Source organism: Nicotiana attenuata, unplaced genomic scaffold (genome assembly GCF_001879085.1).
Source record: "Nicotiana attenuata strain UT unplaced genomic scaffold, NIATTr2, whole genome shotgun sequence".
NCBI lineage: Eukaryota > Viridiplantae > Streptophyta > Magnoliopsida > Solanales > Solanaceae > Nicotiana > Nicotiana attenuata.
The window spans coordinates 310407-375410 of NW_017670868.1; the positions used below are offsets into that span (position 1 = coordinate 310407).

At 40.6% G+C, this 65004-nt stretch overlaps 3 protein-coding genes across 3 annotated transcripts; 1 reads left to right on the forward strand and 2 right to left on the reverse strand.

The window, feature by feature from the left end:
• Positions 1-11580: 11580 nt before the first annotated feature.
• On the reverse strand, positions 11581-16927 carry LOC109244052. Its single transcript, XM_019411080.1, has 5 exons — positions 16896-16927; positions 16171-16487; positions 12491-12786; positions 12036-12394; positions 11581-11677 (listed from the first exon to the last, which is right to left on the reverse strand). The coding sequence occupies exons 1-5, from the start codon at positions 16925-16927 to the stop codon at positions 11581-11583; spliced, it is 1101 nt and encodes a 366-aa protein (XP_019266625.1).
• A 2043-nt stretch (positions 16928-18970) lies between these two features.
• On the forward strand, positions 18971-21944 carry LOC109244056 (BTB/POZ and TAZ domain-containing protein 4). The gene is made up of 7 exons (XM_019411085.1): positions 18971-19160; positions 19262-19341; positions 19906-20170; positions 20281-20426; positions 20795-21098; positions 21180-21493; positions 21624-21944. Exons 3-7 carry the CDS (start codon positions 19922-19924, stop codon positions 21748-21750), a joined length of 1140 nt encoding a protein of 379 aa, XP_019266630.1. The 5' UTR covers positions 18971-19160; positions 19262-19341; positions 19906-19921; the 3' UTR covers positions 21751-21944.
• A 2002-nt stretch (positions 21945-23946) lies between these two features.
• Positions 23947-29344, reverse strand: LOC109244055 (formin-like protein 6). Its single transcript, XM_019411084.1, has 4 exons — positions 27486-29344; positions 27205-27404; positions 25990-26231; positions 23947-25224 (listed from the first exon to the last, which is right to left on the reverse strand). Exons 1-4 carry the CDS (start codon positions 28910-28912, stop codon positions 24430-24432), a joined length of 2664 nt encoding a protein of 887 aa, XP_019266629.1. The 5' UTR covers positions 28913-29344; the 3' UTR covers positions 23947-24429.
• Between the last annotated feature and the right edge of the window lie 35660 nt (positions 29345-65004).

Below are 65004 nucleotides of genomic sequence, written 5' to 3' on the forward strand. Positions count from 1 at the left end.
TTGATCCTGCTGTTCGATACATGTACCACTCTAAAGTCCGGGGGCATAGCATTGAAGATTGTCGCTCTTTGAAAAGGGAAATAGAAAAAATGATTCAAGAAGGGGTAGTTGTGGTCAATGACAGTGACAGGGAGCATGCGAATCCTCTTGGGAACTTGTTGATTAAAGTTGATAATGGTCTTGGCAGTATTGATGCGAAACTCAGTGGCTAAGATGCCGTGCTTGGTAATTGGGAAGACGCTCCATTTCTTGGTCAGCTGGAGTGGAGTTTTGGTGGTTTATTTTGTTGTCATTTCTGTTGTCCGGGTTATTTCAGGGTTGTAATCCGGATATTGTCTTGTGACTCAAACCCTTCTATCCTTTCATTTTGCTTGGTTTGTTTAGTCGTAGTAGCTCGTTTAGTGCTGTCTAGGTTTGTTCCAGGGTTGTAACACCAGTCTAGTTTGCTTGTCTTGTTGTTCGAACCGTTTCACCGTCTGTCTAATACAATTTCATGTTTTCTGTTATTTCTAGTCATTTTCTTTTGCTTAGTTCTCTTTTCTTTCCACAGTTCTTTTCCTGTTGGCTCTAGTGACATGACATGCATGCGTAATTCTCGGCATGGGCTCAAAAAGTTAGTCATGAAGCATTGAAACAATTCTGAAGATGACAGGGGCATTTGAGGGAAATAAGAACAGATTTGGACAGTTTGAGATCATTTCGAAGCCCGAACCATGTGAAACTAGGGCAGATAGAACATAGAGAAACCCTATTGAAATGCATCATGCCGCATCAGGTTGAAGCCAAAGGCAAGTTTGCCCGATTGTCAGGGGCCGTTCATGGTAAGGAAAGTGAGAGTGTTGTCCAATGGTGCTTTGTATTCAACAGATATAGGAGGCAAATGTGCGGATATGGTTATCAAGTCTGATACAATCAAGATGTTACAAATGTTTTCCTTGGTTTGTTTAATTGTGTTGTTTGTACTTGGCATGTTTTGAAGATTGGAATGACGAAGGCATTTTGTTCTGCTATCTAAATACTTTATCCTTTGTTACCCCTTTGAGCCTATTTATTTTCTTTCATACCCCTCTTTTGGAATCAGTAGCGAAGTTCAGAAACGCAAGCGCAAAGGATAAGTAAAGAAAAAAGAGAAAGGAGAAAGAAAAGAATGAAAAGAGAAAGAAAAGAAAAAAAGAGAAAAGAAAAAAAAAGAAGAAAAAGAGAAGAAAAAGAAAAAGAGAAAAACAACAAAACAACAAAACAATGGAAGGGAAAAGAAAGGAAAAGAAAAAAAAAGAGAAAAGAAAAAGAAAAGGAGCAACAACAAAAATGGTCACATGAACTACGTTCGACCTGATTCCTTTTAAGGATACGTAGGCAGCCTCACGGTTCGGTCACACCAAAATAAAATCCAAAAGCCCCCAGGCAAAGAAACTGGGGCAGAAGTTGTGGTTAGGTAAAAGATCTGATTCCAAAAGTTGTAAGTTTGAACCCATTCAAGTTGTTTTGAGCCTTCGTGATACCCTTTCTTTCTAACCCTATCCAAAAGCCTATATTACGATCCAAAAAAAGACCTTCCGATCAGTCTTCGAAGAATGCCAAGTCAAGCAAGTAGAGGTGATTCATATCAGGGGCAACACTCCGGTCCAAACAAGGGAAATAAAAAATGAGAGTCTTATTTGTGAAAACCTTCACAGGCACCATGAGGCGACAATGAGTTGAGAGAAAGACCAAAATGAGAGAGCCTTGATGGTGAAAATCCTTCGGGCACTACAAGTCGAATAAGGACTGTGAATCAGATTGGATAAGCGGAGCATTGAAGCCCGATTTCACGGCAAAAAGGTACAACAAGAGCGGAACATCAGGTTTGCTTAACGAAATAGGCCGCAGGTGCATGTCATGGTCATTAGAGTTAGTATCCACATCCGATAGGTTTCTACTTTGTAGTTTTCTTGTTAGGAATCATCTCTTTCCATTGTCCTCTACTCTGTTCCTTTTGTCTTGTTTACTTCCTCTTCCCGAGTCAACTCGGTCATAACAAGTGAGAAATGATTTCAAAATTTGCCACCAGCTTTCCAATTGCACAAAACAGGATCTGGCTAGTACATCAAAGTGTCATAAGTCAAGAAAGAACAACAAGCGCACTGAGTTGGTAACAATCAACATGCTTTGGATTCGTGCAAAATACAAAGGCTTGGTACATATCAATTCATGAACAATGCAAAAGATGGAAGGTGTTAGGTGAATGGATCAAAGGCATTTTCTATGGCAAGATTGACAAAAGTTGGTTAACTAGTGACAAGCAAGGTCTTCCAAGCAGAAATCAAAGTTATCATGGCAAATGAGGGGGCCGTAGACCTCAAGGACAGGACCAGGGGTTTGAGTCAAGAAAGAACAGCATACACACTGAGTGGGTGGCAATTGACGTGCTTTGGGATTCATGTGAAACAAAAAGGTTTGGTAAATGTCAGTTCATGAGCAATGCAACGGATAAAGGGTATTGGGTCTGAACAGAGAAGAGGTATTTTCTGTGATAAGGGTGGCAAAGAAATTGGTTAGTCAATAAGCAAGCAACGTCTTTTCAAGGTGAAATCAAAGTTATCATGGCAAGTAAAGGAGCAATGGACACAAAGTCAAGGCCACAAACCAACCACCATGTTTAAACTCACAAGTTTTCTTTGTCTGAAACAGGGACGGAAGCTATGTTCATACCAAAGCTGGGAAGCTTGAAATTTTCAAGGTGTGACGCCCCAATTCTGCTTACGTAAAGGCTATTGAGAAGATCACACATCACCCCTAGGAGAAACACTGCCTAGTCGGGGTTTTCAAGTTATATTTTGTTGTAGGAAACACACTTCCTAAATTGAGATTTTACCCTTAGGAGACGCACATCCTAGTTTGGATCATATGAGTTTGAGTCACTAATGGTTTTACCCCTATGAGACGCACTTCCTAGTCTAAGTCTTCCAAATTATATTTTGTTTAGGAGATGCACTTCCTAAATTGAGATTTTCCCCTAGGAGAGGCACTTCCTAGTCTGGTTCATTTAAGTTCATTCATAGGAGACACACTTCCTAAATTGAGAGTTCATTCATGGGAGACGCACTTCCTAGTTTGAATCATTGAAGTTTCACCCCTAGGAGACGCACTTCCTAGTTTGTGTAGGTTATATTTTTGTTTTAGGAGACGCACTTCCTAAATGGAGTTTCACCCCTAGGAGACGCACTTCCTAGTTTTGGGTCATTTAAGTTTATTCCTAGGAGACGCACTTCCTAGTTTGAGTCATGAAAGTTCCACCTCTAGGAGACGCACTTCCTAGTCTGGCTTTTTCAGGTTATATTTTATTTTAGGAGACGCACTTCCTGAATTGAGATTTCACCCCTAGGAGACGCACTTCCTAGTTTGAGTCATTTAAGTTTGGCCCTAGGAGACGCACTTCCTAGTCCGGTTCATTGAAGTTTTACCTGTAGGAGACGCACTTCCTAATCAAGGTCTTTCAAGTTATTCTTTTAGGAGACGCACTTCCTAAATTGAGAGTTCATCCGTAGGAGACGCACTTCCTAGTTTGAATCATTAAAGTTTCACCCCTAGGAGACGCACTTCCTAGTTTGGGTAGGTTATATTTTTGTTTAAGGCGATGCACTTCCTAAATTGAAGTTTCACCTATAGGAGACGCACTTCCTAAATTCAGAGTTCATTCATAGGAGACGCACTTCCTAGTTTGAGTCATTGAAGTTTCAGCTATAGGAGACGCACTTCCTAAATTAAGAGTTTACCCCTAGGAGACGCACTTCCTAGTTTGAGTCATTTAAGTTCGGCCCTAGGAGACGCACTTCCTAGTCTGGTTCATTGAAGTTTTACCCATAGGAGACGCACTTCCCAGTCTGGCTTTTCAGGTTATATTTTATTTTAGGAGACGCACTTCCTAAATTGAGAGTTCATGCATAGGAGACGCACTTCCTAGTTTGAGTCATTGAAGTTTCACCCCTAGGAGACGCACTTCCTAAGTTGATTTTCACCCATAGGAGACGCACTTCCTAAATTGATAGTTCATTCATAGGAGACTCACTTCCTAGTTTGAGTCATTGAAGTTTCACCCCTAGGAGACGCACTTCTTAGTCTAGGTCTTTCAGAATACACCTGTAGGAGACGCACTTCCTAAATTGAGATTTCACCCCTAGGAGACGCACTTCTTAGTCTGGGTCTTTCAGAATACACACATAGGAGACACACTTCCTAAATTAAGAGTTCATTCATAGGAGACGAACTTCCTAGTTTGAGTCATTGAAGTTTCACCCATAGGAGACACACTTCCTAAATTGAGAGTTCATTCATAGGAGACGCACTTCCTAGTTTGAGTCATTGAAGTTTCACCCATAGGAGACGCACTTCCTAAATTAAGAGTTCATTCATAGGAGACGCACTTCCTAGTTTTAGTCACTGAAGTTTTCACCCCTAGGAGACGCACTTCCTAGCCTTGGTCAATTAAATTCACCCCTAGGAGACGCACTTCCTAGTTTGGTTCACTCAGGTTTTATTTTAGCAGACGCATTTGTTAGTCAAAGTTTTTGGTTTTACTCATAGGAGACGCACATCCTAATCTAGTCTTTAGTTTACTCTCATCATTGCATCAGTAGTATAAGTGGTTTACAATTTTGCTTACAACTCACAAATTTTCCTAGAGCAAACTGGGGCAGAAATTTTGTTTGTTTTGTTTGTTTTGATGAAATCAGGCACCCACCTGGAGAACAAAGGAAGATAGCACAGATTTTCAAAGGAAAACAGTTCAAGCTTCGAGGAAAAACAGTGCAAGTATTAGCAATCGAGCGCCTACCTGGAGAATAAGAGAATTCACTTCAGAATGCAATTCATGTCAGCAACAAAAGAAGCTCGCGGCAAGAATACGAGGCAATAGTCCGAGGTGATCAACAGAAGTTAGTCACAATAAAGAAAGAAAAAGGAGAAAGGCAAGAAGTTAATCCAAATGCAGAAGTTGATGAAAGATGTGGGCTGCTCAAGACATGGCCAAGGCCACAAACACTGCGTGCCTGGTCCTGATCCGAAAAGCCGAAGCAGGATGAACAACCACCTGCAACTAGCAAGCGCCAAGGTTCAAATCTAAAGTCTACATGAAGAACCATTCAAGACTCAAGATCAAGCTTCAGAAGACTTATAGATAGGAATCTTGTAACTCATAGTTGTCAGGCTTAGCTAGTCTTTTTTATTTCTTTTGATTTTGATGTAATAACAGGAACGCGGACCGGAACCTCGGCGGAACGGCACCTCGACTGGCTCTCCATCTCGGCATACTCCATCATCTCACTCACTTCTGAACTACACGTGGCCTGATTCCTTTATAGCCAAGGATATGTAGGCAGCTCAGATACCAGGGCTCTGTCACATTCCCCATTTCTCTTAGTTTTAGTCTCTCCAAATAAGGGTCGGGTCAAAAAACCTGTCTAGTCGTTCTTTGTCTGAAAATACTTCATATTTCCAGTCAAGAGGGGCAGCTGTAGACATGTGATTTTTGACCCTCCCCAAGAGTTTTTATATTTTAGCATGTAAATATTTAATGTAGGCCTAATATAGCTATTTCAGCCATTTTTGACTTCTTTCCTTTATTTTCGTCATAAAAAATGGAAAATTACAAAAATATTTTAGATTACGTATCTTTCATAAATTTAAATAAGAATTATACAAAAATAGTACCTTATTTTTATCTTTACATAATCTTTAAAATACAAAAAATATATAATAGTTTCATGTTAGATTTTGCATTGTGTAGTATTTTTATCTTATTTTAAAAGGAGTCAATTAAGGTGTTGGATCACAATTTTAAGAGTTTTAGAGCCCAATTCTTGGCCCAATTCGGATTAGTCCATTAAGCCTAGGGACCCTTCTAGACTCTTCTTTGGAACAAAAACAAATAAAAAGACCTTAAGGACCTAATACACAAAAGACCTAGGGACTAATTGACAAAATACACAAAAATATACCTAAACCTAGACTATACCTATAAAGTAATGATTAAAAATCTGAAAAGGGACATAGAAAAGAACGCCCAAAAGAAGGCTAAAAAAAAGCTGCGCAAAGAGGACCCCCCCCCCTCCCATCGATGGAATCTGCTTCTTCTTCATAGAAGAGAGCCAAAATTCATGGCTGCTTCCTAATCGAAACCACTAGCCCCGCCTCCTTTCACATTTTTCCCCAACTCCTTCCATTGTTTCCGTCATAGATCACACACGCACCACCAGACGAACAGAGAGCAGCGATGAGAGAGTGAGGAATTTCGTTCCAAAGCATGGAGGTCGATCGAGCTCGAGGGGTCGTTCATAGTGCGGTTCTTGTTCCAGTTTGGGTTTGATTGTTGTGTTGAGTGTTGGTTGTAATACTTCCTCGATTTCTGTCCGTGTATTACTGAATATTTAATCAATCGAAAGTTCGATTTTCAGTTTCCATAGTTGCTGAAGTATTATTAATTGAAAAGCAATTTCAGTTCTAAACTGCATTTTGCTGCTGGGTTTTGTTCATTTGAGTCCATTTTGGAGTCATTTGTGAGATCTGTTTTGAGTTGGGTATTGAAATTTCGAGGTCATCAAGGTCCAGTCTGTCGATTTCACCATTGAAGTTGTGGCCGATTAGTTTTGCTCTGTTTGAACACCCTGTTTCTATTTCTTTTAGTTCCGTTCACGTCGTTGTTACCATATGTTCTTGTACTCGACGTTGCAGAAGCTCTTATATCCGAAATTTCATCTTTTAAAGCTGCTGTTGATTGCTGTTGTGCTGGCTGAATTTATGGCTGAGCTCCAGCCTTAGCTTTTCAACCTTTTTGGGCATTTCTCGTTCGTTTGTTCCGGCGTTGGGGCTCTGTTGGTGTAGCTTGGTTCAACTGTGGTTGCTCGACAACGAGGTTCGTGGTTCCGAGTCCGATTTGCTGTCGTCTTTGTTCAGATTGTCGCCATTGAGGTCCATTACTCCTTGTTTTACTATGTTGGCTTAATTTCATGATTTTGGTAAACTTGCGAATATATTTTGCTCTGGTTTTTGTTGAATGCTGTGTTAATTCTCTGTTGCTCTATCCTTATGAAATATTTTAAACGTCTTATTAACAAAGTCCATGTTCATTAGAAGATACATTGATGTAGTGATGATTTAGACTTTATTGAAAGAAGTTTTGGTCCATTCTTTTCTACTTATTATTCTTGAACATGTTTGTAGTGAGAAACAAAATATTTTCTATTGTTGTTTGTATGTTTGGATATTTCTTTGGGCTTAATTTGGTTCCATAATCTCTTCTGCCAAAGTTAGGAATAGCAATTAAAGAAAACCACAATTTGTTTAAGGCAAAACGGACTATGGGCTTTGGGGTTTGAACAGAATTAAAAGAAATTATCATGAACAGAATTTATTAGTTGTTAAAATGAATATCCGTAATTCACTTAGTTGAATGCTTTTTCTTTTAATTTAAGAATTGAGGTGCACCGTGCCGAACAAGAATGGCAATTGCGTGACCTTCGTTTTATTAACCTTAACTCAGCTTTAGATTCCGAGGCGTGCCATTTCGCAAATTCTATGACCCTCGCAAATGCAAACGCGTAGTTGCTTTTAGGCGCGTTATTTAATAATTTTACCTTCTTAAACTCGGGTGCACATTTATGTGACCCAAATCCAAATCCCAATGAAATTAAAATACGTCAAAAACCACGGGTGCATTTATGTGACGTGGTTCAAGACGTGTTTTAATGAGGTTGCAATTCTCTTTAAAAAAAATAAAATAAATAAAAGCGGTTAAAGTTAAAATTTGCACATAGGTTCATAATTGTTTAAAATCAGATAATTAAGCCGAATATAACAGTTGAGCGACCGTGCTAGAACCACGGAACTTGGGAATGCCTAACACCTTCTTCCAGGTTAACAGAATTCCTTACTCGGATTTCTGGTTCGCGGACTGTTAAACAGAGTCATTATTTTCCTCGATTCAAGATTCTAAACCGGTGACTTGGGACACCATAAATCTCCCAAGTGGCGACTCTGAATCTCTTAATAAATGAATCCCGTTTCGATTGTCACTTCAAGTTGGAAAAACTCCCTTTCATATACCCCTTCCCGGGGGTGTAGTAAGTAAAAAGGAGGTGTGACAAAGAGGCACCAGGGTCAAATGCAGAGATTGCTCATCTAACCGAAGAAAATGCTGATCTCAGGCAAGAGGTTGAGAACCTGAAGGAGAAACTGCTCGTAGAGCAAATGTCGGCCAATGCTCGAATTGATCTCATTCTCAACACTCTTCCTGTAGCTTCTAAGCCCTCTCCTTCTAGTGTCCCCTAGGCAAATCCTTCAGTGACCAGTTTCTGTTTAAACTCTTTTGATGTAACAACTTGTGGTAGTTGTTTTTGTTTTCTTTTTTTGGTGTGGATGGAATTCATTTGTAGCCCTCCCGCTGTTACAGTCCAAATTTGCCTTTGCTGTAATAGCAAAGGCTTATGTTTTATAAGTATTAATGAAAACTCTCCTCTTTGCTATAACTGCTTATGTTTCTCTGCTTCTCTTCTCTATCATGTGGTGTGTACATATGTGGCATGAGTTAGCTAGGCTAGACTTCTTTATGTTGATTGCTTGCTTGTGTATTTGTAATGATGCCAAAAGGGAGAAGTATAATTGAAACAGGGATCTGATTAAGGGGGAAGCATAAAGTCAGGGGGAACTTGTGAAGTTCCTGTTACTTCATCTGGTTTATTTTTCTCTGAAAATGGGTTATCAATTTCTAAGTTTGTCATCATCAAAAAGGGGGAAATTGATGGGTTTACAGTACCTTAGCCTTATGTTTTGATGATCTAACAAACTTACTGTCAAAGAACCAGATAAGGGACCAGACACACTTGGTACACAATTCAATCAACGGACTCGAGCTAATGTGAGTTGCTATGACTTCAGAAAATAAAAATCAACACAGGGACCTGATCCCCTTGTGTTTCCTTGACAGCAGTACGAAGTCAACCGTCTACAGCTGGAAAGTGACTGCCTGCACTGTACACGCAAACAGTGCAGCACAGTACTCCAACCATTCCCCTTTGACCAACCAAGTGATTACATCATTCAAGTGATTTCACCCAAGTTGTATTAAAAAGAGTATAACAACAAAACATCACTTGAACACTTGAGAGTTGATTCAAGCACTCTAACCATTCATCTGTCAAGCATTCAATTCTCAAGTGCATCAAGAATAAATTACAACACTACTACGGACCAGTTCCTACAGCAAGTATCTTGTATGTCCTTAGTTGAGTTGTAACTTTGTAATTGTTCTTCATTGTAATTCCTACTTTGCTTATCTAGAAGCTTTAATTTGGAACCCCTTCTAAACCATAAACCTTCAGTGTTTGTGTCGTGACTAGAGTTAGTCATGAGTTGAAAGTCTTTGTAATAGGTGTATTGCAAAGTGGCTTGTAATAGGTGTATTACAAGTTAGTGAGGGATTAAGAGTTTAATTTCTAGATTCCATAGGTTGAAATCCTACTAGTGTAGGTCGTAGTTTTTTATCCCCTTGAGCAGGGATTTTTCCACGTAAAAGATCCATGTTCCATTTACTTACTGTTTTATTAGCACTACCAGTGGAAACCTATAGAGGACTTGGTCTCTATATAGTTTGGTGGACTCATATATTCTATCACTTTGGTTCTTTCATGAAAAATAGGGTGAGCTGCAATTTGGATAGCAGCCTTATTGTCGCAGAATAGTCGAGTAGGCAGTGAAGCTTCAACTCTTAGTTCTTTAAACAATCCAGTCAGCCATACAACCTCAGTTACAATGGCTGCCATGCTTCGAAATTCTGCTTTAGCAGAGCTTCTGGAGACTGTTCCCTGTTTCTTGGACTTCTAGGAAATTAAGGCTTTTCCCAACTTCACCAGATACCCTGTGACAGACCTTTTAGTCGCTACACAAGATCCCCAGTCTGAGTCACAATAGGCAACTAACTGTTGACACTTACCTGCTGGTATAAACAAACCAAGTACTAGTGCTGTTTTGATATGCCTTATTACTTTCAAGGCAGCTTCCATATGGGATACTTTTGGTGTATGCATGTATTGACTGAGTACTTGTACTACAAAGGCTATGTCAGGTCTTGTAGTAGTCAAGTATAATAACTTTCCAACCAATCTTTGAAACATTCCTTTGTCATCAAGTTCTGCAGCATTCTTTTCACCCTGTATCAGCTGGTCAAACTCAACAGAGGTGAGTTTGTGATTGAATTCTAAAGGTGCAGCTGCTGGCTTGCTACCTGCTAAGCCTGATTCAGACACCAATTCTAGAGCATACTTTCTCTGACACATAATTATCCCCTTCTGAGACCTAGAAAATTCAATGCCCAGAAAGTATTTTAGCTTTCCTAGGTCTTTCATCTTGAACCTCTCTTCCAAATCTTTCCTGACTTGCTTAATAAGACATAAATTGCTTCCAGTCACCAATAGACCATCAACATATACTAATATGATCAGCAACTCATGCCCAACCATTTTTGTGAACAAGGAGTAGTCAACGTGGCTCTGCACAAAGCCCATATCTACTAGTGCTTCAGTTAATTTTAGGTTCCATTGCCTAGGTGCTTGTTTCACGCCATATAAGGACTTGTGCAACCTGCAAACCTTAGTACTACACTCCCCATGGCTTGAAAAACCATCAGGCACTGTCATATAGACTTCTTCCAACAAATCACCTTGAAGAAAGACATTATGAACATCCATCAAACACATAAACCAATCTGATGCAGCAGCTAGTGCAATGACAACCCTCACAGTGACCATTTTGGCAACTGGTGAGAATGTTTCAGTGTAGTCTAGCCCCTCCTGCTGACTATATCCTTTTGCAACTAACCTAGCTTTGTACCTCTCTACTTCTCATGTGGACTCGTACTTGACTTTGAACATCCACTTGCATCCTACAGGAGTTTTTCATGGTGGAAGCTCTACCACTAACCATGTGTTATTTTCCTCAAGAGCTGCAATTTCAGTCTGCATTGCATTAATCTATGACATTAGAGAAAGACCTAGGCTCCAAAATAGCAGAATAAGCTACAATAGAAGCCTGATAAGCTAGGGAAAGATTGTTGTAACCTACATAGTTAGAGATTGGATATTGGCAGGCACCCTTCTAAGACTGAACTACAAAGTCTTTCAGCCACACAGGTGGCTTGGTGGTCCTTGAAGACTTCCTGAGTTCTACCACTGAAGCATATGGCAGGGTGGATGGAAAACCTTGTGAATTTGATAAGTCAGTAGGTGAATGATCTTCAGAGTGGTTGAGTATAGGATCTTCAATATGAGCTGAAGTAGGAGAGTTGATTGCATAGGTAGGGGTCGTATCTTGATGAAGAGATGGAGATGAAGTCTCAACAAATTTCAGCACATGGAATAGAATGGTAGAGTCAGAAGTCATGTGTTTGAAGGGAAATACATCCTACTTAAATACAACATCCCTACTGACAAAGAAAATCTTAGAGTGTAGATCATAAAGAATATACCCTTTTTGGGAGGCGGAATACCCCATATGAACTGATGGTATAGCTCTAGCACTGAATTTGTCACATTTCTTCACATTGGTTGCATATCACGGACTCCCAAAGATCTTGAGATGATGTAGAGAAGGTGACCCGTGGAATAACTGTTCAAATGGAGATTTACCTTGTAATACCACAGCGGGCAATCTGTTCAAGAGATAGACAGCAGCGGATACACAGGCCCCCCAGAATTTTAAGGGCACAAAAGCTTGAAATCTCAAGGCCCTGGCCATGTATAAAATGGATATGTGCCTCCTTTCAATAATCCCATTCTGTTGGGGTGAATAAACACAAGAGCTTTGATAGATAACTCCATGTTCCTTTAAAAAGGTGACTATTTGTTCATTAAATAACCCTGTTCGATTATCAGTTCTAAGACATTTTACTCCACTACCAAATGGAGTTTTGAGCATTAGGAAATCTTTTATCTACAGAATCAGCTTTAGTGGGCATAAGATAGATCCAGGTGTATCTAGAATAATCATCAACTAGTGTTAAGAAATACCTTTTACCATCATAAGTTGGTATCTTATAAGGCCTCCACACATAAGCATGTACAATATCAAATGCACCACTAGAACAAGTCAGACTATGAGAGAAATGTAGCCTTGATTGTTTAGCAATAGGACAAACAATACAGTGATGATCCTCTAGCTTTAGACTAGGTACAACATTTAGCTTTTGCAAGACTTTTAATGGAGCATGACCTAATATTTTGTGCCACAAAGAGGGCACAGAACAAGACTGTTCAGTAGCTAGATTACCACATTTATTGAATGCATCAGAAGTAATATTTACAGTTGGAAAAGAAGTAGAAATTTGCTTATGAAGCTCTTGTTGTCCAGACACTGGTCTTCCATTTGCCTTCAGAATATAAAGTCCAAATTATTCTTTACCAATCCCCAACATCTTCCCACTTGAGAGTTCCTAGAAGATACAAAAATCGGGATAGAAAGCTACCAGATATTGCAACTCCTTTGTGATCTTTGAAACTAAGAGTAAATTATATTTGAAATCTGGAATATGAAGAATATTTTGAACTGGATTATCTTTGAAAAATGATGCAACTCCTTTATGTGTAATAGCTATTTGCTCTCCAGTAGGTAAATGTACCTTGTTCCTATCATTTCCAATTAACTCCTCATACTCATCTAATAGATCCAGACTATGAACCATATGATTAGAAGCAACTATATCTACTATCCAATTCTGGTCTATAAGATGTGACATAAGTGCATGAGCAATACATGTTGTCCCTGCAGTTAGAACATTTGCTACAGGTTCAGCCTCTTGTCCTTTGCTTAGTAGCTAAAGAATTTGATTGTACTGCTCCTGAGTAGAGAAGTGAGCTGGTGAAGTAGGTGGAGCTGATTGATTGTGTGACTCGGGGATTGGATTTCCAGCACTTGTAACACTATTTGCATGAGTATTGGAAGGACCTTTATGTAGTTTGTAACATTTGTCTTTGGTATGTTCTCTACCTTTGCAATACTCACAGTAAATTCTAGATTTTCCAAATGAATTCCTAGGCTTATGTCACGCCCCAAATTCGAGGGACATGACCGGCGCCCGACCGGGTAGCCCCAGTCAAGCGGACCTGGGTGCCTTTCCTAACCCACGTGTTACCCCATGTTTTCCTTACTCAATATTCCAAGAATTAGCCATATAATTAACTTAGAACACCTTTTTGCAACACATATATACGTACATAATAGTTAATGAAATTATAAATTCTTTGCCCAACACATGAACATAGATTTACACAAGTTCTTAACCCACATCTACTGTCCACGGAGCCTCTAAAAGTACAACAGGATAATATAGTATTTGCCGGTAACAAGGCTCCGGCTATACCTTTCACAAAAAAATCAAAATAAAACTCCGAAAACAAGCGGCCTGAGCCACGAGGGCCCCGAGAGGAAAGGGGCTCACCAAAAAGCTGATGGAGGACGAAGGGGAGGTACGATCGGTGGACTGGAGTACCTGCTACGGATCCACCTACAATCATAACACGAATGTAGCACCCCCGACAAAAGGGACGTCAGTACATTTGAATTGTATTGGTATGCATGAACAAACCTTGCTCCAAGTAAACTCGAACCATAAACAAGTATGTAGCAGTAATAAGAACAACGATCAAATCAACAAAGAGGGAACAACTAAGCCGAACAAATATACAATCTCTCCTGCTTCCTCTTCCACACTTCCACATCAATAATTTCACAATTATAAACAAGTATGTAATCGTAATAGAAATAACAATCAAATACACAAAGAAGGAACAATCAAGCCAAACAAGTTTACAATCTCTCCTGTTTTCCCCTTCCACATTTCCACATCAATAATTTCACAATTTGTTCATAATTTCATTTCAATAGTGATTTTGATCACTTTCCACCCTTATTACCTCGGCCACCCTTATCACCACAACCCACACCTTATTACTTCGTGTTGCGGCGCGCAACCCGATCCCACCGAGCAATCACAATTCACAAACAATACCACAGCAATGACAATTTACAAGGAGAACAACAACAAGTTTCAGGAACAACAACAACAAATCCCAATAACAACGACAACACATCTCAAGGAACAACAACACAACTCACACAGGGTTTATATGACTATCAATGTCATTTCCATCTTTTTCAACAGCCCGTTGTACCATTTAAATCACAACAATGATTTTTCACAACTAGCCACAAAGGATGTTACCACAGTTATCTCAATTTTCACCAATTTCGATTCCTTTCCATCATTTATTCCACAGTTCTTACCACATAACACATTCGCAATCACAACTTGGTTTATTGCCATTTACTTGCACAATCATATCGGACGTCTTAACCAACAACGTTTAAGGCACAATATTTACATGAATTCACAAATGGTTCACACAAGTAAACACATATTACTAGCAAGAGTTTAACTTCACAAATAACCCACGTAGACAACACGTACCAAATATGGAACACCAAGCAAGGTGATTTTACAAAGATCAAAGTTAGCCATACATACCTGGAGCCGAATTCCCTTTTAACTTCTATTTTCAATTCACCAAATAATCTAGCAACGTCAATCTAGTGCACAATTTAATACACATAACTTAGAATTGGGGTTCACAAATGCTTCTCAAACTTATCTAGGTTATCAGCCCCTTCTTTGTATAAGTCTTTGCTCCCACCCAACTACTCCTACTAGATTTTAGGCTATAGAAAGGCATGCATGTATGAGTTCAACCATTATTTTCAAGAACCAATGCATGAGACTCCCCCCCCCCCCCCCCCTTTACGTTAACCTGAAATTCAATGAAAAGGGTTAGGGATTTTACCTGCAAGAAAAGGGGGATGAAGATAAGCTTGAAATTTCCAGGCCAGGATAGTTTTGAAGAACCAAATTTTGGAGAAGATGACTTTCTCTCTCAAGACCCTCTCTTCCTCTCTCTTATTTTGTGTAGAAGATCGTTAAAGAATGAGGGGGATGGGTGTTTTATTTCAAAGGGGTCGGGTTATTCAACAGGGAGATTTTGAAATTGCAGAGGCTTGGTTCGATCAAGCCGCTGAGTATTGGAATCAGGCTATAGCGGTTACTCCCGGTAATTATATTGAAGCGCATAATTGGTTGAAGATCACGAGACGTTTCGAATAAAAGAAGATCCCGTTTATTTATTATCCTTTATTTAGAATCTTAGTCTATTATTTTTGATTTTTTTATTTAGAATTTAGATATTTGTTATAATATATTGTTTGTTGGACCCATCAGATCAGTTAACTAAAAAACGGATCATTCCTTTGCTTTTGAAAGACCCAATCACATAATTTCATTATCTCCCTTCTAAGCCTTCTATTTCATCTGCTATTTTTTAGGAATAAAAAAGGATACATAGATAGAGTACAAAATAGACTTTGTTTATTATATTAAATTAAAAAAAATTCATTCATTAAAACTAATAAAATAAACCCTCGAATCACTAAATATATATAGCGGGGATGTCTCTTAGTAATGTTTAATGGCTACTCGTGTGATTTGGAATAGAGTAATTAAAATCTTCTAGGTAAAAAATTAAAGAGCTCCATCTAATAACTTCTATGAATATACTTTTAAAATTTAGAAAAATAGAAGCCCGAGCAAGATCTGCGGTCGCATTCTGCGATCGCAGAAACGAAATGCGGTCCGCAGATTGGACCGCAGAAGTGCCCCCCAAAACTCTGAGGAGTCTGTTCGGGTCTGCGACAGGAATGCGGTCCGCATTCCTGTTATGCGGTCGCATTGTGCACTGCAGAACTGACCTTCACAAATCCTTGAGGAACTTATGCGACGATTATGCGGTCCGCATATTGGTTATGCGATCGCATAATAGATCACATTTTCAACATTAATTTTGACAACTCTTCTATTTCACTCTGAGTTAGGAGTGCGGTCCGCATACTAGATCTGCGACCGCATTCTGGGCCGCAGAATGGCATTTTCTGGAAAAATTGATTCTTTTGATTTTTACAAGCTTAGATCAATACCCTAACACATATTCGGAGTCGACACCACAAGATACTAGGTTTTGAGCCAAAAATTTTTACGGGGCCTCACAGCTTAAAGCCTCCATTGTAGTTGTTAGTAATTGAATCCGCCATTGTTGTTGTAACCTCCATTGTAATTAGTATTGTGTGGCTTATTGCTCATCATTGCTGCAACTTCATTATTGTCAGTTAAGGGAGCAGCACCTTTCCCATGCATTCTTTGACTCTCCACATTGATAATCATGGCATAGGCCTGATTTATGTTAGGCAGTGGCCTAGTCATTAGAACTTGGTTCTTAGCATTCTCATAGGACTCTTTCAAACCAGTCAAAAATTGATATAGTTTCTGCAGCTGATAACGTTCAGTATGCCTCTTAGATTCAGGACATCCATAGGTAGGTGTAGGATCTAGAGTTTTATACTCATCCCACAACTCTCTAAGTCTAGAGAAATATACAGAAACAGAGGAGATTCCCTGAGTTAAGGTGGCAACCTCTTTATGCAGATAGCAGGCCCTAGAAGCATTGACCTTATCGAACCTTTCTCTAAGATCCTCCCACACTTTGTGAGCATCAGATTCATAGATCACTGTACTAATTAGACTAGGTCATTATCTAGGCTTGCATTACACCTGTCCCACAACTCATGTAGGCTAGAATCATACATCTCCCTACGACATGTACCCAACACAAAACCTAGCTTATTTTTACCATGCAATACGATTTTGAATGATCGACTCCAAACAGAATAGTTCTCAGAACCTTGAAGTTGAACAGAGACGAGTACCGAACCTTGAGTGTCGGATGAGTGGATGATTGTGATCAACTTGATCAACAGACTAAGGAATGGACTGAGCATCAGCTATATCTTCATTGATCGACATTGTTGCAGCAAGAAATTAACAATCGAGGTGAGATCTCCAAACCCTAGATCGTTGAAGGTAGTTTGAATTTAGCAATTGACTCAGAAATTGGCTCTAATTTTGCTTAACAGATATCTTCAATCACAGCTGAGCTAACCGAGGCCGAAAACCAAAGCTCTAATACCATGTTAAGAAGCTTTGGCTATGGCAGAAGAAGGTCCTAGAAGTAGAGAGAAACAGAAAGAAAGCAAGAGCATTTCTGTATATTGAGAAGAATGTACTGAACTAATAATCTCTCTACTTAACCACTAACACATCTACTGTATACATACGGTAGCTAACCACTAACTAACTTCTAACTAACTAACTGTAGTTACATAAATAGTTGGGACCCACTTCTCTTAACATTTATTACATTATTGAGGAATCGTGTGGAAGCTGGAACATATATATCCATGTTTACAGATTTTACTTGAAAGTTTATTGAGTAGTTTGAATCCTTAAACGAATTGCAAAAGTTTTCAACCTTACAACAGCTCTTAATTATTAAAATGGCGAAGTAGACGTTCTATCGCCTATTTATTTAAACAAATTGATTCCTAGTAGGCATAAAGAAGAAAAGAAGGAGGCATATAGATAGAACTTATAAAAACAAAGATCTAGGAGTAGTCGCTCCTAATAGAAGAAAAATTGTCATTTTAGATCACTAGCTAGGATGGAGTCGCTCCTTAACTATTCTATTACCAGAGGCCAGATCTAATTAACTAAGAGTTGTGCGACTACTGAGTTGCCTCAGAGATCAATGATATCAACAGTGGCGGATGCATTTTAATTTGGCAACAGAAATTCAGTATTTACCGACGCGAAGCATAAATATAAATGTTAAACCTGCTAAAATTTTGTCAAATATTAAAGCTGAAACCATAGTTTTTAAAGATATGATAAGTTTAAAATTAAAAATTAACCTTAAAGATCAAATCATTAAATTTAAATTTGGAGCACAGTGACAGATTCACAATGGGATCAGGTGCGTCTGAATTATCTTAAAGAATAATTGGAGTGATGGTATTCTGTATTTGCTATTTAAAATTTTATATCTCTCAAGATTTTAAAGTAGATATTTCATGCTTCAAATATAAAACTAGAAATGCTATCGCTTAACATTTTGGATGCCCGATAAATGCTAATAAGCGAGACTAAAAAATTAATGTGCTTTACTGACGCATGACGGGTCAATTTGTTAAAACGTGAAAGCTTGTTCTCTACCCATTATTTTTATTTTGTTCATTTTAAATATTTATGTTGCCTTCAGCTGATTCACTTGATGTTTTGGTTTTCTCTATTTAATTTTCAGGCAGGTACAAAAACGGAGGTAATACTTTCTTAAAGTTGACTATATCACAGTTACAGGTTCACACAGATAAATATTGCAATATAAAGATTCCATGACGTCTCGTAACGGGTAGGACAGTTTAGATATGCAACAAATAACTTTTGGTTGTGTGCAATAATTTCATATAGTGACCCAAAACTGTGAAGGGGTGGATTGTTTAGATATTAGCTTGTATTTCTGTGCATTAATTACATACAATGGCCTCAAGATTACTTAGGCAGAGAGTACGTAGTTAATAAAAGACCATTTTAATGAGATTTTTTTAAAGTTAAACATGGAATCAAAACCAAGACCTACTATTTCAGTTTGCCTTTTTAGTTCGCTTTAATTCGATTTATCAGTAATTAGAAGTTTATATCTCTCCCGCCCAGCATCGCATTTATTTGAGAATGAAATTTCAAAAGAGAAATTAGAAAAAAATAATGATTTAATTGGTCCAAATCAAATGAGGCAAGTAATAATGATTACGTAAAGGAGCACTCGGTTGGATTAGTTTTGACTTAGATAGATTCACTCGGTTTTGCCTAATCCTATTGGCTAGCAATGGTAAAGTCAGAGGAAATTTCCATCGGCATTGCATAGGAGCTGACACATATACAGGTCATCACATCTTTATCTATTCGTTTAACACCCTGCCCATATTTGGATCCTTTCTTCCCTTTAAATAATCAACCCCCACCTTCATTTCCAATCTCCTATTCTTTCTCCCTCTCTATTTCCTTTTGATCCAATCTCCCAATTGTTGCCAGAAGAGTCTGGCATTATTTTGCTGGTGAAGGCAGGCATTGTCAATAATTAAGGACTGCTGCCAAATCGTCTTATTTTTGTAACAATTGGGGTTTTGAAAGGTTAACAATTTTGGTGCGTAACCTGCAATCAACTTTTGATCTCTAGTACATAATATAATCTGTAGATATTGATTAATAGAGAAACATTTCTTTTTCTAATTTTTGGAAGAGCAGAGATCAAAGGGGGTTGTGAGAACCAGGAAGCTGTTTCCCTTAATTTCTTCATATTGTCCTCCGGTCGGGTAATTAACAAGGTAATTCCATGCATACTGATTGATTCCATCACCATTTCATTGCGTTTCTATCCAACCGTGAACCTTCTTTCATTGTTGTCGCAAAAATCAAACATTCACATTCTCTGACGATCATTTGTTAATAGCTACCAGAATGGGCCGGGGCGGGGTCGTGGCCGTTCCGGTTAGGTTCTATTTGAACCTGCAATTGGAACCTCTTGCTTTCAACCTGCAATGTGTTTTTTTCCAAACGATTTAGCCATTTAGGTATCTAATATAAAATGATGAAATGAAAACGAGAAGAACGCAATTACCGTTTGCACTTTCTTTATGATAATCAAACACCTATTTTGTTTAGCCAGACAAGAAACGTTCTTTCCCTTTATCTTCTCCTCTGGATTCTCTGATTTTGCGGCGAGATAAGAAACAAAAGGGGTTCTTTTCGTTTAATGGATTCATTTCAGGACAGTCTCAATTTGACGCTACCTTAAAAATTGTAGTGGATCACGAATAATATTCTTTTCCTCGAAACTTGAATCTCCAATTTGACATGTTATTAATAGTGATTCAACTTTTCTTCTGCAGAAGGATCATTAAGCGAATGAACAGTAGAAATGAGGAATCTCCGCGGGTGAGAGCCTTGCCAAACCCGCCTCCATTGCCAGTGTCTTTCACAAATAGCCGGCAGGAGATCAAATTTGTAACGAGGAAATCAGCAGTGAGAAAATACTGCTGCACGCCTAGTGCTACAAAGAATACGTGGGATTGCCTCTTTGATGAAGGTTACAGAGCTGACGTCTCTATCAATACAGATAACGGTGGCATCCTCTATGCGCATGCTAGTATTTTGGTAAGTTCTTTACACAATTGTGCGCCTTTAGAGTAGTACTAGGGTGCTTTTGGCACGGAATAGAAATTTTTAGACGTATTAGTTGTTGATCTCCGGATGTATGCGAACAGGGAATGAATTCTCCAGTATTTAAAAGCATGTTGAGTTTGAAACAATCAAGAGCACGTGGTTGTCGTGGTCATCAGCGATCCATCTCGATAAGTGGGGTTCCACCTGAGGCTGTTCAAGTTTTCATCAGATTCTTATATTCTTCCAGGTAGATTGATTCTCCTTTGACATCATTTCTGTGCTTTGGCTCTTAGGCACGTGCATATCTGGCTTCCAAAGTCGTTAACCATATTTCTAGGGTTTCAATGAAGGTCAATAATGTTGTTAAATTATTATTGGTTTGTTCTCTTGTTGAATAGTTAGCTTAATTTAACATAACTTTCTTATAGCTGTTTGTTTTCCAAGACTGAACAATCAATTTTAGGCACAGCAATGCAGTTATTCCATCTTTATAAAGTGATACTAGCCCAAATTAATTTTAAGATAGCAGTATAGTTTCCTAATGAAACTATATTTGTAATCTGAATGACAATAACTAGGTTCTGATCATCTCTATTTTCATTCTTCACATTGCAGGTATGAGGAAGAAAAAATGAAGGAACATGGGCTGAGTCTATTGGTGCTATCACATGCATATGCGGTCCCTCACCTAAAGCGAGAATGTGAGCTGCAGCTGGAGCAAAGATTGACCACGGAAAATGTGGTTGATATCTTCCAGTTGGCACTCTTGTGTGATGCCTCTCGGCTTAGCCTTCTTTGTCACCGTTTTATGCTGAAGCATCTTAAGCCAGTATCCGCCACAGAAGGGTGGAATGCCATGAAACAAAGCCACCCTGTGCTTGAAAGACAGATTTTGAGATCTGTAATTGATGAGGATATGGTAAGTAGTATCCCACATATGTTTAGAATGGATCTTATCCCATTTAAGTGGTTTAATAATAATATGATGACTTGTTTGCAGAGGGAGAAGGAAAGGGTGAGAAAGAACAACGAGAGGAAAATCTATATGCAGTTGTATGAGGCAATGGAAGCTTTGGTTCACATATGCAAAGATGGTTGTCGTACCATTGGTCCACACGATAAGGTTCTGAAAGAGGATCAAGAACCATGCCAGTATGCAGCGTGCAAGGGGCTAGAATTGCTCATTCGTCACTTTGCCGGGTGTAAGTTGAGAGTCCCTGGTGGCTGTATCCACTGCAAGAGAATGTGGCAAGTTTTGGAATTGCATTCTCGCCTTTGTGCCAATTCGGATGTTTGTCGGGTTCCTTTGTGCAGGTTTGTTATAATTATCTTTTTCCTCTACTTAGAAGAACAAACACTGAAGATCAGTCAGTTATTGATTTCTATGTATCAGAAGTGATCTTGTTTATAGGTTGATTAATTATTGTTTTTAATGTTTAAGCAGGAATTTTAAGCAAAAGAGAAGAAAACAGAACAAGAAGGATGAAATGAAATGGAGAATATTGGTGAGAAAGATAGTGAGATCCAAGAGCATTTCTGGAGCTCCATTCTTCTCATTTGAATCCACATAATTTGCAATACAACCAATCACTGTTGCACCTTATTGAATTCATTCTTTAATTAGATAAAATTCATTGTAACTTTTACTACTAAATTGGAATTTTGTGGCAAGCTGTACTTCTACAATGTAATTTATACAACTCACTGTAACTATGTATTAAGATCAATGCACAAATACAGTAGTCAGCTAACTTGAGTTCGATAACCGACTAAGTTGCTAGCTCAACTAACATCTATTTGCACTCGCTACAGTAACTAACCAACAATCATGTAACTGCTGAGTGCTGAGCTGTACTGCTCTCAGCTGCCTTCGAATAATCCTTAATCGTTGCTTACTTATCAATGAGCGAATACTTGGAAGTTATATTATTGATGCTGTTAGAAAAAGAGATCAGAAACTCCTAATACTTGCCAATCTTCAACTCCAAATCTCGTAGAGAAAAAGAAAAGAATTCCAAATCTTGTTTGCTCCTTGCTGAGGTCAGATCGTTAAGAGCATTATTTTTCTTGCATCAGTGATAGTTTGTACTAAGAACGAACCCTCATCATGCTCCCTCTGCTTTAATTTATATGACATTTTTTCCCTTTTGAAACATTGCAAATGCATAATTATTGGAAATGTATACAAAATACTGCTAGTTAAGTCAGTCCTAGTTAGTTAGTGGAAAGGACACGTGACTAGTGTGTTCAGCTGTCATTCTCTTTTACTCTGTATAAAAAGGAAGGTTCACTTCCATCTCTAAGACACAGAAACAAAAATACAGAAAAAGCTCTCTAGAATCTTCCACTGTTCCATTCCCTTTCAATGGCATTAGCTTATAACTGATTCACTGCTAGTTTTGACAATAATGTCATTTCTTTTTTATAAAACATTAATGTTACAATCGCCTTTTCAAGGAAAATTTTAATATATTTCTTTCACCATACTAATATTAATGTTAAGTTAAGATCTTAATTTTTGTGTGCAGTCCAATAAAATAAAGGATGGAGGGAGTAAAAGGTATGATTTTTTTTTTTTTTTTTTGAAAAAAAGCTTTTAGAAGTTGTGATATTAAATAAAACAATGACATTTGTGTGATTGTAAAATAAAGTTTAAAGTTAAATTATTTTTTAAATTATATTTTTTTGGAACAAATAAAAAAGGCGGAGAGTAAGCCAGTCAGAAGGGCGATTCGCACCCGTCAAGCGCCAGGAGAAAGAAATGGTGGCTCCTACTTGGGGGAAATCGCTTCACAAAATCATCAACAGCAGAAACGCATATTTGCGTGCTGTGACGCAGACAATTGTATCCATTGAAGAACCTGCGCGCCTTGTCATCTGTCTGGGTATGTCCGCCTGTGTACCCTTCCCTCATTTTGTAGCTCCCCCGTCCAGTCATTTTCAAATTGACATCTTGCACCTTACCCATTATTCCCATTCAAATTGCGGCCCCTTCATATATCTGTTGCATGATAAGGAGCTAGTACAATCAGTGGCGGAGCCAGGTTTTTCTGCTGTCAAAATATGAATTAATAAACTCACTAATAAGTCAAGGAGATTCAATAGTTTATATACATACCAAAACGACAACAATAAACCCAGTATAATCTCATGAGTGGGGTCTGGGGAGAGTAGAGTAGAGTGTATGCAGACCTTAGCCCTACCTGGTGGAGGTAGAGAGGCCAATAGTTTATATACATAATAAAAATAAGTTCATACCTAGCACACAGTGTCATTTTCCGACTACCTCCCATAAGAGTAGCTCCACCACTGAGTACAATTATTAAACAGGTTTGCAGCAGCAAAGCAGGCACTTTTACAGTCATTTGGTATGTCTACCACGAATTTTTGCTAGTATTGATCATTGATGCAGTTACTATTACACAAGGCAGATTTAGAATTTAAAGTCACTAGATGCACCTGTTAAATATATATACATATCTTTACAATTCATCTTTAAATTTTCCATGTACATGCATAAAACTCTAAGTCTAACACAATAAGTAAAATACATCCTGTATATTTGTTGGATCCACCTGTCTATATTAGGAAGGGCTTTTGTATATCCAAAGATTTGATTAAGATACATAAAATGCTTTGCTTTGTTTAGTTTTTATTCATCTTCTTGTATTTGTAGTGGCTGCGGGGCCTAATTCCGGACATGCTTTCCGTAATATCTACTTAATTTGCTGGTTAAACAGCTTTAGGGGACCTAAGTTAGACAAAAGTGTAAAGAATGTTTATTCTATAAAGGAGAAATAATTTCTTTGTATTGCAGCATTTTACTATCAAAATCGAGATCAGACCATAATGTCGCCTGGCATTGAACTTTTATGTCTCTTGACTATGTTTACAAATGAATAGGACTATGCCTAGGTCTATACCCGTCTCAAAAGTAAAAAGAGGAATAATCCCTTTACCCCGCATCGATTCGTTTGCATTGAAGGTTGATTATGAATCCTAGAATTCTTGCTGTCTAATCTTCTGTATCTTTGTGAAGGATTGACGTATAGGCTGCCTAATCTCTGTACTGTTCCTTCATTTATTGCTTCTTGTTTATGGAGCTGAATGCTATATTTGCCTGCTAGCACCAAAATGTTAGTGTCTCCCTGAAGATGTGAGACTGCTTCAATCTGGTGTTTCTTTTCCACCATCATCCTCCATCTGTGCTTGTCCATTAATGAGATGGTTGAATTATTTTCACATAAATTTCATGGAGATAAGCTATCATCATCCCAATTCCGTTCTTGTCTCACATTATATCTGTTCAAGACTGGTAGTGATGCAGTTGAAGCTATTCTGAATGATCTTGCACCACCAACCACTGTTTGATCCTGCATCCTCCTGACATCTTTGCACACATTATCCAATATGGAGAGGAAGTCTCGCACGATCACGAATATTCTCAGGGGATGAGCTTCCTCTTTTGCAGCATCACCGTGAAAATATTCTGTTACCTGTTTGACCATGGATAAGGCCTTTCTTTCTTCTGCTCTGATCCTCACTATTCCATCTTCTGCCTCCTTAAGAAACACTTTCATCGATTCAAAAAAGTTACCTTGCGTACCTTCCTTGCCATACTGCAAAACTGATCTTGCTTTATCAAGTCCCACTTCAAGCTTCAAGACATAGCTGCCCAGGACATCTGAGTCCATTGCTGCTGCTTTTTTGACATTACCAAGTTCTCTGCTTAATCCAGCAACAACCTGCAAACCTTGCTTCCTGAAATCTTCCTCCTTGAATCTGTTGTTTGCATTATTAGAAAGATTATCGCCTGGGGGTTCAGAACCCAGCCCTTCCGACCTAATAATCTCCTGCACCACAAAGTGCAGCAAGCTTGTCTTCCCGTCTGCTCCTTTTATATCTACTAATTTCAAAAGAGTGTCAAGTTTGAAAGCTCTGGCATCACCACGATTAGTTCCAACATTCATGCGGTTTCCTGTCCTTAGAACAGCTTCCAGGAGTTTGAGGAATAGTCTACTATTCTTCAGTTCTTCACTGGCTACCTGTCCATATGATGTGCAATGCACCACAGTTATTATGATTCTAGTAAATTATCGGACGAAAGGTCTAAATCCAGGTATATTAGCAGAAAATTTTAGCCTAGATAAGGTCTTTTAGGTAATTAGTACGGCATTCCTCTGAGAGTGGCTCAAGTTTACCCGTGGAATAATTTGATGTAGTCAAGATTCTTAGAAAGGTAATCCATGCTAATAAAGTAATTGAAGGCTTTAAATTCAACTCTAAATTCAGGTACAAAGAACACTAATGTAAAAGTTTTAGTGCAGCTAAGACCCTGGGGGCGTCAATATATACTCCCTCCGTTTCAAAAAGATTGTCCTAGTTTGACCTGGCACAAACATTTAATAAAGAAGGGAAGACTTTTGAGATATGTGGTCTTAAATAAACCATAGCATTTGTGTGGCTTTAGAACTTTTAAAACTTGTGGTTTTAAACCTGTTATAGCATTTGTGTGGCTATAAATGCTTCCTATTAAGGAAATATTGAAATGTAACAATTTTTTAAAACGGACTAATGAGGAAATAGTGCCAATCTATTTGAAACAGAGGGAGTAACATATTTATGTCACATCATCCTGAGAAATCACAGTCATTGAGTTCAGTAATACTTGTGTACGGAATGTCCTAGTCTATAGAATAAGCATCAGACTTTTGCCCTAATCAAAATATTGACGTATTATTAACACATGAATATAAATGACCCTTAAGCTCTTCTAGACAGTATAAATTTAAAAAGACAATTGTTAGTACCTCAAGAGTTTGGAAGGACTTTCTCAAATCTTTTACTTCACCATCAAAATTTGCTCTGTAAAGCATGGCTTCTACTCTTTTGAAGGCAAATGGTATATCAAGCACTCCCTTGAGGAATCGTTCTGCAGACCCTAATTTGGAGGTGTCTCCGCTGTATTCTCTCAGTTTTATCTCTTCTTCTCTTGTTGGAGCCATCTTGACCAAAGTCTCCAGAAGTTCAGGCCCCAATCCTTCAGGATTTCCTGCAACACAGAAACACATTGTGTCGCACGTAAATTATTTTGGTATATGCAGAACTGCAGATATGTGATTAATTAAGCCCCCTGGTGCACTTGCCATGTTTAACGCTCGTGGTTCAAAACATGGCACAACTTGAGACTGACATAGATGTAGTTTAAGTTGATCTAGCAAGCATGTCTTAAAAGTTTGGTTGGGCAAAATGGTGATAGAGTTTTCAGGGAGATTCACAAAATCATTACAAGCAAGAATGAAAATGATATGCTGCTTCTAGATAAAATTGTTTATTATGTTGAACACATATTTTCTGGCAAGACAAATCACAGATAAGTTTTCAGGAATACTACAAATATTAAAAAACAGATGAAAGGATATTCTGTCTAAATACTTCAAATTGTTTAATGAAATAAATGCGGGACCTCATGTTTGTTTGGATATATGTTGTTTTTTGTTTTCTTGCTCTTCTGAAGAGGTTGGAGTTATTACCTAATGAGAAAGCGGAACTAATAAGCTTTTACCTTTGAAATAGGAAACTTTCATTATTGTGCTGAGATAATTTGAATATTCTCCGAGGCACGGAATGGTATTAGGAAATTCTTGAGAATTCTATGGGTTAGATGCATGATCACTATGGCGCAATGTTGTATAGGAACTTACAGCTGGACAACTAGAAAGATATGCATTTGAAATGGCTTTCTCATCGCAGGAGAATGAAAGTATGCAGGAAATATACCATATGAAAAATGCTTTCGCTGGCTATTTCTAGTAATGGACTTGATTCAACCTTTCTAAATCTTCTCTAATCTATAGGTCCTAGGCAATATCAGAATTTAATATATGTGCTTGTTATATACCAAACTTTATTCATTTATTTGATTGTGCAAAAAAGGATCGCAGTTTCACCTGTTTGGGCATATCCAGAGTATGTACAAAATACTGAATCCGAATTCTAGTGCAGAGGCATGAGAGATTACATACCATTTAGAAGGGCTTCAGAAACCTCATCCTTAGTAACATTTAATGCTCGTAACATTATGGCAATATTCTGTGACTTCTTGGGGTCAAGTACCTTATTCTCCTGCTCAACTGGAGGAAGGACTGATTTCCTTGTTGCTTCCTTTGGTACTGGATTTGCTGAATTACATCCAAAAAGTGACTCCATCATGTCCTCATTCAATCTACAATACAAAAGGTAGTACTTATATAAGATATTAGTGTTGTTGGTAATCGGATCTTAACATCTTTGATCGTCTACTTACTGGAAGGAGCTCGATTTTAGTTGGTCCCAAACTGTGGCTCGATCAGAGGTTGCTCGCACTTTGTCCCAGTGCAAAGGCTTCAACTTAGGCTTGGAAGGATCTGTATCGCCAGAATCATGTCTTTCTAAAGAACTGGCATCTCCGTTTTCCTCTTCAGAAGAACTTGTCTTCTCACTCCCTGGTGTTGTTTTTGGAGTGGGACTCCTCGATTCTGTCCTAACCATTTGAGGGGAAGCTGTCGAAAGAACACTTCCTTGTAATCCTCCCGGTTTGCGGGGTGTTGAGACTGGAAGTGGGGGTGGAGGAGGAGGACGGGGGGGTGGGGGTGGCGGAGGAGGTGGTGGTGCCTTTGATATTTGTTGGGCTTGGTTGCTTATCAATTGAAGCTTTGCCATGTCTGGTGGAGGAGGTGGTGATGAAAATTTAGCCCTTTTTGGCACAAATGGGTGTGCTGGCTTAGTATACTGCGAGGGAGGCTCAGGTAGAAGTTGTTCCAATTGACCCCCTTGTGGTTGTAGCGGTGGTGGTGGTGGAGCTGGAGCTTGCTTAATGGATGGTATTATAGCATGTTTTACATCAGGGGATGAATCAGATAGGCGTGATCTTGGAGAAGTTCTCTTTGAGTAAGGGACAAAATTCTTGTTGCTTTGATAACTCTGCTTTAAACTGGGAGTATAATAACCTTCTTCATTGCTAACAGAGGAGCCTTGTGGAGTGTGAAATGCAGTGTCGCGGCTTTCCTCATCAGATGATGACATTGCAGTAGGTGAATCCATGCTAGGAGGGGGTGGGGGTTTGCTAAGTGGTGGAAGGGGTTGAAGGTCAGGACTTGGCCTATACCTATCCGATCTTTTAACAGAGTTCAATTTTCGATAAGGTGAGCCATTAGCACCATTGGACTGAGTCACAGTTGTTTGAGCAGATGGCTCAACTGTCCCAATATAAAGGAAAGTAGAAGGTGGCATTCTTGATTCCTCATTGATCCTCTGATTATTGCCCCCGACAAGCTTTTGAGTTTCATCAGGGTGTCTAGCGCGGTGCTTGTAAATGTAGAATGCCAAGGCAGATAACATTCCCAAGGTGACAATCCCAACTGATATTGCAATTGCCACTTTCTTGACTGGCTTTGCTGGCTGTGTGGCAACTGGATTTGACACTGGAGTTCCATTAATTGGACTTGCTGGAGGTTGCTGTGTCTGATCTGGTGTAGTCCCAGTAGGGACTTCTGGAAAGAAAGGCTGGTCTGGACTGGAAATGACCGGCTCTATCGGCGGCGGTGGCGATAGTGGTGGTGTTGAACTAACTGGAAAGAGGGGCTGATGCAGAATTCTCCTTGTGTTTTCCTTGGCAACCAACTCTTGAGCTGTGAAAGATGTAAGCAGTAATAGTATGAAAAAGATGCTCATAAGATGAGCTGCTACTCTCATGGTGTTATTTTTAAGGTCTCTCTTAAGTTATTTTTCTTTTCCCAAATCATCTCCGGTTTTTGTTCCACAAAGAATTCTAAAGAGAGAGAGGCAGAGAGAGAGAGTAAAGAAAAGCTTCTGTTAGCTGCAAGATCTGGATGCTGTAGTGTGGGGTGGATGATGGGAGCAGTCAGCCGCACTTTCTCTTTTCATATTTTGGTATTTCCTAAAATTATGCCCTGGAATTTAGATTTCCTTAAGTTTATAATTGGTTGTTTTTGGAATCACTTTCTCTTAGTCAATGGAGTAGAGATGTGAAATTTTAATTTGAGCAGAAAAATATTATTAAAGCAATTTGATTTTAAAAAAACAAGTAAGAACGATTCAACTGAGGACGTAAAAAGGAACAGAATGCCACAGCCAACAGGGGTAGTGAGAATCTGCTTTTATTGGTGCTTTTTCCACGTTAAAGGACGATGATGACAATCTGCTGGGGCTATAAAGATCACGTTCCTTGCCACTTTTTTCTCCATATAAAAACCTTTTTCTTATTTTGTTTTATTCCCTAAACTTATGCCTTTTCGTGACAGAGGGGAGGGACAAAAGAACTTTCCCCATTTTCTTCTTGGCGCTGTTATGTTAAATACGTTGGTCGAATGGCGTCAAAATTCTAAGGGCAAAATTGGGCATTAAATTTATATTGTCTTTAATGGCTATCATCTCATTTTCATGTGATTACGCGTGTCATCTTGGTAATGAGCAACTTTATTAGACGTCTTGGATTGATGGGGACCTTCTATAGTGCGAATTACGCGAGGAATATAACTCTGTGGTCTCTCCTTGTTATTTTAAAAGCTGAAAGAAACTCGCCTTCACAATATAGTTAGCAAAAGCAGGAAACTAAAAATAGAATATAGTATCTACTAATTCGTACTATGGTATCTCTATTGCTGTTATATCATTTAATATTTTCGCAAGAAATATGGTTTCAATTGCCTCCCCTTTATTAAAGTGAATACTCCCCTGTCAAAACAGCTTGTTTGGATGGTTGTTACGTATTGTTTCATAATGTATCGTATCGTATTGTATTGTATTGTACTGTATCATTTGATAAATACAATCTTTGTATAGATTGTGTCGTTTGCCATCGTTTCATGATATCACACACCAGCAATATGAAGAATAAACTTGCAATATTATAAAGAAAAATTATGATACAGGGTAAAATTATTATATAAAAAGGTAGGGTAAATGATGAAATAAAATTATTTAATAACAATGAAGGGTGAGATTAAGAGAAAAAGACAAGGTAACGACGTGACCACACCAAATCGGTCGTTACATAAAGTGGCACATTTCGTCGTTATGTGCCGGATTTAACGATACGAAACAATAAAATTTAAGTAACAATCAAAACAAACATCGTATTTAACATAACAATACGATACAATACCATGGGTAACAACCATCGAAACAAGCTGTTAAAGAAAAGAAAAGGAAAACGAAAATAACTAGTACTTCCTCCGTTCACTTGGCATGTTTTGACTTTTCACGCCCCTTAAGAAATAATAAATGAAGTGCATAATTTACCATGATACCCATATTAATTGATGCATATTTTATTGGATTTGAGAAAATGATTTGAAATGAGTAATAAATACTATCGGTATAACAGGAAAAAAATTTGTCTTCACTTAATATACGTAAAGTGACAAGTAAAAATAAAAATTTATTTTTAGTATATATGCCAAATAAAAGTCAACGGTGCGAGAAGCATGCTAGATTACATTTTGAGCCAACAGTTACCATAATTGTAATTTACCAAGGAGACGATGCTAGAAATTGGAGAGAGAAAGTTGACGTGCCTTGTTAACGTTATTCTCCTTTTTTGAGCTTTTTCTTTTCATTTTTCTGACTGCTAGATCCACCGACGACTTATACATCTAATCTCTTGCTTATATTTTATGGGATAAAAACACGTCCTTTAGCATTTGCCTTAATCCTTTTTCTTAAGGTAGGTATACGGGTAAAATCGGGCTAACGCTCATGGTGTATCCCAGTCCCGATATAATAAGTCGAGCTCGAGATATGACAACAAGGGGCCGAAATCGAGGCAAAGGTCTCATCGAGGCATGACGCCCACCCTCGAGAATATCGGGGTCATGGTTCGGGATCGGTCCTAGCCTTCAACGACTTCGAAGAACATTGTTGGACAATCAAGCGCGGCCAACAGAAAACCGTGATATCCATGACCGGCCGGATATCACGACGGGGATCTCGACACGTATCGATGGGGAACCGGCAATCAGTTAATTTTTTACCTTTTACAGAGTTGTGCCTAGAGTGGGACTCACCTAATATATTAATGGAGTCTAATAATTCATAGCACACTTTATATCACGTATTCCAAAGCAATATATTATTATTTTCTCTGTTATTTAGCTCTTTTTCCCGTTCATTAGTGTTAGTATCGCGAGCCCGGATCAAGGGCAAATATTTCACTAAGGCTAAAGCCATCCTTCTCGCGTGGTTTGAATTCATTTTATCTTTGCTTGTTCAATCTAATTTAATTTATTGCTTTGTGTTAAATTAATCTGCGTATCCTTAAAACCACTTACAAATTTAATTGTTATCCGATTTTGAGGATAAATAGTTTGGCGCCCACCGTGTGACTGAGGATAATAGTAGATATTTGATACAAAACTTCTATAACAGGCCATATTTTACACATGTTCTTTGGAGTATCTTTGATTTCAGGTTAAAGTTTGAAATATCGAACTCCCAGTCTGCGCCATAAACGTGGATGCTGAATCCGGCCACCATGGCGTGAACAACAACGTAGCGTCCGGTAATGAGGTGCCCCCCGTCGGCCTTAACGGAGTTCCAGCCGCGGACACGACCGACGCTAGCTCGCATGTGGCCATCAATGCAAATTTGCCTATTGATCCTGAGAACAGCATCCGCAGGGAAGTCCGATCGATTGCACAAAATACACACAGCAGCGAAGATGACGGGATCAACCTACGGGTGATCTTTGAAATGCTGCAAGCTCAACAGGTAGCAATAGCCCAGCTCCAGAACCAAAGCCGCGTCTCGAGCAGAATTGAGCCCGAGCCATCCCGGGAAACCATCCGCAGAAATGAGTCGGTCACGGAGAGGCCGAATGAAAAGGAATCGGGGACCAACCTCGAGATCATAAAGATGCTCGAGGAGCTGACAAAACGGGTAGAATCGGGAGAAAAGAAAATCGAAGCCAATGACAAAAAGGTGAAAACCTACAATTCTAGGGTCGATCAAATACCGGGAGCACCGCCGATATTAAAAGGCTTGGATTCCAAGAAGTTTGTTCAAAAACCTTCTCCTCCGAGCATGGCTCCGAAGCCGATCCCTAAGAAGTTCCGCATGCTCGAGATTCCTAAGTACAACCAAACGACCGACCCAAATGAGCATGTGACCTCCTACACATGCGCCATCACAGGGAATGACCTGGAGGATGATGAGATCGAGTCTGTCTTGCTGAAAAAGTTCGGGGAAACTCTATCGAAGGGAGCTATGTTACGGTATCACAACCTGCCTCCTAATTCTATTGACTCGTTTGATATGCTTGGAGATTCCTTTGTGAAAGCACACACCGGGGCTATCAAGGTCGAGACCAGGAAGTCAGACCTTTTCAAAGTAAAACAGAGGGATAGTGAGATGCTCAGAGAATTCGTGTCCCGATTTCAAATGGACGGATGGACCTACCTCATATCGCGGACGATTGGGCCGTTCAGGCCTTCACCTAGGGACTCAATGTTTGAAGCTCGTTGACTTCACAACAATTGAAACAAAATTTGGTAAAATATTCGGCTGTTACTCGGGCCGACGTGCATAATCGGTATCAATCAAAAATTAGGGTCGAAGATGATCAACTTGGGGCCCCTACCGGGACCGTTTATCCTGTCAAAGCCGTCAGAGTCAAGAGAGACATTGATCGTGAACCAAGATCAATAAGGGATCGTTATCAACCATACAACGGGGACCGAAGAGGTAACGAATCTGGGTGAAACCCTGTGAGAAGTGAAAGGAGGAGTGATCGAGGTCAAAATAACTAGGGACTCATGAGCAAAAATAGTTTCGACCGGCCCATCGGTACTAAGGAAGCGCCAAGGTTATCGGAGTACAATTTTAACGTCGCCGCCACTGCCATCGTGTGTGCCATCGGACGCATCAAAGACACCAAATGGCCTCGACCTCTACAGTCCGATCCAGCCCAAAAGGGATCCTAACCTAATGTGCAAATATCATGGCACTCACGGCCATAGAACAGAGAATTGCCGAAATTAAGAAATGAAGTAGTCCGGCTAATCAACAACGGACATCGCCGAGAATTCTTGAGCAATGGATCTAAGAATCGATTCAAGAATACAGATTTCAATAAACAGATCGAGCAGGAAGAACCTCAGCACGTCATTAACATGATCATCGGTGGGGTCGACATTCCTTAGGGGCCAATGTTAAAACGCACCAAAGTATCCATCACAAGGGAAAAACGGACTCGGGATTATGTGCCAGAAGGAACATTGTCTTTCAACGACGAGGACGTGGAAGGGATCATGCAGCCCCACAACGATGCACTGGTAACATCTGTACTCATAAATAAATCTCGAGTTAAGCGTGTGTTAATTGATCCAGGTAGCTCGGCCATCATCATCATATCGAGGGTTGTGGAATAGCTCTGTCTACAAGATCAAATCATGCCTACAGTCCGGGTTCTAAACGGATTCAACATGGCATGTGAAACCACCAAAGGGGAGATAACACTACCAGTGAACGCCACCGGGACCATCCAGGAAGCCAAGTTCTATGTAATCGAAGGAGATATGAGGTACAACGCTCTATTCGGGAGGTCATGGATCCACAATGTGAGGGCAGTACCATCGACTCTGCACCAAGTGTTGAAATTCCCAACTACATGAGGAATTAAAACAATCTACGGAGAACAACCAGTCCTTCATAATCCTCGACGATTCCGGCGCCACCAAATCAATGGTCAAGGAACTAGGGCAAGTCATACTGCTCGAACACTTGCCCGATCGTAAGGTATACCTGGGTACGGGGTAAAGTCCCGAGCTCAGGAAAAAACTCATTCAATTCCTTATAGCTAACATAGATTACTTCGCTTGGTCCCACCTTGATATGACATGGATCCCACCGGAAATAATCACTCACAAGCTAATCTTGGACCCGAAGTTCCACCCGGTCAAGCAAAAAAGGAGGCCCCAGTCCGAAGTCAAGCATGCATTTATCAAAGACGAGGCATCTAAACTCCTTAAAATAGGTTCCATTCGAGAGGTCAAATACCCGAATTGGTTAGCGGACGTAGTGGTAGTCCCTAAAAAGAGAAACAAATTGAGAATATGTGTAAATTATAAAGACTTAAATAAAGCCTTTCCCAAGGACTCTTTCCCTTTGCCCAACATCGATCGCATGATCGATGCGACGGCCGGCCACGAGATCCTCAGTTTTCTTGACGCTTATTGCGGGTACAACAAAATTCAGATAGACCCGGGCGATTAAGAAAAAACTTCCTTCATCACTAAGTACGACACCTACTGCTATAACGTAATGCCATTCGGACTAAAAAATGCCGGTGCCACTTACCAACACCTAGTAAATCGGATGTTCGAAGAACATATAGGAAAATTGATGGAGGTTTATATTTACGATATGTTGGTTAAGTCCCTGCGAGCAGAGGACCATATGAAGCATTTGCAAGAAACCTTCAGCATATTGAAGAAATACAATATGAAGCTAAACCCAGAAAAATGTGCATTCGAAGTCGGATCCAAAAAATTTCTCGGATTCATTGTGTCCAATCGGGGGATCGAGATCAATCCTGATAAAATCAAGGCCATAGAGGACATTACCGTGGTGGACAACGACAAGGCCGTACAAAGGTTAACCGGGCGCATAGCCGCTTTAGGTCGATTCATCTCGAGGTCTTCCGACAAGAGCCATCAGTTCTTCTCTCACTGTTGAAGAAGAAGAATAACTTCTCATGGACTCCGGAGTGCCAACAAGCCTCGGAGGAACTCAAACGGTACCTCTCGAGCCCACCTTTGCTTCACTCACCGAAGGCAGACGAACAATTGTACCTATACTTAGCAGTATCTGAGGTGGAGGTAAGTGGAGTCCTGGTCCGAGAAGAAGAGGGTACGCAATTTCCTATCTATTATGTTAGCACAAATCTAGGCGAGGCCGGAACTAGGTATCCTCACCTAGAAAAATTGGCGCTCGCTTTGCTAAGCGCCTCTAGGAAGCTAAAACCATACTACCAATAACACCCCATATGTAACTACTTACCCATTGAGGAACATAATGCATAAACCCGAAAACTCGGGACGACTGGCCAAATGGGCCATGGGAATCAGTGGGTAAATATCGAATATCGACCCCGGACCGCCATCAAATCTCAAATTTTGGCAGACTTCGCGGTCGACTTTACACCGTCCCTAATACTTGAGGTCGAAAGAGAATTCTTGTTGAACTCGGAGACTTCCTCTGGAATCTGGACCCTCTTTACGAACGGTGCCTCGAGCACAACGGGGTCCGGACTTGGCATCGTGTTGAAGCCACCGACAGGAAATGTAGTTAGATAATCTATTAGGACTGTAAAATTGACTAACAACGAGGCCGAGTATGAGGCCATGATTGTAGATTTCGAACTGTCTAAAGGCCTAGAGGCAGATGTGATCGAAGCTAAATGCGACTCCCTCCTTGTGGTGAACCAAGTCAATGGGACGTTCAAATTCAGGGAAGAACGAATGCAAATACCTGGATAAACTGCAGGTAACCCTATATCGGTTCAAGGAGTGGACTCTACAGCATGTACCTCGAGAACAGAACAGCGAGGCCGATGCTCTTGGTAATTTGGGAGCGTTGGTTAATGATGATGAATTCAACCGGGACGGTCGTACAACTCATGATATCGGTAGTGGAAGAAGGTCACGCTGAGATAAACTCAACTAGCTTGACTTGGGATTGGAGAAATAGATATATAGACTACCCGAAGACCGGAAAATTACCCTCGGATCCTAAAGAATCGAGGGCTCTGCGTGCGAAGGTGACCCGGTTTAGCTCGTCCAAAGACGGTACCCTATTTAGGAGAACATTCGATGGACCACTCGCCATATGTCTAGGACCGGGAGATACTGAGTATGTTTTGAGGGAAGTCCACGAAGGCACCTACAAAAATCATTCGGGCGCCGAATCGCTGGTTTGAAAGGTAATCCGAGCTGGTTACTACTGGATCGACATGGAAAAGGATGCAAAGGAGTTCGTGCGAAAATGCGACGAGTGTCAGAGGCATGCTCCGGTGTTTCATCAGCCCGAGGAGCTGCTACACTCGGTCTTGTCACCTTGGCCATTCATGAAATGGGGAATGAACATCGTTGGTCCCCTACTATAGGCACCCGGTAAGGCTCAATTTTATATAATTTATGATTGACTATTTTTCTAAATGGGTGGAAGCCCAGGCATTTGAGAAAGTCAGGGAGAAGGAAGTTATTGATTTCATCTGGGACCACAAAATATGCCGGTTCAGAATGTCGGCCGAGATCGTGTGTGACAATAGGAAGCAGTTCATCGGCAGCAAAGTGCGCAAGTTTTTCGATGACCATATGATCAAAAGAATCCTATTGAAACCATATCACCCTAGTGGGAACAGGCAAGCGGATTCCACGGACAAAACCATACTCCAAAACCTCAAGAAGAGGTTGATCGACGCTAAAGGAAAATGGATAAAAATCTTGCCCGAAGTCCTATGGGCATATGGTACGACCTCAAAATTCAGTACCGGGACCACCCCGTTCTCGTTAGTCTACGGTGTCGAAGCTCTAATACCGGTCGAAGTGGAAGAACCGGGTATTAGGTTCCTATATGCCACAAAAGAGTCAAAAAACGAGGCCATGAGTACGAGCTTGGAACTTTTAGATGAAAGGCGCGAGGCCGCCCTTGTTCGGCCGGCCACCCAAAAACAACAAATCGAAAGGTATTACAATCGGAGAGACAACCTTCGACACTTCAATATCAGGGACATGGTGTTAAGGAAGTTCAAACTAAGCACCCGAAACCCGAACGAAGGGAAGATAAGGCCGAACTGGGAAGGTCCGTATCAAATTATCGAGGTCACCCGAAAAGGATCATACTTACTCGGAGCAATGAACGGGGAGCGACTGCCGAACAACTGGAATGTAACTCACTTAAAATGATACTACTGTTAAGGTACAACCCCACTTTTTTCTTTTCTTTACATATTGGACTAACACTTGCAGTAACCATCAAGGAATGATACAACTTTTAGGCCTGAAAGCACGCGTTGCACTCTTTTTCCCTTGAACCGGTTTTGTCCCAAGTGGGTTTTCCGGCAAGGTTTTTAACGAGGCAACAATGGATTGTGCTAACTTAGAGTTGAAGACCAGTTATAAGCCGGTGTCAAAGATCACGTCAACAGTATCTGAGGCCTCCCTAAAGTTTGACCTCAAATACTATGGGGCATCACCCTCGGATAATGATTTTAGCGAGGAAATAAACTTTGTGCTCGAACAGTCTAGGCTCGTCGATAGGATTTACTGTAAGGGCCAAATGGTCAAATGAACCGTGCCCAGATAGACCACCCGAGCCCTAACACAAAGCTTATACACATGTGTAACCTTGTATATTACACACAGAAATGAAAGGAAGTTTCTACCTTGCGGATAAATATTTTGTCCCTTAAAATGGTTTTTTTTTTAAATTTGGTCCCCTAAAAGACATCGAGCCCAAGGGCCACCTAACTCGGGGACTATCGTCCAAGGCAGGCTCGGACAACCCGAGATATTGAAGCACCGGGGCACAAAGCCTATTAGGCAGTGCCCGAACTTTAAGGCTACGGTCATCCCCATTCGGGGATATTTGTCTTGGGTAAGCCCGGATGACTCGGGGTAACAAGCCCATTTGGCAACACCTGAACTCAAAAGGCTACGGCCGTCCTAGAATGGCTCGTAGATGTCCGAGACCCGTAGCCAAAACATAAGGTCTTCTAAATTTCTAAACCGGTTCAAAAAGCTACCCTCGGCAAATTGTAATCTAAAAAATTATAAGTACTTCGGGGAAAGCTTCCGGTCATACCAATCCCCCCACGAGTCTTAAGCAAAATTTGAAACAAGCCTAATCATTACGTGCTAAGTCATTCGATATCTTTGCAGTCATAAAGAAAAAAGCAAAAAGCTTGAAATTTGTTGAAGGNATATATATATATATATATATATATATATATATATATATATAAAAGATTTTTACAAAGGCCAAACGACCTCGACAAAAAATACAAAAGAGCAAAAATAGTTACAAGGCATCTAAGCAGCTTGGTCCTAGCTGGAGCCCGCCTCATCGCCGGTTGGGGTCTTCTCCGTCCCCGGATCTGTCGGAACCCTCGGAGTCTTCTTCGTTCTCGGGTATACCAACTTCTTGGACTCGACCACGATCCCCTTAGCACTTTCAATCTTGACCGATAAATCAAAACCCCGAGCATGAACCTCCTCGAGGGCCTCCCTTTGGGACTGCCACTTCACGTATTCGACAAGATCTTTCAAGAGGTCCTGGGCTGCCTCAGCATCGGCTTTTACTGGTCCACCATCTCATCGACATCGGCCTTAGTTATTTCAGCCGCCGACTTGGCCGCTTTAAGCTCCTTAGAGAGGGCCTCCCGGTGGGCAACAACTGAGCTCCTCAATTTTCTAGGACCGCGCCTCAGTCTTCTCCCTCATCTCTCGAAGTTGAGCCTCCACTGAGGCTAATTGCGCCCGGGAAGTCTCCTTTTTTGAGGCCAAGCGATCCATCTTGCCTTTTGATCGCTGCCAACTCCGCACCACTAAAAGTAGCGAGAGAGGGTCGCAATAGCTTTCACCCAATTTTGGGTCGGGATCGAATCCAGAGAGAGCTAGGATTGGAGTTGAGTATCTATTTAGCTTAGGATCGCGTGTGTGTTCTTAATTGATCTTCTATTCATTTTTGGATTTTATTTATGATTCCATTCTTATCAAACTAGTAATTAAAAATGCAACTAGATTAAACTAAGAATAAATTGCTACAAGTTGTATCTAATACTTTTAAAAAGGCACTAGGGTAATGACCTTCACCTAGGTGGCTAATTAACGGGTAATTGTATCTAAGGCACGATTGACATGATTGGAAAAATATGTTATAACCGTTACTCAATACTACCCACTCTACACCTCTCGGTAGAAAGAGTGGTTTTGCCCAATTGACTCTCTCGAGACCAATTGGATATGCATATTTTCCTGAGCAACTAGGGTTCAAGTCGGGTAATTACTCTCTCGAGGTTTAATCCTTTAATTGGGACTATCAATTCTCTTGAGTCCATCCCAATTCCTTGTTGAGTCAATTTTGGAGACTTAGGCTCTCTTTCTCAAGAAGAGCCAAGTCAACTTAGCACAAACTAGTGTTTGCAACCACCAATTCATAGGTTAAACCATAAAATTGACCCAAATAACAAACACCCATAATCAATCTAACGTTAAATCACAACACCCATCAATTACCCACATTAGTGTTGAGCCACAATCCTAGCTAATGGGTTTAGCTACTCATGCTTGAAGATAAAATCAAAGAAATAGATGAAGAAAAAGACATATTAATTAAACACTAAAGAAATTACAGAGAATCTATCATTAGAGTTAAGCTAAAATACCCAAAATGGCTACAAAATAGCTTCTCACGAGCGCAGTTGCTGTTCTAAAATAACTGATTGCCCTAAAAATGGAAAAAGGTTCTATTTATACTAAGCTGGAAAAACTGGACAAAAATGCCCCTGTAGGTCAGTGCGGGCCGCAAAAAATGGACTGCGGCCGCACTAGGCTCTTGGTCTTGAAGTCTTGGCTCTCTGAACTCAGGCTCCGGGGACCGCGCAAAATGGACCGCGGCCGCAGAGGTCTCCAATGTGGTCCGCAAAATAATGACTGCGGAGCGCGATGACTTGAACCTGGGCATATTTCATCTCTCTTAACTTCTCTTCCGCGGACCGAACATAATGGTAGTGCAGCCGCGGATCCTTCACCGCGGACTGCATATAATGGAGTGCGGCCGCGTTGCTTGAAGCCTTAATTTTTGACTCTCTGAATCTCTCTAGTGCGGACATCACAAAGAGTACTGCGGCCACACTAGGCCTGTTCTCCTGAGTTTTGCCTTGTCTTCGGTACTTGAGCATGTTTTACTCCTTTTGAGACGATGTTTGACATTTCGTCACTTTGTCGATCAAACCTGCAATCAAGCACAACTTATGAGCCTTTTGGGACTATTTTGTAAGAATTTATTATCAAAGCATAAGTAAGAAGGAGCATGAAACGCGTCAAAATCCCTAGTTATCAACTCCCCCAAACTTAAGCTTTTGCTTGTCCTCAAGCAAACAAAATAAGACCCACCCCTTAAGGGAAAATCCAAGAATCTTCAGCTATCCTAATGTAACCTCAACAAGCATCAACTGGGACTAACAATTGCCCTCAATACGAATGCATCATTAACAACATTTAACCTTTGAAAAACCATGGATCAATTGTGACACAAGAGCATCAAGAGTTGACTCAACACATCAACGAACTCTTTCAATTACTCTAGTCATTGTGGAACCCAAACTCACACATCCTCAACTCTCCCTAAACAAACCTCACCTTTTTAGAGTATTGACACACAAATCGAGGTTAATGGGAATTCACTCATCTCTCTCAAAAAAAGGTCACAAGTCCGGCTCTAGGTACCATATGCTTGCCTCTTATGTAAGTATCCACTAATGTAAGCTTCATTCAACTCAAGATCATATAGGGCTTTTGTGGAGTCATTGTGAAGGCTTTTGGTTCAGGGTAGGAAATGTTTTGGTCTAAGTAGGTTCCATCTTCCCTTAAGCACTTCTTTTGATTCATTTGGCATAATTCACTTGACTCTTTGAGTCATTTCACCTCTTTCCAAGGGGTTAGAGAGACCCATTGTCACTCTTTCTTATGCATTTCAATTTTTTTCTCCTTTTTCAACTTTCCACACCTTTCTTTCTTTTACTTTTCTTGAATCCCTTTTTATTCTTTCTCACATTGAGCATTCTTTTTGTCTTTTTGCTTTTCTTTCTTTTTTATTACCTTTTCTTTTCTTTATTTTTGTGCCTTATACCACTTTGTTGTCATCCTCATCTCTCCCCCCAAACTTATACTTTTGCCATGTGTTCAAGGAAGGATCGGGTGCCAGAGAGGGTATCTTTTAGAACGGGTATAGGCTTGTAACATGGTTCTTGAAAGAAAAAGGTCTAAGGCTCAAAAGGGTTAACTAGGGATCATATCATTGGTAGGCTATGGAATTTGTTCAACTATCATTTGGATCAAGGAGATCCTATAATCACTTCCCAAGTCAAATTTCACTTAAGATTTCTCCTCAACAAACATTCAGGGCAAGTTCTAGACCAATGGCTCGGGACTTGGACTCGTAATTCGATTTCTCACCACACAAGCTAAGGGATTGATAAAGACATCGAGTCGGGGGCCCACAACGACCTTAGATACGATTTGAGCACACAATGGTCCAAAAAAACATTTGATGATTGTCGGTCAACACAAGAGTCTCAAGGCCACGACTTTCACCATCCTAAACACAACAATTTGTCTTTGACCATGGGATCAGAGGCAAATGTGCTAGGCCCAAGTGAAGCTTTGTTTGAGGTACCCTTAACTACAAACTACCAAAAACAAAAAACAAAAATGAACTCAAAATCTTAAGAAGGTTGTCACGCCATCTATCATTGGGAAGAGCCACCCGGTTCACACAAAACTCCACCTTTGGAAAGAACCGTGGCATTAAGAAAACCAAAGGCTTATTAAAACGTCCAAAACAAAACAAAATTCTACGAGCCTATATAAGAAGCTAAAAACGAATTTTTTTTGCGAAAATAGAAAATAGAATGAATATGTACAATAGGGGATTTGAATATACAACGGGGAATGAATATATACAATGATGTAACTTTATATACAGACCAAAGGAAAGATAAAAAAAGTGCGATAAAAGTAACTAAATGTAAAATTATATATAGACCAAATGAAAAGCAAGAAAGCGCACCCCCTCAAATAAAAGCTGGCATTGTCCCCAATGCCAACTAAACCAAATAAGCACCAAATATAATAAAGAAAGGATATGAAGACTCCCTAAGCCTCGTCTGTCTGCATAGGATCACGAGTGGTCCCTGGGTCCTCTGTGTGCTCGGGAACCTCAGACTGGTTCCCGGTATCCTGCTGCTCAGCTGCTGGGACCTGGGCCTGGACAAGCTGTGGATCTGGTACATCTTGTGGCTGACTGGAGGAAGCCTCCGGGGGGTCCGCCAACTGGATGATGGCATCATCTGCTTTAGGGATCTTCCTTCTCTTCTTTGGAGGCCTTTGTGCCTGCTCTGGCTGTGTATCTGCTGCTGGCACTGCTGCTGGAGCTGGGTCCTCAAACAACAAGTCTAAAGGCAGCTGGTCTGCCTTCATTCTATCCACCTCCGCCCTCAGCTCCTTCACGGACTCCTTGGAGGCCCGTGTCTTGTGCAACTTCTTGTGCTCCTTGGCAAGCTCCTTTAGAGCCTTTCCATGTGAATCCACTGCCTTTGCCAAATGAGCCTAGGTACTGAGGATCTTCTCCTGGTTGTCAAGTATCTTCTTCAAGGCATCCTCTATAGACTGTGGGACCTGTGTGGCTGAGGAGCCGACTGAGCTGCAATGGTGGAGGTTAAGGTAGACAACTTGGATGAAGCAGTATACATCCAGTTGTTCAGGCTATGAAGCGTCTAGCTCAGCCGGTGGGCAGTGATAGGATGGGCCTGGGAAGATGGACTCTCCGGGCCAGCTGAGGTAGAAGGACCTGGAGGAATGTCAGCTGAAGTGGAAGGTCTGAGAGGCATATCTGCAGTAGTGGAGGCAGGCTCAGAGGGGGCCTCTACCACAACTGGCACTTCAGACTGGCCAGTTGGGGCAGAAGCAGGGGCTTTGTAGTACTTGTCCTTGGGGTTGTCTGGCCCCTTCAAACTATACCATGAGAATGGAGCCGTAGCCTTGACCTTGATATCAAACGGTCTCTTCTCTACCTTCAAATCTCTGAAGTACATGGTCAGGGTGTTGGGGAAAGGGTAGTTCCATTCGGTCTCGGAGCCCACAAGAGAAATGATGCAGGACATCACATTTCCCACATTGATGGGGTACCCTACGATGATGGAAGCAACTAGGACAGCCCGGTGGAGAGGTAGAGTCTGATCATGGGAAATGGGGTCTAATCGGCTGCATACAAACATCTCCCAGCCCCTCACCTCAAAGTTGAGGGTCCTCCGAAGTATCTTGACCCCAGCAGTCAACCAGTCAGGAACTGTCCCCGGGATTGCCATGAACTGAGCTAACCATGGGCTGACCTCCTCGCCCATCTCCAGCTTTGCCATGTAGAGGGACTCATCAACATTAGTGAACCCCAAATAATCATTCAGAGACTTTCCGTCGCATAGCACCTTTTTGTTTCTAACCTTGGTCACTTTGGAAACCTTGACGATGTGGGCCACATTATAGTAAAAAAATTTTGACCAAGTGTTCATTTGCCTCCACGTAGTCATCTAGAAAGTGCTCCCACCCCACTCTCGTTCTGAACTCTCTCTGCACATTTGGGTTGTGGGGTAGAAGGTCTCTATCTATGAAGCTTCTCTCTAAAATCAGTTTTCTTACCGGCCACCACTCCCTGAATTTGTGGTATGCCACCTGGCTCACGAATCTGTCTTCCCACACTTCGGGTTTTCTAGTACGGGCAACCCCCCCAACCTGAGGCTCACCACCCTCCGGTATCTCCTCATCTCCCTCATCATCTCCTTCACCTCCGCCTGCACTCTCCCCGGATAATGAAGCTGTAGGGGAGGTGGAGTCATTCCCACTACCGGCTGTTGAGCCCTCAGATGAATCAGAAACGACATTAACTGGCCTTCGAATAGTGGGTGATGGAGGAGGAGAATCATCAGTCAATCTAAAATTCATGGCGATATGAGTTGGCACCGAGTCTGAGGAGATGTCTTGGGACGGCACATACTCACTCCCCGATTGATCACATGCTCTGTCAACTGCCTTAATTGCTTTTCTCATCTTCTTTATATTTTGACGAGCCTGGGAGTGAGTTTAACCAATCTCTGCTTCCCTCTCCGGGAGGAATCACCTCTCTCGGGTTGTTTTGAGCCTTTACCTCGTAGTTTAACCATTATCCGCAAACACAGCATCTAACATTGTTAGTATCAATAGAAGCAGTGAAACATATGTGCAGAATGAATTGCAGAACAGAAGCAGACAGTTGCAGACACAGTTCCAGAATATGGCATGTGCGGACCGCACAAAATGGAAGTGTCGCCGCACTGAGGCCACCGTGGACCGCACAAAAATGACCGCGGTCCGCACATGTCTAAGGTCCCAATAATAAGCTTTCTGAATCTCACCACCGCAGCCCGCACTAAATGGTACCGCGGCCGCGGTGAGCCAGTGCGGACCACAGAAAATATAGTGCGGCCGCACTGGGCTTAAGGTCAACTTTCAGAACATCATCACCGCGGACTGCACAAACACGACCGCGATCCGTGGAGGGTGCCCAGATATGGCACTGAGTTAGGGTTCTTGGGTTTTACATTTTAGTTCAAGTTTTCACCTAGATATTGTCCCTACTCAATTACCCAGTTAATTATGCTCACCAAGCACACAAAATTTAACATTTAAACTAAACTAACCTAAAAATTGAAGAAATACTGGAATGAAGAAGGATTACAAGCTACAAGAAATGAAACTAAAATGAAATTAAACAATTAGACTAAAAGGAGTTAGGTGAACTGTTACCAAAATTTGAGCAGGAAAGAATCAACACAAAGCAACGATTAATCACGAGCAAGGAAGAAGGATGAACAGTACTTAGTCTCTTATGAGTTTAAAATTGGCGAAAAGTGTAAACAGGGGTCCCTGAGGTCAATTTATAGACAACCGCTGGGACCCATCCTCACCTACCAGCGCGGCCGCACAAAATGGACCGTAGTCCGCGCTGGGTTTGTTTAGAAGAAATTTGAGAAGGCAACCTCTACGGTCCGCACAAAACAGACCGCGACTGCAGAGGTCCACCGCGGTCCGCACAAAATGTCATGCGACCGTGGTGGCAAACTTCAGAGAGTCCTCCACATAGCCTTCACCAGTGCGGACCGCGCAAAGTGTAGTGCGGCCGCACTGGCAACTTCAGAGACTGTGCAATTACTTCAGTTATGTCCTACACTGTATCAACTCAATCCTGCAACATCTCACAACCAGTTAGCCCAAAAAATCAATACTATACTACAAAGAAAATCAAAGAAAACAAAAAGAAAAACACATGGATTGCCTCCCAAGAAGCGCCTGATTTAACGTCGCGGCACAACGCATTTTACCACCACATCACTCTAGATCAAGAAGCGCCACCATGTGGCTATCGTCAAACTTTCCAAGAAGCAATAAAAAGCACGCCCAGCGAGTCGGCCAAGCATCTGATCAATGAATGGCAAGGGATAATGATTCTTGCGGGTCACTTTGTTCAGTTTTCCATAGTCCATGCAACCCTGCCAACCTGTGACTGTTCTTGTAGGAATTAACTCATTCTGAGAATTTGTCACCACGGTCATGCCATCCTTCTTTGGTACACATTGCACCGGAGAAGTTCAAGAGCTGTCAGAAATAGGTAGCTCCACCTCGGCGTCCAACCACTTGATAACCTCTATTTTCACCACTTCTTGTGTCGCCTCATTTGATCTTCTTTGATGCTCCAAGGACGGCTTTGCATCATCCTCCAAGATAATTTTGTGAGGTTCCCGGTTTGCAGAATCCAAAGACAATTTCCTAGGCTCTCAAGAGTGCGAGCCCATACCCCGTAAAACATCCATGCACTCCACTCTACTTGCAACATCATTGACATCCATATTTAGAGGCACGACCTTAAGGGAATCCTCCACATTAATCATAGAACTTGTGTCATCCACTATCACAGCTGTGACAATATCCACAAATGAGCACACCTCCGTGCTATTGGGTTGCTTCATGGACTTGCAAACATGGAAGACGACCTTTTCATCCCTCACTCAAAAAGTTAGCTCACCCGCTTCAACATCAACCAATGCCTTCACCGTTTCAAGGAAAGGTCTCCCTAGAATAATTGGGACTTCAAAGTCCACATCACAATCCAAAATGACAAAGTCCGCTGGTAGGATAAATTTGTCCACCCGGACAAGCACATCATCAACTGTACCCAAAGGTCGCTTCATTGATCTATCTGCCATCTGTAATCTCATGGAAGTTGGCCTTGGTGGCCCAATACCTAGAGTCTTGAAAACTGAGAAGGGCATTAAATTGATGCTTGCTCCAAGATCACATAAAGCTTTGGCAAAGTCTGCACTACCAATAGTGCAAGGGATAGTGAAAGCACCGGGATCCTCTAGTTTCGGGGCCATTGAATGTACTATGACACTCACTTGGTAGGTCATCTTGATAGTTTCACAGTCCATTGATCTTTTCTTTGTAACTAAATCCTTCATGAACTTAGCATAACCAGGCATTTGCTCCAAAGCCTCCACCAAAGACACGTTGATGGATAAGCTCTTCATCATGTCAATGAACTTTTTGAATTGATTATCACTTTTCTGCTTTGCTAACCGTTGAGGATAAGGCGGGGGCGGTCTAGGCAAAGGTGCCTTGACTTTTGGCACAACCGGCTACGGCATGTCAATTATATGTCCCCTACATGGGTTCACGACATCTTGAGTTTCCACCTCGGCCTCATCAATGTCAATCCTCACATCATTGTTCACCTCATTCTCAACCACATCTTCAACTATCAAAGGTACATCATTTTCCCGCAACTCAACATCATCATCCACAACTTTCTTATCTTTCGAGGCATGCACATTATCGCCTCTCCCACTTCTTGTTGTAACCGCCATCACATGATTGTTTCCACCCTTCGGGTTCACTACCGTATCACTTGGTAAAGAACCTTTAGGGCGAGTATTCAACGATTGAGAGATTTGGTCTAATTGCACCTCCAAGTTCCGGATAGAGGTATTGTGGGAAGCCAATTGAGCATCAGAATCTTGGTTCTTCTTCATCATTTGTTCGAACATCATTTCTATTCTTCCCATATCATTACCTGAAGAACTAGATCCTTGAGATTGAAACGGAGGTGGATTGTTCGGTTGTTGGTACATCAGCGGCCTTTGAAAGCCTTGCCCCCGGTTGCCTTGGTTTCCATTGTTGTTCCAATTGTTGTTATTACCATTCCAATTTCCTTGGTTGCCTTGATTGTTGTTCCCCAATAACCGCCTTGGTTGTTGTTGTTCCAATTACCACCACCTTGTTGTTGATTGCCCCAGTTACCTTGGGGTCGCCATTATTGGTTTGAAGAGTTGCCTCTATTGCGTTGATAGTTGTTAACATTTGTACCTCTTTATTTTGCTCATCATACCTATCATTTTGAAACCCATCACAATCATCACCAAATTGCTCAGAATTCTCTTGATTTTGTTGCCTTCTTTGCCTTCTCTTGTTGGTAAGCATACTAACACCTTCCATAGCATTCACTTGGTGAGGGTTTTGGACTTGTTGCAACTGTGCCTTAGCCAATTGGTTCATAGTAGTTGTCAACTCCACTATAGCTTGTTCATGGTCATGTAACTCGTTATGCAAATCAATAACCGTAGGGTCACCTTGAGGAACATTGTCCCTACTTTGCCATGCGGAGGATGTATCCGCCATCTCATCAAGAATCTCGCAAGCTTCGTCATAAGACAACTTCATGAAATTACCCCCGGCCAATTGATTGACTATGCATTGATTTGTAGTATTGATGCCCCGACAGAAGGTTTGTTGAATCATCGCTTCGGTCATATCATTATTGGGGCATTCCTTCACCATTGTTCTAAACCGCTCCCAAATCTCATGCAAAGGTTCCGTGGGTTCTTTCTTGAAAGCCAATATCTTATCTCGAAGTGCCTCCATATGCCCGGGTGAGAAAAATTTAGCAATAAACTTATCCGCTAACTCATCCCAAGTTGTGATGGAATGATTGGGGTGTCTCTCTAGCCAATCCAATGCCTTTTCCCGAAGTGAGAAGGGGAAAAGTCTCAACCTAAGAGCATCTTCGGACACATTCGTCTTCTTGCTACCCCAACATGTATCCACGAACCCTTTTAGATGTTTGTAGGCATTTTGATCCGCAACGCCCGTGAAATACCCACGCTGCTCAAGTAAGGTCAACATCACATTAGTTATCTGAAAATTGCCCGCCCGAATTCTGGGTGGGACAATAGCACTTGCATAGCCCTGGTTCGATAACACCCGCGGAACCGCTCTTGGAGGTGGCGGAGGAGGGTCTGGAACATTTTCATTAGCATTGGCCTGGCGGCCTCGTCGTGGTCCTGGAGGTACAAGAGGCACCTCATCCTCTCCAATTTCATCAACCACCTCCCCCGCAAACACATTTCCAAGAGGGTCATTAGCATTTAAAGCCATTTGGTACCTGTAGTAATCACACACGCAAATTAGTAACAAAGAAGGAAAGAAGAACAACACACAAAACTGACTAAATAGATAGCCAAAACCGTTAGCTCCCCGGCAACGGCGCCAAAAAGTGATCGCTGCCGACTCAACACCACTAAAAAGTAGCGAGAGAGGGTCGCAATAGCTTTTACCCGATTTGTGGGTCGGGATCGAATCCACAGGGAGCTAGGATTGGAGTTGAGTATCTATTTAGCTTAGGATTGCGTATATGCTCTTAATTGGTCTTCTATTCATTTTTGGGTTTTCTTTATATTCTACTATGATCAAACTACAAATTATTATTGCAACTAAATTAGACTAAGAGTAAATTGCTACAAATTGTATCTAATGGTTTAAAAGGCACTAGGGTAGTGACCTTCAGCTAGGTGGCTAATTGACGGGTAATTGCATCTACGGCACGATTGACATGATTGGGGAAATATGTTATAACCATTGCTCAATACTACCCACTCTACACCTCTCGGTAGAAAGAGTGATTTTGCCCAATTGACTCTCTCGAGACCAATTGGGTATGCATGTTTGCCCGAGCAACTGGGGTTCAAGTCGGGTAATTACTCTCTCGAGGTTTAACCCTTTAATTGGGACTATCAAATATCTTGAGTCCATCCCAATTCCTTGTTGAGTCAATTTTGGAGACTTAGGCTCTCTTTCTCAAGAAAAGCCAAGTCAACTTAGCACAAACTAGTGTTTGCAACCACTAATTCATAAATTAAACTATAAAATTGACCNCCCTACTTTGCCATGCGGAGGATGTATCCGCCATCTCATCAAGAATCTCGCAAGCTTCGTCATAAGACAACTTCATGAAATTACCCCCGGCCAATTGATTGACTATGCATTGATTTGTAGTATTGATGCCCCGATAGAAGGTTTGTTGAATCATCGCTTCGGTCATATCATTATTGGGGAATTCCTTCACCATTGTTCTAAACCGCTCCCAAATCTCATGCAAAGGTTCCGTGGGTTCTTGCTTGAAAGCCAATATCTCATCTCGAAGTGCCGCCATATGCCCGGGTGAGAAAAATTTAGCAATAAACTTATCCGCCAACTCATCGCAAGTTGTGATGGAATGATTGGGGAGTCTCTCTAGCCAATCCAATGCCTTTCCCCGAAGTGAGAAGGGGAAAAGTCTCAACCTAAGAGCATCTTCGGACACATTCGTCTGCTTGCTACCCAACATGTATCCACAAACCCTTTTAGATGTTTGCAGGCATTTTGATCCGCAGCGCCCGTGAAATACCCACGCTGCTCAAGTAAAGTCAACATCACATTGGTTATCTGAAAATTGCCCGCCCGGATTCTGGGAGGGATAATAACACTTGCATAGCCTTGGTTCGGTAACACCCAAGGAACAGCTCTTGGAGGTGGCGGAGGAGGGTCTGGAACGTTTTTATTGGCATTGGCCTGGCGGCCTCGTCGTGGTCCTGGACGTATAAAAGGCACCTCATCCTCTCCAATTTCATCAACCTCCTCCCCCGCAAACACATTTTGGGTTATTTGCATTTAAAGCCATTTTGGTACCTGTAGTAATCACACACACAAATTAGTAACAAAGAAGGAAAGAAGAACAACACACAAAACTAACTAAATAGATAGCCAAAACCGTTAGCTCCCCGGTAATGGCGCCAAAAAGTTGATCGCTGCCAACTCCGCACCACTAAAAAGTAGCGAGAGAGGGTCGCAATAGCTTTTACCCGATTTTGGATCCGGATCGAATCCACAGAGAGCTAGGATTGGAGTTGAGTATCTATTTAGCTTAGGATCGCGTGTGTGTTCTTAATTGGTCTTCTATTCATTTTTGGATTTTTCTTTATGATTCTATTCTTATCAAACTACTAATTGAAAATGCAACTAGATTAAACTAAGAATAAATTGCTACAAGTTGTATCTAATGCTTTTAAAAAGGCACTAGGGTAATGACTTTCACCTAGGTGGCTAATTGACGGGTAATTGCATCTAAGGCACGATTGACATGATTGGAGAAATATGATATAGCCGTTACTCAATACTACCCACTCTACACCTCTCGGTAGAAAGAGTGGTTTTGCCCAATTGACTCTCTCGAGACCAATTGGGTATGCATATTTGCCCGAGCAACTAGGGTTCAAGTCGGGTAATTACTCTCTCGAGGTTTAACCCTTTAATTGGGACTATCAATTCTCTTGAGTCCATCCTAATTCCTTGTTGAGTCAATTTTGGAGACTTAGGCTCTCTTTCTCAAGAAGAGCCAAGTCAACTTAGCACAAACTAGTGTTTGCAACCACCAATTCATAGGTTAAACAATAAAATTAACCCAAATAACAAACACCCATAATCAATCTAACCTTAAATCACAACATCCATCAATTAGCCAGACTAGGGTTGAGCCACAACCCTAGCTAATGGGTTTAGCTACTCATGCTTGAAGATAAAATCAAAGAAATAGATGAAGAAAAAGACATATTAATTAAACACTAAAGAAAATACAAAGAATCTATCGTTAGATTTAAGCTAAAATGCCCAAAATTGCTACAAAATAGCTTCTCACGAGCGCAACTGTTGTTCTAAAATAACTGATTGCCCTAAAAATGGAAAAAGGTTCTATTTATACTAAGCTGGAAAAACAGGAAAAAAATGCCCCTGCGGGGTCAGTGCAGGCCGCACAAAATGGACTGCGGCCGCACTAGGCTCTTGGTCTAGAAGTCTTGGCTCTCTGAACTCAGGCTCCGCTGACCGTGCAGAATGGACCGCGGCCGCGGAGGTCTCCAATGCGGTCCGCACAATAATGACCGTGGACCGCGATGACTTGAACCCGGGCATATTTCATCTCTCTGAACTTCTCTTCCGCGGATCGCACATAATGGTAGTGCGGCCGCGGAGCCTTCTCCGCGGACCGCATATAATGGAGTGCGGCCGCGTTGCTTGAAGCCTTAATTTCTGACTCTCTGAATCTCTCTAGTGCGGACCGCACAAAGAGTAGTGCGGCCGCACTAGGCCTGTTCTCCTGAGTTTTGCCTTTTCTTAGGTACTTGAGCAGGTTTCACTCCTTTGAGCCGATGTTTGACATTTCGTCACTTTATCGATCAAACCTGCAATCAAGCACAACTTATGAGCCTTTTGGGACTATTTTGTAAGAATTTATAATCAAAGCATAAGCAAGAAGGAGCATGAAACGCATCAAAATCCCTAGTTATCACCTTTCCACTCTTCGGCCTCGACCTTGATCACATCCATCTCGGCCCGGAGTTGGTCGATCCGATCAATCTTCTGTTGGACCTGTGGGTTCTGACCATTAGACATCGTGTTTAGCTCATCGTCACTAACTTCAAAGATTTTTACCTATTCCGCCAAGTCAGCCTGTTCTTTCTGAGCCGCGTCCAATTCGGCTCGAAGGCTCTTGACTTCTCCCTCGCGTTGCTCGCTGAGAAGCTTATACATATCTCTTCTCAGCAAGCTCTTTAACTTTGGCCTCCAGCTGGCTCAGCTCGTCCCAATGCCAGAGGAAGGTTTCATGGTGAAGCAGTGAGGCCTGCAAATACGAGATGAGATATTAGGATCATCGAGAACGAAAGTCGAAAAATAGAAACATTTGGTATCACCTTACCCGGTTCATTGCCTGTTGTGCTTCATTGAATAGGCATGGGGCATCCACCGCATTCATTTTATCCTGGTCTTCATCGATTACCAGGCACGGGAGGTAGCTAGCCACCCCGACAGGGGCAGAAAGAACCCGAGCATCCTCCAGAACGGTGATGATAATTGACCGCTTCCGACCAGGATCAACACTCGGGGCAGGGAATCGGTTGACCAGTCTCAGGCTTGAATTAGGCCCACCTTCCCCCGAGGACAAACTTTTCCTCGGTACCTTTAAATCACCTAGTCTAGTGGCGTCCTCCGTGGCGATGGAGTCCGCGCCGTCAAAAAATCTTTGGAGGGGATCGTCCGCTCCATGAACCCCCTCATTTGATAGCTCATTCGTCGTTCTAGCTTCATTAAACACTGCTTTTGTGAACGAAGGTGATCCCGTTATGTCTATGACATCGAGCAGAGAAGAACCAACATCCTGAGGGTTCTCGACCATACTGCTGCATCAGCCTCACGAACTTGAGAGGGATTAGCCTCCATCGTTTCGCCCTCGGCTATCACTGGTTCCTCAGGCGTAGTCGGCTCGCGGTCAGAAAGAGATCATCCTCCTCGGACTCATCCCTGAGCTGGAGAAGTGAGTCTGAGTCGAGCACTCGGGAGCTGGTATTCTCTTTTAGCTTATGCACCAGTTCTTCGCAATTTTTTTTCCTTAGAGCTCGGGGAACTCGGAGCCCTCCTTATTTCCTCTCTCCAGCCTGCCTCGGAACAGGAGACTCAACAGGCAAGTCGCCACCACCGATTGAAGGCCTAAGCTTGACGTCCTTAGGCAAACGTTCAAGGCAAAGTAAAGGAAAGAAGGACTTGATGTTAAAAGAAGAATCCTAACACTACCTACTCAGGAAAGGAATCTTACCATGGGAACGGGCCTCCCAACGTCCCTTTAAAAGTTTGCGCCACGAGCGCTCGGAGTAGGGAATCTGTGAAACGATACCTTCGTCCCACTCCTTGAGTTGAGGGACAATATTTGGACTTGAGCGACGGCTGCACCACCACGAATACCAATCAGGAAAAGAGAAGTGAACATGAAATCAATGTTAGAAGGAGATTTTACTTACATGACGCATTCCACTTCTTGGGGAATGCCCTGCATTCAGCCGGAATCAGGTCTAAAGTCCTCACCCAGACAAAACGACATTGCCATCCTCGATCCCAGTCCTCATCGATATTTGAGAACGGGGCTTTACTGGCCTGGCGCACAAGCTTTATCAGCCTCCCTCAGAATATTCGGGGACTGTACAAACAGAGTAGGTGATCCATAGTAAACCGAGAGGAGTTGATTTTGTTCACAAAAATTGGAGAAGGATTAGTATCCTCCATAGTGAAGGATGAATCTGGCCGAGGCATATACCTCGTATCTCTTACAAAAATCTATAATGACCCGATCCACTGGCCCATTGTAAAGGGATAAGTGTAAACACTCAGATATCCCTCGACTTGGGTAGTAATGGCCTCCTTGGAGTCGGGGACCACTATGTCTTTATCGGCCCAGTTACAGTCTTTTCGGACCGTGGGGAGGACCTCTTCGGTATTGAGTAGATGTATCTCGAGACCTCCTCATGCCGACCCTGTACGGAGGAAGGTTTCTCAACCTTGAAGTCATCGCCTACCGAGCAACCCCCAGGATTGAACATTTTCAAGGGTGGTTCGGGTACTAGTTCATCAACGGCCACGCTCGGACCGGTCTCCTCAACCTTAGTGGCCGGCCGCGAAGAAGAAGGAGCATCCTTTTGAGGAATGGATTTGGAGATTTTTGCCATTGTTATAAAGAAAAAGCTTGAAAAAGAGGGAGAAAGATTAAGAATCGAAGGATCAGACTTGTTGGTTTGAGTAGGAGATGAGTAAAAAAATTCTGCAAAGTGCTAAAGAACCTTGAATAACGGAGGTAAAAATGCTAGAAAAGTAGTGAAATTTTGGAGGTATGAAGGTAGAGGATTTGGTGTAAAGTATAAAATGAACGAAGGAGTGGGTATTTATAAGAGTTTAGCGACGTTTCGCATCCAGGGACAGCCGACCGGCGGCTGACATGCATTTAATGCCATTATGACATGACTGACGAGACGTTTCAGATGTTTTGTCATTTCTATCACGACATACCGAAGTAGGAATTGGGAGCTCATGTCGTTTCTCGTCACTTACTTTCCGAGAAATGATGGGACTATCTGTATACGGATAAAATCGGGCTCATGGTATACCCCAGTCCCCGATATGATAAGCCGAGCTCGAGATATGACAACAAGAGGACGAAATCGAGGCAAAGGTCTCATCGAGTCGGAATCCCAGGGCATGACGCCCACCCTTGAGAATATCGGGGTCATGGTTTGGGAATCGATCCTGGCCTTGAACGACTTCGAAGAACATTTCAATCAAGCGCGGCCAACAGAAAACCATGATATCCGTGATCGGCCGGATATTATGGCGGGGATCTCGGCACGTGTCGATGGGGAATCGGTAATCAGTTAATCAGAAGATTTTTTACCGTTTACAAAGTTGTACCTAGAGTGGGACTCCCCTACTATATTAAGGGGTCTGATAATTCATAGCACACATTGTATCACGCATTCCAAAGCAATATATTATTATTTTCTCTGTTATTTAGCTCTTTTTCCCGTTCATCCGTGTTAGTTATCGCGAGCCTGGATCGAGGGCAAATACTTCACTAAGGCTAAACCCATCCTCCTCGTGTGGTTTGAATTCACATTATCTTTGCTTGTTCAATCTAATTCAATTTATTGCTTTGCGTCAAATTAATCCGCGTATCCTTAAAACCATTTAGTAATTTAATTGTTATCCGATTTCAAGGGTAAATATGCGTTCAATACAAAATCTGGAAAGCTGCAGGGATGACAAAAAGAGGGCGCTTTCCTGTGTTGCACTGAAAAAAAGGACCTAAGAGACGAGCGTCTTCTCTTAGGTTTCTTCCTCCCGTGGCGATCCTTTTACTTTCATTAGTTTATTACTCCCTTTGGTCCACTTTAAGAGATTTTTGGACTTTTTTTTTGTGATCCACAATATTTAATTTTTTCAAATATCAAGAAGGCATTAACTTCTTCTTTTCAAAGTTACATTTGGTGTAAAGGCCTAGGAATAGTTGTTATACTTTCATTAAGTAAATTAAAATTAATATAGTCAATTTTATTATTAATTAATACTAAAAGGTGAATTCTTTAATACGTGTAAAAAGAGAAAAAAATAAACATTATTATTATAGACAGGAGAGAATTAATTACTATTTGTTTATTGTGGTTAGATCTACCATTATACAAACGACAGTGTAAGCCTTTTCACCGCCAATAGCACTCTGTAGATTTAGGTGCAAATTTCCATGCTCTACATCATTTATTACATTCAGACCAGCCCCATGACATGGACTTTAGGTAAAAGATATAAACTAATATATCAACTAATTCTACCAAAAATCGTCCACTATGAATCTCTGCATGAGCTTTCCAAACAAAAAGGTCGCATGGGAAGGGCCGCACCTTGGGGTGAGATGTAAGTTCCTATATCAATGCAAGTACTAGTTGATTTTACGTTTTAAATTTGTAACCTATAATTTACACGGAGTAGTGTGGAATTTGAATTCTAATTGTATCATAATTAGGGGTGAGTATGGTCGGTTCGGTTATAAATATTAGTTGTTCGACATATTGGTTATCAGTTTATAAATATGCTAAACCGATAATCGAATCGATAAGATATCGATTATTGGGTATCAGTTATCAATCCTTATCGGTTTACCCGATAACAATAAAAAATATCCTAAATTTCATGTTTTTATTATAGAAATCGTGATCATAACGATAAGAGAAATGAATAAAATTTTTGGTTCTTAAAAAAAGGGATTAAATTTCAACATTAGACAAGAACTTTCTTTGCATGTGAAAGCTCCAACAAATTATCTCAATTTTCAACAATTTAATACTAACTATTTCAGTACATGCGGGCAAAGTTCACAGAAAATAATAAAATTTTAATCTTGTAAATGCTAAAGAATTAGCGCAAGAAAAGAAACAAATAGAAAAATAAAAATCTGAATAATTAAATTATTTAAATTTTAAAACTAAAATCTTAACTGAAAAATAAAGATGAGAAATTCAAAAAAAATTAAACTTACCCTAAGGATTAAGGTCTGAAGATGAGAGTAACTGTTGAGAGAATGAGAAAATAAATCCATAAGGTAGCTTTATATACGTAATAAGTAAAATTATAATTTTGTTAAAGTTTATTGGGTTATTGGTTAAGTCGTTAATAAATTAGTAAAACTGAGACCTGAACTAATACCCAATAATCAAATAACATTAAGCAATTACCGAACCACTTACGCAATAACCCGATATCAATAATCTAATAGCATTTTATCGATTTAGGCTATCGATTATACCCGTTATATGCCCATCCCTAATCATAATCATGACTGTCCAATTTATCCTTTCTTATTTCCAATTAATTATGTGAAAAACAACTTATTTACAGAATTTATTTTTGTGTAATCTATGCAAAATTATACGGTCATAGTCTCATAGAACAGGGACTTTAACATCGCTGGAAAGAGCAGTGAGGATGCATGCGCATAATTCAAACGTACCTCAACCATATCATATAACCATGATAATCATTTCCTAAAATTTTGTAATTTTTATCTCTCATCATAATTACTTTCACTAGAATTTTGCTTTATTTTTTCTTTCCTATTACGCCAAATTGTGTGTCTCCCTGGCAAAATCATAACAAGCTAGCTCATAGTTTCACTATGCCCAAATGAATACTTCCCTCACTACTTTGCATTTATTTTCCCGTTTTACTTCTAAATTTAACTCACTTGATATAATTCTTGAAAGATTTCACGAGAACACCCCATTCAAACTATCACAGTTCATTTTAAAAAGCAGTTCTACCAATACTTAAATCAGCTTCCATATCTTAATTCCATATGCTCTATGGCACGTAAGGAAAAGTAGGAACCGCACTATTTTTGAAGGCACAACCCATTCTCCTAACCTTCAATACATTATATAGGCCAAGCATCTGAAATTCTATACCTTGGCCTAAACTACACCACCAACCATACACAACCTGTACCCATGCACGTCAAATGGAATCCTCCTACTAATGAATATTTTAAATTAAATACTGACGGAGCTTATAGTACCCCTGACCAAAAACGGGATTTTGGAGGTGTAATTAGAGATTTCACAGGCAAATGGTTACTGGGATACATGGGTACAAGGCCAATGGGAAATTACAACTATATGGAACTTACTGGCCTACGGGAAGGTCTACGGCTTGCTCTACAACACAACTTCACTCCACTGGAAGTCAATGTTGATTCAGCTGAGGTAATTTCTTTACTCTGTTCACTAAATCCCCACTGCTCATTCTTGACTCATGAATGCAGGTACCTACTACACCAACTGGATAGACCATGGGTGATACACACTTACAGGGAGCAAAATCAAGTGGTAGACAAACTAGCTAAATATGGGACAACCCTAGATCACAATGCCCCAACTACTAGATTTGTGCAACCACCTTCTTTTGTAATACAAGAGTTGTTAGCAGACCAACGGGAACATTCCATAAGCGCACTACACATACAACCATGCAGTTGGAACCCCTTTCTTTTTGTTTAGACAGATTGACAAACTCTTGTAATAGTAACAATATACTCTTTGGTAATGCAGCACACAATGGGCAGTGATCAACCTTATTTTTGTAACACTGAACCACCACCGGACTTTGCTCCTTGTAATGTGACTTAATCTATGATATATGCCTCTTTGTTAACCAAAAAAAAAATAAAAATAAAATAGATTACTAAAATGCAATGCAAATCTCCCCCTCGAACCCCCCCCCCCCCCCCCTCTTTTTTTTTCTTTTGTATTGCCAAATTGTGCTTCTGTCTGGCACAATCATAACAAGCTCATAGTTTCCCCATTAACAATTGAATACCTTCCCCGCTTCCTTGAATTCTTAATGTTTTAATTGTAAATATAAAATTAAAATAATGCAAGTTGCCATACTCATTACTCATTTCATCTCCGGGAATGAACACTTCCCCACGTCTTTGATTTTTTGTCCCCGCTTATTTTACAGGTAAATAAGAAATAAATTTAATGCAAATCCTATACTCATTGGTCATTGTATAATATGCAAATACCATACTCGTTAAAAAATTTATACTATTTTTTCCGTTTTTACTTCTTCAAAATTTGCCAAATTAACCCTTAATCTGAAAAAAGTGTCATATTGATCAGGACAAAACAGGAAATACATTATTCCATGTTCAAAACTTAATTAATAATCCTTTTTCTCAGCAGATTTGTTCAGGCAGTTGCCCAATACAAAATTAAAGCATCCTAATTTGGGTGAAACTCCAAAAATAGCAAAAACTGTCGGTGCTTTGCTATTCAACAAAAGATGCATAATCGAGAAAAAGAAAGCTTACCCCATTATTGCAAACTTAGGCTACAATACATTATCATCATAGGGCAAATTATTCAACTTAATTATTTTGATTAGACTTCAATGACAAACTAATACTTTCTCTTTGCGTTGTCAAAAAGCAACTAGCTTGGCCTAGCCCCTTTTTCCCAAGTGCCTCTGCCATTCTCCTCAATAACATTTAGGTGCTAGATTAAAATTGAGCTTTTTCACTTTTAGCCCGCGCCAGAATCTATTTATATTCGGTAGCCGAGAAAATATATAATTTTTGTATATAACATACAAAATATGTATATATAGAGCTATTATTTTGAGAGCGGATGTACAATGATAGTTTCTCATTTAAATTCAATAAAACTTCATTTATCTTCTTCATAATTAATTTCCTTATTCACAGATCAATGGAATAAAAACGAAATGATACCGTGGTGATTTGCCTTGTGCTATGCATTTATTAGGATTCAAGAGTTAAATGTGTCACATGTTTCACGCTTAAATGTATATACACCCACATAGGAATTATTTTTCTGCTTTAGGGTTTCAGCCTCATATAAGTATACTGTCATAGATGCATGCAAGCTGGACATATATGTCTTGTACTACTTATTTGGATATATATATGAATTTTCCTTGATTGTAAGTTCAAAAAGTACATTTGCAGTAAATGAAACATATGAATGACGACTTGATGAATGACCAATTTCCCAATAAGTTTGGCCTTGCTGGAATCAAATGATTGAAAGAGACTGACATGTGTTCGATTGTTTATCAGTTAGCCTTTCTGATCATTTCTTGAAATCAAGAACTGCAAGTTTCCATAGTGTAAGCATGCAGTTAATCTTTGATTATAGTAATTATTAAAGGGCAAAAAGCATATAACCCCTATGCTTTGTGAAAAAAATACCTTAGTTAATTTGATTACTTTGTAGTATGGAAATACGCTTACAGCTCCTATTTGTAGTTCTAAAAGGTGATACCTTTTCAATGAGGTATTTAAAAAATACCAGATGGAAGCACGCATAGGAAGCAAAATGGTTAACTTTTTAAATAAGTTATAGCGTATTTTAACTCGGCAGGGAAGAAAAAAAATGCAAATTCAATTCCTATGGTTCTTTGAATTCCCCTATGTTTTTATTTATTTGGAATTTGCATTTGAGGTCAACGTACTAATGGAAACTAAAAGGGTAATGAACGTGTTTGAGACGTTTTCTGCTGATATGAGACAAAGAATTGATAAAAAACGTAGAAATTTCTCATCGGCAAAAGCAAATCTCTAGCTTTGCTTTGAAAACTACAGTAATAGTACTGCTAACAGGTAGTTAAGCTTACTACGTATAGCATACTGCATTGAAAAGGTTACAGAAACTCCTATATTTCATCCCTCACGTCAAGCATCTTAGCCTTAAACATGTACCTCCGACATATATGTTTGACCAAAAGTTATCGAAACCTTTTTGATTAAATCAATTAGAGAAGATGAATAGGTAAAACACAGCTAAGAATAATGAAATCTAGATTTAAAGATATAAAGGATGAGCGCAATGGATAATGTTTCTTAATACTACGAAATTGAACGATTAAGCATTGATATGATAACTTTGAATGTGGGAAGATATTGTAATGAATATTTTTACTTTTTCCTCAAGTGCCCAAGAAAAAACGTCCCCCCCCCGACCCCCCCCCCCCCTTTACAGAGACTTCTCCTTCTATTTATAAGGGACAATCCCCTCCTGAACCCTAAAAGATATAACAAAAATGAATATTCCAAAGTATATTCTGACGGCCTCGTGCTGCACCTACATTACTACCAATGTCGTACGTTCTCCAGCCGCTACCAATTATCGCCTTCCTCAACGACCAAAGGACGCCGTATCGTGAGGGTCCCGTCCCTCGTCAGTGGCCCTGGTCGTCCAAATTTGGACCCATACCGTTAGTCCCTCCGTTTATCGAGGTTGCAGCTTAACGCAACCTCGATAGGCGGACATTGCCCACATCTGCGGAGAAATTTGCCTATGAATCGTAATGGTTTGACCAACAACGGAAGGTTAGCGTGCTCAACGATATCCCGGGCAGTATGTCTTGTCGGGAAATGACGTCACGTCTTCGTGCATCTTCATTATGCGTATTTTCGAGGCAGAGGCTGACGGTTTGTCGCTTCGATTTTGGTTCCATCTTGCAGCCTTATGCTTCGATTTCGGTGCCACCCAATCCTATAAATAGGTGGAGGGTTTATTTTTTCAAAAACTCTTGGCCATTTCTCCGTTGGTTATTCCTTACCTTCTCTCCCGCTTTTGCTCTAGCAATCCTCTTGGCTTCTCCGTTTGCCGTTCTTGGCTTTTTCTGTTCTGTCAACACATTCATTGCCATAGATATGCCTAAACCACATCGATCTCGTGAGGGGGTTTCTGACGCTACCCCGTTGTCCGTGGCGCCCCCACTGGCGATGAGGACGTGACGGTGGAGGAGGGGGATAGTTTTCCCACCGTGGAAGAATTGCTGCCGAGGCACCCCATGTCTCGAAGCGACTTCCTTAAAGAGCCTCCTCCCAGTCCTACTCCGGTGATATCTGAAACTGAGTAGACCCATATCAATGCCCTTCGTGCTAAATACAACATCGCCTCCTATATTGAAATGGTTCCTGCAGGAGGGGATTTAGTGGAGGTTCACAGACCGGGGTACTGTGCTTTTTACGAGTACCCCTTTGTGATTGGTTATTCCTTCCCCTTAATTCCATTGGCAGAAGAATTCTGCCGGTTCTATCAGATTTGCCCGGCACAGCTTTCCCCGTACATGTATAAGATACTTCTGGTGCTGACAAAATACGCGGAGCTGGCAGGATGCGAAGTTACCGTTCACCACCTCCTACATTTGTTTTCTCCTAGCTTTCACAGGGGCACAATGGTGCACTTAAGACATCATGGGACAAAGGGATTGGTGGTCGGAATTGACGACCGGGCCAGTCGCAAATTCTGGCACAAGTACTTCTTTGTCAGAACTGAACACATTGTATCTGATCTTGCCAAATTTCTGGAACGGTGGAATGAGAATTGTAGGCGTTGCAACTTATTTATTCTTTCCTTTTTTTCTCTTATACAGCTTAGCGTTTACTTACGACTCTTGTTTGCAGCTATGGGGCGTCCACCCCGTCCTATTGCTGGTATAAGGGATTGGGTGGCCCGTTTGCTGCTTCAAGCAGTGGAGACTCGAGAATGGCCAGCTTTTGTCAAACGCTACGGGCCGAAGGTTCCGTCTGTTGAGTGTCTTTCTTTGTGTCGCTACCTGGCCGTTTGTTGTCATCTACTTGATATGACTCTCTGTGATGGCAGGTCGTGGTGGTTCTAGGCGCAGGGCCCCCGTCCATGCATTTCAACACGCTGTGAGCACGTGATTTTTGCCCTATATGAATTACTCCCATAAATCCAAAACAAAATAATTTCTTTCAGTGTTTGTGATTTTGTGGATTTTTGTGGCATTTTCTGTTAATTGTTTGCATTTTGTCTGTTGTTTAATTAATCAAAAAATATATATAAATACTTGGCATTTGCATTTAGGATTTAACTCAGTTTTAGGATTAATTTAGTAATTAAGTTATTTTATGAAAAGAAGGAAAATCACAAAAAAAAATATAGTCATTTGGCATCTTTTAATTTTAATTTTTGATTTTCGAGTAGTTTTTCTTTGGTTTTTAATTATTGGTGATAATTATTATTTAGGATTAATTAGCATTTTTGATAGGCTAATTTGGTTTTATAACTTAATCTATAATTTTAGTTTTAATTTTTGAAAAAAAAAAGAAAAAAAGGAAAAGAATTAATTTTGAAAGAAGGAAAAGATTTTGAAAAGAAAAGAGAGGGCAGATTTTATATTTTGGGCCAAAGTTAATTAAAATTGCCAAGCCCAAGCGGATCCCCCTCAACTAGCCCAAAAACCCGCCCAAGTCCCCTACCCAACCAGAACCAGCCCAAACCCAAATCCAAACCCATACCCGGTCCGGCTCACCAAAACGACGTAGTTTCAAGGCTAAACCACGTTTTTTCGTTCATCCCCATCATTAAACGACCAAATTCACCCCTTGGTCTTTCATTTCATCTCAAACGAAAACCTAATCCCTTTTCCCCTAAAATCGCCACTCGCCTCCCGCCACAGCTCCGCCGCCCGGAAATCGCCTCACGGCGGCGGAGCACCTCCAAACACCTCCAAATTTTAACCACCCGGTCCCCGTCGTCCCCTCTTTCATGTCCTGCCACCAATTTCTTCAAAGGACCACTGGATTTTCCTGGATTTCTGATCTAAGAATAAAAATCCAAACTTTCCTTCTTTTTCCCAAATATTTCGGATTAACTCTTCAACCCATGGTCAATACTTCATGAATTACCAAGCCATTCAACAAAATCATTTTGTTCGAACAATCAAGAAGATTTTCCGATGGATTTGGTCGAAGTTCGGATAGCCGTTTCATGAAATTCTCATTCTCTCGAGCCTCTGTTCCGTTTCTTCTTGACATGCGTTGACGATTACTTCACGAATCATTTGCCATGCACGAAAGTCCGGCTAATGTTCGCGTGGTAATTCTCACCGTTTGGTCGAGCTCTCAGATTCATCGGAATTCGAGTTCAGTTCATCTTTGTCTTCGAAGATTTTTGAAGGTAAAATGGACTACATCGGTATTTTTCTGCCCCTTTTCTGTTAAGTCCAATTTGTAGTCAGGCTTCCTCTCCTTTCTATAAGACTAAATTAGATTTGATAATCAGTAGTTTAGTGTTAATTTTCGTTTAAAGATTTTACTCAAAAAATAAAAGGAAAAAGAAGAGGAAAAGAAATTGATTAATTGTAAGTGCTGTTTCAATTCCGAATTGGGATGACTTTAAGTTGAGTTTTGTTTTTGTTTGCTTGGGTTGGGCTTGGGGTCTGTTGTTTACCAGCCTATCGCTTGAAAAAAAAACTGTCCATTGGCCCAAGTTTAAGATTGGTTTTGGGTCAATCTGACCCCATTTGGCCTTGAGAGTAAATAGCAGGGTTTGGGGGGATAGTTTAGGTAATTAGCCTAAGGAATCTTTGAGTAACAGAATTTAGAACCTTCTAGGAAGTGGGATTGGGGGACTAACTTGAAAATCTGATAACTAACTAGGTGTATCTAGGCAAAAATAAAAATTGGAAAAGGGGCAAAGTGCAAAAACTAAAATCCAAAGTCTGCCCTATTTGCTTGCCTATAAAGGCATCTCATTCTTGCCTTTCAAGGCAAGGGTTGAAATGATAAAAAATTCCAGAAAAAACACAGACGGCTAAAAAGGCAAATCTGATGAAAAATTACTATTCCATTTATTTTTGGTTTCTAAGGCTTTCAATTCCTGAAACACATTTTGAATTCATCCGAGTGAAGAAATGGCTTGAACTTGGTTGTCAAAGTTTTGATTTAAAGCTTTGTTAGGCTGTTTGTTTAGTTTGAATTTGATATCCTGAGCTGCTATCTGTCATTCTGGGTTTGGAGCTGTTTTACTGGTTGTTTTGGTGCTAATTACTACTGCTGTACCTGCTGATCCTGTTCTACTTTGCTGAGCCTTTCCTTTTCCTCCTATTTTGCTTTCTCAGGTACTTCTTTAGCTCCTAATTGAGGCCTAATTGTTAAGCATGTAAAAGGTTGGAAGGTTTGTTAAATGAATGTGAGCACGTGATTTTTGCCCTACATGAATTATCCCCAAAAATTCAAACAAAATCATTTCTTTCATTATTTTGCAATTTTGTGAATTTTTGTGTTATTTTCTGTTAATTGTTTGCATTTTATTTGTGCATTTTAATTCATATGAAAAATACAAAAAATACATTTGGCATTTGTTTGAGATTTAATTTCATATTTTAGGATTAAGTAGTAGTTAGAATTGCTTAAAAATAAAGAAAATAACAAAAACTGATCTTTTTGCATTTTTAGTTTCAATTTTTCTTAATTTGTGTTTAATTAGGAATTAGGGTATTTAGGAATTAATTTTAGGAGTCAATTTGGTTTTATTTTAATTTAGCATTTCACAAAAATTCAGAAAATATAAATAATGAAAAATATAAATACAAAATAAAAGAAATAAAAAGAGAAAACAAAAGGAAAACAAATAAAAAGAAGAAGGTCTTTATAAGGTGCCAAATTGGGCTGGTCTACTTAACATATGCCTAGCCCAAACCTCAAAAAATTGTCCAAACCGGCCCACCCCGTCCTTAACCCGGCCTGCCCCCCCTTTTTTTAATGGAACGACGTCGTTTCATCCTCATTAGATCCTGGCCATCGAGGTAATCGAATCTAACGGCTCAGAACTGGGGACATGTTGATATATAATTGTCGGATCACCTTAACCCCCCCCCGCCCCCGTTTCCGTCTCTCTCACGAAGCCCACTGTAACCGCCGCCCTTCTCCGCCTTACGCCG

Excerpts from the sequence above, each read along its gene's own strand:
- LOC109244052 (XM_019411080.1), bottom strand. The coding sequence starts at position 16,927 with ATGTCGATCAATGAAGATATAGCTGATGCTCA. Across the intron at positions 16,488-16,895 it reads GAAGATATAGCTGATGCTCA|ACTTAGAGAGTTGTGGGATG; the intron begins GTCCATTCCTTA and ends ATATTTCTCTAG. Across the intron at positions 11,678-12,035 it reads CCAACTTATGATGGTAAAAG|ATTGCCCGCTGTGGTATTAC; the intron begins GTATTTCTTAAC and ends TCTCTTGAACAG.
- LOC109244056 (XM_019411085.1), top strand. The coding sequence starts at position 19,922 with ATGAACAGTAGAAATGAGGAATCTCCGCGGGTGAGAGCCTTGCCAAAC. Across the intron at positions 20,171-20,280 it reads ATGCGCATGCTAGTATTTTG|GGAATGAATTCTCCAGTATT; the intron begins GTAAGTTCTTTA and ends GTATGCGAACAG. Across the intron at positions 21,494-21,623 it reads TGTCGGGTTCCTTTGTGCAG|GAATTTTAAGCAAAAGAGAA; the intron begins GTTTGTTATAAT and ends ATGTTTAAGCAG.
- LOC109244055 (XM_019411084.1), bottom strand. The coding sequence starts at position 28,912 with ATGAGAGTAGCAGCTCATCTTATGAGCATCTTTTTCATACTATTACTG. Across the intron at positions 27,405-27,485 it reads CTAAAATCGAGCTCCTTCCA|ATTGAATGAGGACATGATGG; the intron begins GTAAGTAGACGA and ends TTTGTATTGTAG. Across the intron at positions 25,225-25,989 it reads AGTCCTTCCAAACTCTTGAG|GTAGCCAGTGAAGAACTGAA; the intron begins GTACTAACAATT and ends TCATATGGACAG.